Source organism: Dermacentor silvarum, chromosome 7 (assembly GCF_013339745.2).
Source record: "Dermacentor silvarum isolate Dsil-2018 chromosome 7, BIME_Dsil_1.4, whole genome shotgun sequence".
Lineage (NCBI taxonomy): Eukaryota > Metazoa > Arthropoda > Arachnida > Ixodida > Ixodidae > Dermacentor > Dermacentor silvarum.
Genome location: NC_051160.1, coordinates 28,792,985 through 28,855,830, shown reverse-complemented (window position 1 = coordinate 28,855,830; position 62,846 = coordinate 28,792,985). Strand labels below are relative to the sequence as shown.

The 62,846-nt window shown below is 44.9% G+C and overlaps 3 protein-coding genes across 3 annotated transcripts; 2 read left to right on the top strand and 1 right to left on the bottom strand.

Annotated features, from left to right (window-relative positions):
- Positions 1–2,104: 2,104 nt before the first annotated feature.
- Positions 2,105–16,906, top strand: LOC119457835 (thioredoxin-related transmembrane protein 1). Its single transcript, XM_037719590.2, has 8 exons — positions 2,105–2,274; positions 2,614–2,729; positions 2,855–2,900; positions 3,687–3,815; positions 6,132–6,177; positions 8,311–8,412; positions 9,488–9,613; positions 13,621–16,906. Exons 1-8 carry the CDS (start codon positions 2,132–2,134, stop codon positions 13,711–13,713), a joined length of 801 nt encoding a protein of 266 aa, XP_037575518.1. The 5' UTR covers positions 2,105–2,131; the 3' UTR covers positions 13,714–16,906.
- Positions 16,907–19,091: 2,185 nt separating this feature from the next.
- On the bottom strand, positions 19,092–25,383 carry LOC119457834 (coiled-coil domain-containing protein 97). The gene is made up of 4 exons (XM_049670475.1): positions 24,402–25,383; positions 23,196–23,314; positions 20,892–21,009; positions 19,092–19,269 (listed from the first exon to the last, which is right to left on the bottom strand). The coding sequence occupies exons 1-4, from the start codon at positions 25,226–25,228 to the stop codon at positions 19,161–19,163; spliced, it is 1,173 nt and encodes a 390-aa protein (XP_049526432.1). The 5' UTR covers positions 25,229–25,383; the 3' UTR covers positions 19,092–19,160.
- Positions 25,384–25,613: 230 nt separating this feature from the next.
- On the top strand, positions 25,614–44,842 carry LOC119457833 (arginine-hydroxylase NDUFAF5, mitochondrial). The gene is made up of 13 exons (XM_037719588.2): positions 25,614–25,966; positions 26,485–26,525; positions 26,620–26,683; positions 26,775–26,822; positions 27,690–27,796; positions 28,556–28,595; positions 32,561–32,671; positions 37,925–38,011; positions 40,778–40,838; positions 40,926–41,009; positions 41,472–41,554; positions 41,665–41,714; positions 44,566–44,842. The coding sequence occupies exons 1-13, from the start codon at positions 25,712–25,714 to the stop codon at positions 44,594–44,596; spliced, it is 1,062 nt and encodes a 353-aa protein (XP_037575516.1). The 5' UTR covers positions 25,614–25,711; the 3' UTR covers positions 44,597–44,842.
- The last annotated feature ends 18,004 nt before the right edge of the window (positions 44,843–62,846 follow it).

Sequence of the window (62,846 nt, the reverse complement as noted above, 5' to 3'; positions counted from 1 at the left end):
CACCAATGATGTGAAAGGCTTCCCTAACAGTCTCCAAAACTTCACATAAAATTCAACTGTCAAACCATCGGATCCTGGACTGCGATTGTGCTTCATAGACTTCAATGCTTCCAAGAGCTCGTCTTCAACTATGGCTGTGTCACCAACCACCGGCGGTTCGGTTGGTGGAACGAATGGAAAAACAGCCGGAGTGGCAGCTGGCTCAGCATAAAGGTTCATGTAGAACTGCCTCGCCACTGCAAGTACTCCTTCTGGTGAGTCGACTAAGCTACCATCACTTGGATCTACTACGGAAGAGAGAGTTGTGCTCTTCCTTGAAAGATGCCTTGAAAGTGGCGCACTTCAGCCAACCGCAGTGCAATGGCAGGCCTCGGCACGGGGCCCCAGCCTAGCTGATCACCAGAAAGCCCGACACCAGGTAAGTATGATGACGACTGCGTCGTGAACAGACCCCATTCCTAGAGAATCAGGATCTTGCACAGGCTTGAAAGACAGTCTCTGCAGTAAACCTAAAGCTGCCGCTGAAGAGTCAGAATGGTAAAATTGGGGATTTTATTACGAAACCCCAGAATACGCAATTCTATAAATTTAAATTTAGAATTGGTGCTTTTGAGGAAAAACTACGTGCATTAACGTAAGACAAACAGCCGACCATCCAAGCGCATCCGGCTGGTGTGCGACCTACCGATTGACGACCGATTGCTCAACGAGGCGCTAACCATTTAGTTTATAATTGAGAGCCTTAGCTGACGCATAAATTAGTTAAAGCGTTTTTATGGCGTCGTTTTAACGTTCCGCAGAGCTCAACCGGATGGATCAACGTGTTTGTGCAGATTGATTGGTTGTTTGTGTGTGTATGTGTGGTTTCGCGAGCGTACGTCTGTGACGACACGAGCACGATGACGACCACGTTGAATACGGTCGTATGACAACGGCAACTGCACTATTTCTACGCCAGCCGTTCGACGCGAACTTATGACATGGCATTCGTTAGTTTCTACATAGGTATAACACTAGAGAAACACAGTTGTGACGTCATCACCGACTAAGTGTTACGCAATCGTACGTATCTATGGCTATTGTAGTGTAGCTAAAATGGCGATGACAATTGCGCTCCGTCGAAGGAATGTTAAAGCATGATTAACGTACGTGGCATGATTAAAGCACGATTAACTCAGAACACGAGTTGGCCTTGCTTCATTGACAACCTCAGGCACTGCAACAATATGGTTTCAGACCTACTTACTTACAAAGGTGGACAAAATTCATGCGTCTTTCGTACAACCCAGCACTCGTAATGCACAACTTAACGAACGATAATTAACTGGTAACCTAAAGAAACCAAGGCGAACCTTCACCAATTCACGAGCGTAGCTTCACGCTCAGGTGGCTCATGAAACAGTATGCTGTGCCAAGAATCTTAGTCGAACAAGGGTGGTGACCGTCGTGTGCAGTGCTTCGGGAAATGCACTCAGCCGTGCGACAACACCTGCTTTCTGGCTCATGCCACATCAACCAATCAATCGCGATTAAATCATTAATCGAAAAATTGGAGAGTTATAATTGCCCCCCACAAGGCACTACTGGCAATAAATCCAATCACCTCCAGCGCTTGTCGAATTTGTGCCGCAGTTGATCTACCGAGAAGGGGCCGATTCCCTTCTTAAAAAGCGGACGAGGGGATTACAGAAGCCCACAGATGCCACTGACCCTTAATTCTGTGCGGGCTGCAATTTTCAGTCTTGCGAAGTTGCAAATACCATAACCAGGCCCGATTGAAGCGCGAACCTTTGCACGAGCTCAGCCTGGCCCCACGTCAAAACTTGCTTGCCCGACTCCAGCCTGGCCCTTGCTTTCAGATAAGCCCGAGCCTGTGCAGAGCTCTCATGCATACTTCGATGCCATAAAGCCGTCTAAAAAATTTTCTTCAGAAACGTTAGGAGTTTGAAACACCGCGCTCAGGGCCTCTGAGATTTGTAGTACTACGTTGTACACCGCAACTACCAGAGGTCCCCGCTGCTGTTTTCTCACTTTTGTTGACGTGTAATAGATGGCGCAACCCGTTGGAACAGGTGGCGTCACCTTTACGCCGCCACGAGAAGCACTCATCCCACCGCGCTCGTGGTTGAAAATGGCGATCATGACAGCGCCGTCGGTGTTTCTCGTCGTGGTGCTTCTAGCATCAAGCACCCACGTCAGCGTGGTCGGCGAACTTGTCGAACTTAACGAGAACTCGTGGAGTCAGCTTCTCGAAGGGGAATGGATGGTCGAATTGTGAGTGAGCCGCAGCTTCAAACTTTTCGCCGTCGTTTTATCGCAAGAATATCTTGACGGAGGGACCCCCTGCTACGGGGCGGGGTTTTTGCAACGCTAATTGTGTATCTTCGTCAAAAAACTGCGCGTTATCAGCGACGCTTTGATCCACTCACATACGCGAACATCCTGCCCCGACCTCTCTTACGTCGCCGTAGGCCTTCATTTTGCTTGCATCGTCATTTGCGTGTCGTTTCAAAAGCGCCGATGGTGCGCCTCGTCGGCGAACTTGGCAAGATTTGTCCTACAGTTGTTCGTCGCGAAAAAATAAAGTGCTTGAATTGTTCGTTATCTTTCCAGCTTCGCGCCATGGTGCCCGGCGTGCAAGGCGCTCGGGCCTGTTTGGAACGACTTCTCGAAGTGGAGCAAAGACCTGGGCGTCAAAGTCGCCCACGTTGACGTCACCACGAACCCAGGTGACTAGAGAGATGATGAACTAAACGTGCGGGCAACGGCTCGATTGCCGTCAGGATCATATTGCCCTTTCGATGCCGTTTTGCGGCGCTCAGCTGACGCGAAGGAAATCTTTCTCCAATTCCAGGTCTGAGCGGGAGATTCATGGTGACAGCGCTGCCGACAATCTATCAGTGAGTCAGAGTAGTTTTGTTCAATCAAACTTTTGCAACGCAGAAGAGGATTGCGGCCTACCTCGTGTCTTCGTCCTTACGAATTTACATAATACTTTTGCAGCCTGTTGCAAAGAGCCTGGCAGAGCTTGTTTCATAATTCAGCTGTACATTCAAAATAAGATTTGCTGTACAGCCCCCGTCATTTCTATCTAGAGTGATGGAAAACTGTGCTGCTGAGCGAATAATAATGTATTCGAGGGCATATTTAGTGTTTGAGCGATAGTGGCTGAGCTCGGGAAAGTCCGCGTGAACTTGCAGACTACGCTTTCTTTGGTACATCATCTTGAACCTAGAGATTGCTGTGTGATTGCACTTTCTTTTCTACACAGCACAAGGCTACAACACTCTAGACAGCCTGTGATGGAGGTTGTACAATGCTTACTGCACTGTGACACACACATACATCTCGCACTTGTAGAACCTTTTCATAATTGCAAAGCTAGCCTGCGAGGCTGTTGCCCAACTAATGGCACCACAGTCACTTTTGCAACTAGCATCTACGAGCACAGTTTGCGTGTATCATGACATGTAAAATGTACACGTGCCTCCCGTGATGAGACCGTGCAAACAGGAGACAAGTCGCAGCAATTGCAACTTGCACTTCATGTTCATTTGAACTATGACTGGTGCCGCCATTAGCTGGGCAAATAGGGCAACTGTGCATTGCAGAACAGCGCATTTGCAAATTAGGAGAACGGTCTATTGTGACTCACTTTGCACGTGTTTGTCTAATTTTTCATGTAGTGTCAAGGACGGCGAGTTCAGGCAGTACCGCGGCACCAGGGACAAGGAGTCATTCATCAACTTCATCGAAGAGAAAAAATGGCAAAGCATAGAGCCAGTCTCTACCTGGAAGAGTCCCCAGTCCATACAGTGAGTCCTTTGTGTTCTGGCACTTCGCGCAAGTGTTTGTGAACCGATTGTTTGAACCTCCGTGGATGCCATGCATTGTACTAGACACAGGCCGCCCATCTGTCTTAGCGTAGTTGTAGACTCTTTAAGCAAGGTTGCTGGCAATGAAAAGCATTCATTCTGTGCCTATGGTGACTTCTAAATTTTGAATTTGCCGAAGCAAGTCGTGTGTATTCGCACTTGTTCGCAATTGTGTGTATTCGTGTGTATTCGCAATTGTTTGAAATTTGACAGATGCAATGTTCTGTGTGTGACATTGGCCAGACAAATGCCCTCATTCAGCAAGCAGACACCTTGAAGTAAAGATGCCGGCAGTGAATGCCTATGAACACTTCTGCATTTTGAATTTGTCGAAGCAAGTCGTGCTCATTTACACTTCAAGTGTTCGTGAACCATTTCTTTAAACCTCCACAGATGCAATTTTTTGTTCTAGACACAAGCTAGACGGACATGATTCAAAAGTATTCATTCTGTGTTGAATGTGTCGAAGCAAGTCGTGCACATTCACACTTCTCTGGAACACAACCGCGTCATTTTGACTGCTCTGTCAACTTCTATGGGACACTGAACTTGAAAGAAAGGGTACTTTGACTGGCATGTATTGCCATGTGGAATGTTCCACTGTTCCTGATTTTTATCTCAGCGATGTCCACCGAGTCTTAACATCTCGCCAAAGTTACCAGTCGGGATAGTGCCCTGTTGACCCGCTGCTGGTTTCTTTCTTACAATGAATACATTCCCAAACACATTTTTTGAAAAGGAGGTATTAATAATGTAGATATAATGAGCACAGTGTCTATTTTACCCATTCAACACAAATTTTCCTCTTAGCTGAGCTGGTGCCAGTAGCAATGCTCTGCCTATTGCTCCTTTTTTTTTTTTTTTCTTCGTTCTGCTGGTGTACTTATGTTAACACCTCAAGAATGGCGTCTCGGAGGTGCCAGAGACTGACAAATGACCGTTGACAGGACGGGCAGGACATGTTGACTACCGTCACTTCCCCATTTCTCAGAAGGTTAGAAGGGTTGTACATACATGTGCGAGATTTCGCAGGGGCGTAACTCATGAAATGAACAAATTGCCCAATGGTTGGCGTCTGCGAGCTGTTGCACAGATCTATGACATCGTATGCGGGACCTAATATTAGAGGGCCTTGAAAGCCCCAGGAGAGAGCAGGTGATTTATGCTATGCGAGATTATTGGCTCCCTGCTGGATGCAATGAAATAATAATTGCGCACATGCACATGCGACCACAGAAATTGAGTTCCTGACTATGTTGCTGCACTTCAATTTCCCTCATTTATACATAAAGGGTGTGCATAATGCTGGGTGGCCTTGTTCTCTTGTCCAGCTTTGCACCACTCAGTATGGCATATCCAACTGGTTGTTTCACGGTGCTCTGTCAGTGCCACCAAAGTCTGGTTAAGACAGCAATTGAGCTTTACAGTGTGCACAAGCGGGTTTAATCAGCGATAATTGACTACAATAAACCACTATTAGATTTGCTTGTTCTCGTAATGCAGCTTTAAAGGGCCCCTCACCAGGCCCTATCAGAGGTTTTGGTTATACACTGGAAGTTGCAGGACTACAAGAATTTTTCAAATTGGTTTGCTATTGAAGGTAAATGTCATGGCGTTATGCTGCTAGGAGGCAACTTCACTGTCAACGTAGACTCTCTCCCTTTGACTCGAAAAGCGTTTGCAAGTCACATTCTTTCCCTGCCTTCTCACATAGCAAAGTCATGGAGCTTTGTCACATTTACCTCATGAACCCTATCTCCTTTTTTTCCCCTTCTTAATCCTTTAGCACTGCACAGCGCACTTCCATGGTGGCTCTTGTGCATTCTGTGTTCGATGGCTTACCAAAGCCACATGCAATAGCCTGTGAAAATGCTTGCAGTACATCTCACGTAGAGGCGTTTATTCGTGTGACCTTGAATCTCCGGCTGTTAAATGATGTTGTTTTGAGAAAAGTGTGCCGGCTTTTGTTTGAAATTTGTGCCGTTTTCACGTCGTGCAGTGGTTTCATATATTGCGGACACAATCGTCAGCGCATGATCTCTGCGTCAAGCTTGTCCTTGCAGTGCCCAAACATAATGAGAGTGGTAAGCTGACCTTACCATATATCATAGCACTGTCAGGAAGCTCTGAAACGATCGGTCAATATGCCATTGATGTAAGCACACGACAGGTAAACTTGTGATTAAGGTGGCAAAAATAGTGGGCACATTTTTATCCGACTACATCTAACCTCTTTGCATTCTTTCTTTCCTGCAGGATGTCCATGGTGTCACAGTTCTTCAAGTTGTCCATGAGTTTGAGGGTATGTATTGGGCGTGCAACCTGGTTCACCGTGTTTTATAGCATCAAAGCAGCCCCTCGGCTTTCGGGGCACAAGAGCCGAAAAATTAAACCGTGTAGCAATTTACTCACCACCATTTTACTGTTACAGCAGTTAAAACAAGGCTTTAGCTTGGGGCCAACGTTTTCGTAATAAAATGCATCTACAGTGCAGAAGTGCTTTTATTATGCAACTGCTCACCTGGATTTGGATTTAAAAAAGAGGCGAATTCTACTGACTGCAGGAAACCGAATCTTTATTGGGGCATGTTTTTCAAAGACTTGCTAAAAATTGGCAAGCTTAAAAATCGGTTGGAAGCACAAGATTTTGAAATCTAACTCTGCACCAAAAACACATATCGCACTTGTGCATAATGCATCTGTTGGAACACCAGAAGCGGACAAATGTGATAAGAGTTCTGAAAGCACGTGAGATCGTTAAGTATGTTTGAGGGGTTTTCAAAAGCTGTACTCTCAGATTAGTGGTATATTTCAGGGCTATGCATAACTCATCTACTTTGTCTGCTTTGGATGTATCAGTGAGTGCAGTCTATAGCATTCTGGCATTGTTTGGGTGAAGAGGTCTTGCTCCGGTCTTCGTGGGTCGTGAAATAGGAGACTGCTTAGATTTGAGAAAATACGGCATCTCCATTTCTTGCATCCTGCTCATTGTTCTGTCTGCCAACGAGGAAGTGAAATATCCGATAACGTATGCTGGCGGAATAGCATTTGCATAATTTTCGTTAGGCACTTAACGACTTAAGGAAGTTGCATGGCTAGAGCTCTGAAATATACTTCTTGCTAGTTGCTTAATTTCCACCTCTACTACCACATCTTTCAGTCTAAAGCTGGTGCTCTCCATGTGTAGTCCATGGCTTTCTGCCACAAGTGTGGCACGAGCCACAGTGGTTGCATTTCGATTAGAGCAGAATGCAAAAACTTTTCACTGTCACTTTATTTCCTTGAAGACCCCTCTAAGGGGTATTACATAAGGGGTGGGTTCAAAAAATATTGAACATTTGTTCCAATAAGCATCGCGAGGCAATTGCTTCCAGGAAGGAGGATAAGCTGGTCATGGCAGTGATATCGTGTGCAAGGTCGTTCCAGTCTTTGGCTGTTCGAAGAAAAAAGAAGATGCAAAAGTGACCGTATGCACGGGCTACGTGTAAGGAATGATATTCGTGGTGGGATATGCGTAACGTTCATGTACTTAGCTCTAAGTTCACGTTAAAGCACCCTAGCTAATCCGGAGCCCTTAACTCTCTGGCATCTCTCGTAGCCTTAGTGTTGCCTCGGGAAATCGAACCCAAGAAATAGAATAATCAATTGATCCCAAGTACCACATCTATGGGCAGGCATCCATATGTATAGTTCATGACATAGTTTCATGCATTCTCATCAGAGGTCACGTGGGAGATGTTCATGGAGCTCGCATGTTGGGGGTGTCTGTTATGTCTTTACATCAAGCGGTTTAGCAAGTAGCAGTATAGCAGATCACCGAGTGAGTGTCAAAGTGTCGCAATGTCCTGCCCCCACGTGACCACCTTCAGCATCTCGATACATACACCCAGATGCGGCGGCTGCATTTCGATGGAGGCGAAATGCAAGAACGCACATGGGCTTCAATGTAGTGCACTTTAAAGAACCCCAGGTGGTCAAAATTAATCCAGAGCCCTCCACTACGGCGTCCCTCATAATCTGAACTGGTTTTGGCACGTAAAACCCCAGAAAGAAGATGATATATACACCTTTTTGGGGGGAAAAACGGAACTGGTTTGTGGAACAGCTATTTTAGTAAATTTTTAGGGTGCTCTGGGGCTCGCCAGAGGTGGTAAAACAATGCTAAAACAAAAAAGAAAAACTAAAAAAATGTCATGTCATTACTTTTTTTAAAAAGTATACTTGGCTCTCACGCTTGGCCTCCTTGAAGAAATATATCATGCATAGTCCGCAGTTGGAGATGCAGTCGAACCCACTGATAACGATACGGGTTTTAACAATATTGTAAGTGCATGGCAGTCTGTGGACTACAGACACTGCGTTGCTTTACCATGTGCTGTATTTGGTTGTCTTAGACGCTGCAGTGTCAAATTTTAGTGTGCTTTTTCTCGTGTAGGCCCTGCACACAACGTTGGTTGACTACTACGGCATCCCATACTGGGGCTCATACATACTCTTTGCCCTGGGAACAATCGTCATCGGTGCTGTCTTGGGTCTGGTAAGAGACCTCATTTCTTTGCGGCACAAATGCCATTCAACGTTAGTAGGGAAAGATATCCAAGCTATAATGGGTGACAACCTAAAATTTCTGCGCAAGCTCCATCCACGAAACCATGCTACGCCTGCCAGCCCTGTCTGTCTCCATGCTACAAATCATAAGACAGCTTTAGAATAGCGCTTCCAAGCAGGCGTAGGCACATTACGTATGTAACGAAACGGTGTTTTCCTCACTGTGCATGATCTGCACGCTGCTGGCTTTCTGTGGCGTACGTATGTCATGGTAACGTGCATTATTTGGCAAGTTTAACCCACGAAATGTTTATGTGCGCTACTGAGTAACATTAGACATGGTGGCACACATGGCTCCTGTGCCAGTTGTCTCGATGGCTGGGCTCTTGCAATTGTTGAGTGTCAATAAATGGTGAAATAAGCTTTCGCCTCCTCTGAATTAGCCTGCATCAAGCGAGGGGCCCATTATTTAGTAACAACAGTATGAAGTCAAGAAAAGTGTAGGAGGAAGTAACTATTTTTTTTTTTTTTTCGGTCGTAGTGTACAAGATAATTATGAGTGCTCCAATTATCTGTGAGACTTCGAATAGAATCGAAGGGAAAGAATGCCTGCAATACACAGCCCTAGTTTGTTTGAGGCTCACAGACACTTGCAGGCGCTAGCATAAGCTGTGTAGTCTTTGTGTATCTCAAGCCGTTGACTAAGTGGAGTGTGTCAGAGTAACCTTTTAAACTAACTTGTATAGTTATTTCTGGCCCTATGGATGCGCTGGTGACCGCTCTGTTTTCTACAGTATTACACAATGAAACAAACAAAAAGAAAATGTTACCCGACTATCCTCACTGCAACAAATATCTGCCTTCAAGCTCACAATAATGTCTGCTCGGTCGATTGCGTACCAATCTTAAGCTCGACCGGCTCTCGCCAAGCCGATGCCGGGAAATTAAACTTCACGCATCATGTGGAATCTTTGCGCAGCATTTAATTGGAATATTTCAAGAAAGCTTTGTGTAATGTAGATTCAAAGTGTGTTGCATCTGCCTTTTTTCTTTATTGTTCGCAGTTGATTGTGTGCATCATAGACACAGTATTCCCAGCAAAAGTGCCCACATACAAACCTGCGAAGAAGTCCGAGTCTGACAATGAAGAGGAAGAGTACGGAAGCGAGTCTGAAGCCGACAACAAGTCTGTGAGTGAAAGCTTGGCATTTATATTCATTGTTGCGCTTGTCATTGTTCGAATTGCTGAATGCATTGTTGCACATTAGGCCTAAATACTGATACCTTTCTTTGGACTGCTTCTCCATACGTGAGCCAACCTAACCTTCCTAAACCAAACTTCACCCTGCAAGGTATCGATGGATGAATCAAGTATATTCTGAAAGCCTCTTTGTAGAGATGTCTTCATTTTTGAAACTGAAAAATGTAACGTGGGATGAACGGAAAAAGAAATGTTACCTTTATTCAAGGAATCACAATTCGGAAACTAGTTCTCTTCACTCATCACTGTCGTCTGAAGAGGAGATGGAGCTTTTCTTGGGCGGTATTCTCGGGCGATCACCTTAGTAGATAGCTTCACTTTCACGAAATTTCCCACGACTCTGCACTGAAAGCATCCCCGACAAGTGTTTCTGATGTTGTCCTAAGCTCGCTATCAGCATCATGAGAGCTGTCAGCCGTATACTTTGAGGGGTTCCGTGCCTGGATGAGCCGACTCTCGCTAAAGCTAAACTATCGCCAAAAGTGATCGCCCGAGAATCAAGCCATCTTCCGTGCCGTAGAGCTTGTTTGAGATTTAAGTACTTCTTAAAAGACTGCACAGCAATTTCATTCAGGGTCAGTACCAGGTCACTTCAAGTTCCACAGAGCCTTTCCGACTGGCCTCGCATTTAAAAAGGGCCTGCCGCTGGTCTTGCCATCCGCAATACGTCGACGTTGAAACACCAAGCCGCGGCAGACTTTCCCAGCTCCTCGGCCATCAAAATTGCTAGTCTAAGCGGCCGTCATACTGAATGCGCTTCGTTGCCATAACATCATGAATTAACGGAGTCAAACCACAAAAAGCCGTAGGGTATTGCAGCATCGTAACCATCCGCAAGCACAGCGAAAGCAGCGTCGATTCCACCCAAAAACAAGTTCCGATTTCTATAGACTATGGATTGGATCGAAACATAAAGTTAGTTTGCCAACGTAACATTAGAAATCGCTTGATTTCGGTAGAATATTTGTTTTAAAATGGTCAATTTTGCCGTTATTCGAATGCAACGCGAAGGTCGAGTTCAAGCAACAAAAATATTGAAAAAAATTCGCGCGGCAATCGAATAAATACAGTATTCTTAAATAATTTAATCTACCTTCGTTGGGACAATCCAGGTTTGTGCCGCGGGCCTATTCAGGCAGTCTGTACCTGTTTTTTGGGCAAGACTGAGCGTCACTGCCTAGATTCATAGTTTTTCGATTATACGACGCCTGGATTATACGACAGTTTCCCGTGGTCCCCTCAAAGTCGTATAATCGTGGTTCCACTGTACTTATACAGTCCCGCATCTTACGTGAGTTAGATTCCGCTCAGCATCGGCGAAGGGATCTTTTTTCGTCATTGTAGAACGGCACATTCCAAGTGGCACATACCTCGTTACCCAATTTGGCGTCAAATACGTTATTGAATAGTGGCAGAAACGCGCTGGCACCTACTGAGTGACAAAAGTTGTCATCAAAGAGGTTCATTAAAAACCGGACTCAGTGGCACATACCCAGTACTTTAAATCGGCGTCAACCAGTTCATGCGAACAGCGGTGCCTACCCAGTCCCGCGTCTACAGTGACCCATGTCGACGTGAAAGGGTTTCCTCGAAGTCCTACACATAACCGCATATTCAGTGAACCAGGTTGGTTTGATGGTTGGTTTTGAACAGTGTTGCCTCAGCACAGCAGCCCAATGCGCTAACCATTCGACCACAGACTAACCAGCGACCCGGGTAGGTGGGAAAATGCTCAGATAGACGTATACATACAAGCTTAGATAGATGGCCCCCAAAAGGTGCATCAAGTATTTAAAGAATGCTAACGCATTAAAAGGCAATCTTGCGGGCCAGTTAGCATCTTACTGTACGTTCGAGATTAAATTAAGCAGTCTTGCGGGCCAGTTAGCATTTCACTGTACGTTCGCGATTAAATCAAGAATGGGTGTCTGCGGCAGTAGCAAAGCAAGGAGAGTGAAATTTTCTTTTAGTTCGAATGCAGCCTGAAGGCACCCGCTATTATATAAAGTTATCTTGCAGCGAAAAGTATCCAGATTTAGTTCAATAAGAACACACAGCTGCAGCATCCATAAATAGTATCGAATTACAGCAACTGCCCGGTGCCATGTCTAAACGAAAAGTTCGGGGTAGCTTGCGCTACTGGCGCAAGGCTAGAGACACAGCGGAGCGGATCGGTTCCTAGCTGGTCCTGGCTATACGAACTGATGCTAAGTTATACTAGGTGTATAAGCATTTCCTCGTGGTCCGTGGCATCGGGGAACGCCTCGCGAAGCACTTGCAGTCCGAGCACACGTAGGGGAAGTGGGTCGAAAGCTATGCACAGTGCATTGGCGGCGTGCAGCAGACGACGCGCCGGGATGACGTCACGCCGCATGCGCAGTAGTGTGCAGCTGGTGGGAGCTCAGCCGAGTCGCCGCCAGGAGGTTTCTTGGAATGTGTTCTTGGGCTAGTTTGTTCGACATAGTGCTGTTTTCCAGCGCAGAGACAACAGACAAGTCACACTGCCTTGTTATGCCATCGTACTCTCTTGTCTGTTCTGTTGTCTCATCTTTGCACTGGAAAATGGCACTATGATTTTGAAGCTTTTAAACTTCGTGATGCGTTCCTTGCATGTCAAAGAATTGCACTTGGCAAGTGTGGAGGTCAGGAAACATTAAATTTTATATTTTGATGCTAAATTTCTCTAGCCAGACTTGCATCATCGACATTACCGTGATGTTACGAGTCATGACACAGAGAAAAGTTTGTGCCAATGTCGCATGCATTTCTTGTGGTTGTGCTTGCATGTGGTAGCCACAGCGATCAAGCCGAAAATTTGTCAGTAGTACCTCTTAAAAGAGTAATGCTGTCAGTATTACTTTAATAAAGTAGTGCCAAAACATTCCGACTTTCTTTTTTCATTTTCATGAAATGAAAATTTCCTGGAAAGAAAGTTAGAAGGGAACTCCAGAAAAAAAAGATACTAGAAACCGTCAGAACGTCGAAAATAATTTGCTATAATAGAGATGTTTAGCTTCTCCAGCATTCCAGTAAACGCAGGCAGACTGGGCGTTTTACGAGATGGCCGAGAGGTGTAAACGTTAAGCGATTGACAGGTGGTGTCACCTAGGGGGCAGAGCTGAACCAGACAAAAACAGCGCTAACACTGCATCAACCAAGTGTATTTTACTTCACTGCTGGTATCAGGACAGCGTATCAGGACACAATTACGCCTTTACGAAAATTTAGACCATCAGCGAAAAAAAATTCACTTGGTTACTTCAATCTTAGTCTTGTCTGGTTCAGCTCTGAATCCACCAGGTGGCTGGCATTGCTCTGGCCACTCACGTTTACGCCTACGCCCTGCCGGTAAAACGCCCAGTTGGCCTGCGTTAACCGGACAAGCTAAAATTCTCGAAATAGCTTTCCTGTGAAGCAGTTACAGTTTGGTTTGCCGGTAGATGTTATGTGGCGTGATGTCATGACGCAGAACTTGGTCATTACATTGAAGCAGGAAATTGTGTAATTTTGGCGTTCACTTCGGCTTTGCATTCACTTCGGCTTGATCAGTTGCCAGTTATGCTGCTACTAGTTGCATGGCTCGAAGTAGCAGCATGCCAGACGATCGAGTGACCTGGAACACGTGCCAAAACACTGCTATGTTCTCCAATGGGGACAACCAACCTTTGCATCATGATGTCAGGACACATAACACCTACCGGGAAACGAAAAACGAAACTGGTTCGTAGAAAAGCTATTACAGTAAATTATTTAGGACGTTCTGAGGCTTGCCAGTATATTTTTTTTTCTGGGCTTTTCAGTTCAAGCAATTTCATTTAACGTAAAATGAAAAGAGAACTTGAAAATGCTGTCAGTACTGCTTTAAAATCGGAATGCAAGTGCTGTCACTTGGGTGCAATATTTTAACGTCGTTGCATCAAACGCGTGGCATCGCAGGACGACGACGTGATCCTGGACGACACGCTCGAGGATAAGGGCGACGGTGAGGCGGCACAGCTCAGGAGGCGCAATCCCGAAGCGGTAGAGTGAGCATTTTGCCCACCATGCTCCGAGGCGCTCAGATTTTTCGACGAGCGATGACCACCGAATAATTACCTCGGCGGAAGATGCGGGGAAATTCTGTTGTCACGACGAGGTCTTTGGCACAAGTTTTGTCTCGGGGAGGGGCCTCCTACATTGTAAAGCATCTAGAGTTCCATGTCGAACACTAGTGGCTGATTCAAGAACCAAGTTTGTTTTTTGTTCTTTTTTAACTTGTTATGCGTGTGTGTGAAAATTTGCACCTCGGGAGGAGAAACCACTTACGATGGTGGGGCTCCATTGTTGGTCAAGTCACTTTTTTTTGGGACGCGGTTAAATGTAGTTAGTGGTGAGGCGAGGGTCAGTGAACGAGGGTTTTGTGAAAGGGGGGCTTAAGTGACGATGTGTAAAACTGTTTCAGCTGCACTCTGTCTTTTTTTCGATCCTCTCTTGCTGTGGAAGCCAAAGGAATGTGTGGTCGCTTCGTGGCTGCCAGTTTGCAGTGCGCTTTGGTTTTAGCTGAATATATTTTTTTTACTTGTTGGGCTTAAGGTTCCAATAGTACAGCTTATCCTGTGATATGCTTTGATATTCAATTCGAAAACGGGAGTTGGCTTGGAAAATTGCCCAGATAAGCACCGATGAGAATTGTCCAAAGGAAACAGTGTGGGTGTATGTGTGTGCGTGTGTGCGCAGGCTGTGTTATAAAAGTCTTGCTTGTCTACAGTCTTTGTCAAGTTTCAAAGCCAATACGGTGACTCCACAGACAAGACTTATCGCCATGCCAGCAACCTTTAAGTTAAGTATTGTCTGTTGCTCCAAAGCTTATGAGAGCAGGGAGTAGTGTCCCTCTCAATTTCTGGAACTTTCGAGTGACAAAAGTTCCACAGGCACCCTTGGTGCAAAGCCCAGTGATGAATATTCAGTCACACTTGTGCCGGCTTTGGAAATTTTGACAGAGGCTGCGCATCTGTGAAGCAGTCTGTTAGTCCAGACTTTCGAAATGCAAGCTTGACACTTTCTCCTTACTTAAAAAAAACAGTGGTCTCAGAGGGAGTGCCTTAAAAGAAAATTCACTTCGTGTTTTGTGTGTGCTTTGGACGCCCGTGTTTTTCAGTCTGCGTCTTTTGCTTTTTAAGTTTACTCAGTGCATCAGGGAGTGCTGTAACCATGTCATGTGGTAGGGCGAGCGACATCACATACACATGCAGCATGTTAGTGATAGGTCTCCTGTGTGTTTAGAATTACAATTTCTGATGGCAGGGGCCAATAAAGAAGCACACGCACGACAGTCAAGGTTTCTCTCGCCAGCAGACTGTTTACCTGCTGTCGTGCGTTGTAGACATGTTTTACAGAACGTGCGTACCTGTGAGCTGGGTTTCCGGTTGATGTGTAATGAATGTGTCGAATACAGCAGTGGCGGTGCTTGCGTTTTAACTATGCCACTCTGAAAGCTTGTCTTCTTAATAAAGCTGTTCGTCTTTCCAGGCTCAAGGTAATGTGAATGCCACGTTAGACGCACCGCACTCTTTGTTCATGCGTGCGGCGAATCGCAACGACGCGTGCACGGCACATGTACGTGATGTATGTCCCCCCGGTAGAACATAGACGGTGACACATCAAAAATGCAGCTGAAAGTGTGCCTCAAGGGTGGCTTGTACCAGTATTTTTTTCTGTTCTTATCGAAGTGTTTAGCAGTCTTAATGCACAGCCTTCTCCATTTTGTCACTTTATGGCCACAGTGTCAATATGAGATTTATAGAGCGCATTCGAAAACATCTTTTTCAGTTGTTTGGAGCACTCTTGCATAAATCTTTTTCATCTGAGCATTTAAAATAAAGCCGCTGTGGGCCACAAATGGTGCGCCACAGCAGCCAAGATGGGCATCTACATCCAGAGTGTGCAGTTAGAAGTTGCTCTCTGCTGATTTTAAGATTCTTGCTGGCAGAATGGATACCTTGAACAATTGAGCGATCAAATGGTTTTGGCACGTAAAAAACCCCAGAAAGAATAAGCTTTGTTGTAACCTACATTATCTAACCATTTCTGGTTTCAACATAGCAGTCGAAATACTTTATGAAATAAAGCGTGGCCATCCAAATTTCGGATTTACTATGTTGTATCCAATAACTTATATTTGGGTTCATTATATCGATGTCCAACTGAAATTTCTCAAGTCTGAGGAATGGAGAACGTACAAATCAGCCGCTAGGTTTTTTGTTTTTGTTTTTTTTTTCTTTTTCTTTCCTGGGGAGGAGCCTTTCTCGCATTGTTGACTTGTCACTGAGTATATAAGCTTGCTTATCTATTTAACATGGGCAGCTTTGATGGCATTATGTGTTCAATGCCTAAAGTCCGACTGCAGTGAAATTTTGTACGCACGAAAAGGCTAGTTTCAGATAGCATAGATATGGAGCAACCACCACGCAGAATATTATGTTTGAAATGCGGCTGGATGTGTCATGAAAAGCTCGCAAACATTTTTTATTCCGAAACTGAAGAAAAAGATTTGCGCCATTACTGCTCGCCGAAAATTATGCCAGTTCGGAACATTAGAGAACCTGCGCGCGGCGCCCACGCATAATCTTCGAGATCGGATAGTGCCCGTGGCCAGTCGAAGATCACGGAGGCCATGCTCTGGTCCACATGTCGTCTGCTTTGGTGCTATTTAACGGCTGTTAATCGGGAAAGTATACGGACCCCGCAGGTTTGTCAAGACAGCTTTAACAGCATATACTTATTGATTTATAAGCACTTTAGTTCGAGCAAAATTTCATTGCAGTTACTCTTTAAGCTTGGTGATGTGACACGGGTGTTAGAGATGAGCACTTTGCTGAATTTTTGTGTGCTATGGCTGCTTGGGCATTCCAGTCAAGATGGCAGCAGCAGAGGTAACAGTCATAGATCTCTCTTTGCGAGAGGCAGCTAATGGATTTCTCATAAACGCTTGGAGACACTGAAAAGCATCACCACGTGTGTGTTGGAGACATCTGCCCAGCTGTAAGATACTACTGCCGTTTCTCTCCTTTTGTTTTTCGCACTTCAAATTTCAGGTATATAATGTGTTTGTCTGTAGCTTATTTATTTGCCGCGCTCATTGTCCGCTTTCTTTTTTTACTCTTTCTCAAAAATGCATTTCTTTGTCGCTTTTTTTGAGACAGCCTCTCTTGCGTGGAATAAAGTGTGGTTTCTACTTTTATAACCTGCGATGTCTTCCTCGGTTAGCGTTAACCTACCTTGCTGGAATGAAATATGGATGGGAGAAAAAAACCTCCAGCTACTCATTCTTCACTCGAGTGACTGTATGACTTCTCCTGCCTTATTGTAATTTGCAATCTACTACTGCTGTCTACATCACCTATGGTCAACCGAAACAACACTTTGGCAGCTTTTTTATTTGTTGCTCCTAAACAATACACATACAATACTGCAGTTGAACTTCGTCAAATTTGATATTTGCTAAAAGCATACGTATGCATTACACGCTGATATTGGCAAGAAATGTTCGATTTACTTGTTATATCCGATAATCCCTTCCGTTTGTTAAACCTCATTATAAAGAAGTCACATCTGACAAAAAAATACCGTGGTACCTAATATTTGCTCTAAGCATACGTGCTGAGATGGGCAAGGAAAAAAAGAAATTCCCAATCGCATCTATGCGAAAGAAATGCAAGCGTGATGCCTCCAATGTAGCCCGTCGCTAAGGGTCTTCTGCCGATTTTGACAGCCCGTTGACAGCTTGTGCCAATATGTGGCAAGGGAACAATAAATTGCATGCGCTTTACCCCCTCACTACTTAGACAACAGTGAACTAGAATATATGGGTAGTGCATCATCAAAGGTGCGCCAAGTCTTATCATGCTCGTTGCGCGAAGTGGTGCTCGCAGCGGCGGCATTGTCGTTGCTCGCTATTGAATGCGTCTAGCAAACCACAGCTCTAGCCACAGCCGGTCTAGAGCACATGTCTGTTCAAACGCCAGACGCATGCTCAAGACCAGCAGTGCTTCACCGCAGTGCATCTTCAATGGTCGGCAACTGCAGTGCAGCCAACGCTGCTGCCGACACGAAACAACAGAGAGGCGGGATCAACCGTGCGATCAGTGTATTCACACAAGATTGCCACTATGGCATGTCGGCTTCGGTCCAACCAAGCCAAGACACGGGCCAAAATGTGCATGCGCTTTCAGAATGCGCCAATTTATCGTGAGGGAAAGAAAGTTATTCTTCCAGTTTTTCTTCCAAGTTGCACTTTACCCATTTACGGTTATGAAGGTAGCCGCCAGTGGAAGCCAACTCCGCTACTACGACTGTCAGTCTATCCGTGCGTGTGATTTCGTGTGCGATTGCCGATGAGGTCTACTAGTACAAACACATCGATCAAGAGCTTTTCCCGCTATGGCTTGTCACCTCTGCCACCCTTTGGCAAATTTTCGGCGAAGCCATACTGCCTAAGCCACTCGGACTAACCAGGGCCACTTGCACGGCAGTCGGCAGCCATAGTTGTGGTTTGGTGCTGAGTCGACGTGGAGGTAACTTTGTAGACAGCCGCCATGTTTGCAGCATCGCATGCACAGATCATGTCCACGAAATTGAGCGGAACAGTGTGCAACGTTCGAAATTTCGACCTGCCGTTATGCACTGGCTCTGGGGACAGGTGGCGGCAGCGGCAAAAACAGACGGCCAAGCCCCCAATATACCTCCTGCCCCCTCAATCGCCCCTCTCCTTCAACTATGGTAGTGCCCAGTGATGGTGTGCCCTTGTGCTCCTCCAGCGAAAAAGGAGAACAGTGTCCTGCCCTTCCCCCAAAGAAATAATGTGGCAACACCCCTAGGTGGCGGTATCAGTTCGAATAAGCGTGCAGGTACAAAAAATCGGGTGTTTTAAAAATCGGTAGGCACAGATGCTGCAATTCTGTCGATTTTTTGTAGATAGAGCTTAAACGCCACCATATTTACTGTTTACATAGAAGTGTTAACTAGGTTAGAATAGCTGTGCAAAGTTTCACTTAGAACTGTGACAACCTCGACAGTTGCATATCTCGTCCACTTTGAATGCTCCAATGAATGCAGTTTACAGAGCTACGACACTTGTATTCTTTGCGAAATTATCAATTCGACTGCAATTTTTCTAATATATTTCTTTTTCTGTCAGTTCAAGGAAAAACTCCGGGGGCACCAATAAGAAATGTATTGACCCTGAACTAATTCGTCGTAACACTTCAGTAGTGTTAATCTTGGCTTTGACGTAACAGAGCGAGGTTACCACTGCAATAAAGCTTAGTTGCTTTGTTAAGCGACCTTTGAAGTTTCGTACTAACGCTCCGAAACAACCAGTTGAACGTACCATAAGTACCGCTCACGTGAGAGTATACCAACCTATGGTCTTGTCACCTGTGGATATAGTTTATTTACATGTCCAAGTTACTGAAGTAGCTTGCATTTGAAGGACCCCATCACGTGACTGTGTCCAATATCTCTGGTTCTTCGGCATCAAAGTACTTTTCTTCCTCATCGTGTTGCCTCGTTTGGAGGGAATCGAAGTCCGCATTATTGTCAACAGACCTGAAAGGTGAGGAGGCACAGTTCAATCGTGTTGTCAAATATAGCGTCCTGCAATTTTGAACATGGTGAATAAATTGCTTAGTAGCTGCACTCGCGAACAACTTTTCTTGGCTATGAAGCGAAAGCTACAAGGGTGCAGATTCTGCTCATGACTGTATTTGTATGCAATGTAGTCTGGGCGAACTTATCACCGGTTTCGGTTTCTCTGACCTCGCACGACTTCATTAGTTTAGAGAAAGAAGGCAGAGACAGTTAACTCGGTGTGAATCAACCAATGTTTATACACATCCGATATATGTACTGAGTTCTGAACAGTGAGCAACGCTGCCTGCGACTGAACCCCGAGTGGCTGTATGACCTCTGGCGTCAGTTAGGACTTAGACACACAACCAAAGCTGGTAGAGCTGGCACAGCAGTCGGTTCGCTCGTTAGTTTGTACATGCTGATGATTGGGATTTCCGGATGGGATCACTTGGTTTCCACGGAGATTGCCACAAACAATTCTGCGTGCTTCGATAGTCTTTTGTTGCTGAATGCGGTCAACAGCCTCTCAGGGGAGTTGATTGAACGGACAGCAATAAAGTAACAGTTGCCGACTGGTGAATGCTACTTATCATTTCAAATTAAGAGCTGTAAACAAAAACTACTGTTTATTTCCCTCGTTAAGAAAACGTGAAGAAAACTGTGGGACGACTACCAGCAGCGGTGAAAGGGGTGCACTCTGGTTCCGTAGCCTTCGCTTCACAGCCAAGAAAAGTTGACCACAAGTATAGCCAATGCGGTCGTGAACATACGAGCCAAATATTATTCCTATACACACTGCGGAAAGTCTATAAGCTTTGCTCAAAATACTGCTGGCCCTTTCCGTCAACTTCCTGCAATCTCCACCGCTTTCCGGCTACATGTACACGCCTAAGTGCCTAAAAACGCAATAGCCCTTGGACAGAATTTCGTAGCAGTCATGGCTAAGCCATGCCTTTGGCAAAACAAAAAAAATGTCATCATGATAATGACAGACAATGATCACTGAGTCACCTGGCGTGTGTGAGGTAATTAGGTTCTACTATGTCTATTGCAATCGCTGATTATGTATCACTCTTAATGCAGTTACACCATCTGATGGTGCACTGTACCATGAACCAGCAGCATGGCCTTTGAGATTGTGGTGGCAACACATTGTCACCTAGCTTGTGTGAGCTAATTAGGTTGAACTGGTAATTAGGCTAAATCTATTGCAATCGCTGGTATTTATTCATCACTTAATAAGACGGTATTTTTTTTTCTTTTTTTTTCTTTTTTTTTTGGGGGGGGGGGGGGGCGTGCAGCTTGCCCTTTGGCATAGATATATAATGGGTTGTGTAAAAGTGGAGACCTTCCTTGTGTAGGAATTGCAGTACAGGCTTGGCGAACTTATTGTTTATGAGTAATAAGGCAGTTACGCCATCTAATGGCAAACAGTACGTACCACAGCACCGACACCATGGCGTTTTATATAGATTAGGCGCCACATCCCAATCTCAAAGGCAAATCATTGTCAAAGTTCAGTGCAATGATGGACAGAGCATGGCAGGCAGGCATTTCAGTGCAGAAGCCCAGAGCGAATAAAACAATGAACCACGTACCCATAATCGTAGTCTTTGTCTTTTCCAGAAAGGAAGCTCTCGTACATTGTGTTCACAAACTCATTTCTCAGAAGGCGTTTTTCGGTTGCAGAAACAGGTGCCGTGTCTTCTTCAAACTCTAGGCATGTTAAAAACAAAAAGGATTCACACAATGGTTAGTGAGCAACTTGGCGCTGCATATTTGAAAACGTTGTGACTTGCATCCTTGCAGATAATTTACATGAATTGTTTTTTAGAGGGACACTAAAGAAAAAGACTAAATCAGTTTATACTGATGAAGTATTCTTTCAGAACTCTTCAATAATTTTGTGGCAAGAGGCCGATTACAACAATGAATAGTCAACGCCAAATTAACGTTTCATGCCTAAACCCCAGAGTCGGTACGTCAGTGTGATGTCGCGGATTCCAAAGTAATTTCTGAATTTGTGCCATAATGGCTGACTAAATGTTATTGAAACTTCCTAATTCATGACATTACGGCAGGCCAGTACAGGAACTTCAAGGAGCCGGCGCCACACATCCATCGCTTTTGCCTCCCCTTTACTGGCGTATTTACTGTCTTTACTGGCACCTGACATTAATAGTGGCTTTCTACGGTATTGTAGAGGAGTAACTTTACTAACACAGCGCAAATAATTTTTTTCTCTTTAGTGTATCTTTAAATTCAGTTCATCCTCATGCTTGAAATCAAGCCAGGCTGCAGTGAAATGCAAAGTTATTTTTAATCACAGAGAAAGATCAAACGGGGTGGTGTCCCCGTGACACCCCTCCAGCGAGGACTGCCTGAGACCAGACCTGCTAACTCTAAATTTGAAAACTAACAGAGTCGAAGCGGAAAATACTAAACTCTTGTGAGAAATACTGAAATACTGTTTTATTACTCGAAGATGTTGACTGCTAATTTTTAAAATGTGCAGACTTTGTTTAGTAGGGATGCATGAACAGGCACTCTGCTTTTTAGTTCGAGCTAAAATGATCTGCGCCACAGACGAACAGAAATGTTCAGAAAGTTTATTCGCGAAATGTTCATGTAATGGCGGCGCAAATTGTAGTAGCAATTATATATGTATTCAATGGAGACTGTGGCAGTGTAGCAACTAGCTCTGATTAAAATCAGGCCCTGAAAAATTTGCCATTGACTGCATCTATACTCCTTGAAATCACTTTTTGCATAAGCAGGATGCAAATTTTGAAAAATTGTAAAATTACTGTGTCATTATGACAAAAATTTAAAAAAAGGTAAAAAGTTGGACATTTTACGATAAAATTTTTTATTGGGCAGATATTCTAAGTGCAACGGAAACCAACAGTAGCATCGAAAGGAAAGAAAGGTGAATGTAGGAATGGATTTTCGTTGGTGTCGTGGCTTGCTTGGTGCAGTAAAACAGGTCAGGAAGTGATATGCAAGCACTATTATTAAATTAAAAATATAACTGAGGTTTACCGTACCGAAACTGCACAGTGAAACGGTTTGTGAGAGACTCCTTGGCAGAGGGCTCGGGATGCATTTTTTTTACCACATGCGGTTCTTTGAAGTGCACATAAATGAAAAACCGGTGCGCACTTTTGCATTTCACCTCCCTCGAAATGTGGCCGCCACGTACCGGGAATGGAACCCGTGACCTCGCGCTCAGCAGCGCAATGGCATAGCCACTGGGCCTCCGTAACAGGTAGGTGAAAAGATATTCACTAGCCTACACTTCTGGAGTTGCAAAAACTGGCGGTGCATCTCTCCTTCAGAGATGATCGCCGACTTTAATGCTATTAGCAATGCATCTTGTGGTTGGTGGGTACCGTATAGACTTGTGTAAGGGGGCCGCACTTCTTTTTCCACAATTTTAACAAGGTGCGGCCCCTTGCATGGGACTGAACTTTTTGGTTCGGCCCTGTGTTAGCGTTGCTGCTAGACGGCTCTAGAGACTAGAAGCCACTACAAGATGGCTCTGAGTCATAGGGGAACGGCAGGGAGGTCCAACGGTAGGTTTCAAACCCGGTTCCCTGAACAAAGCAGCCCGATGCTCTACCCATTTGACTTTGGACTACCCAGTGACCCAAGTTGGCGGGAAAGAGGTTAGGCATAGACATGCAGACATGGATACATAGACACACACTGCAAACTGGGTGAAATCGGGCGAACAGCCAAGCAAACATCTCCAGCATATCATTAAAGCTTGTATATCTTTCTCTCTGTGTGAAGTTCCCCAAAGAATGCTCATCGCATTAATAAGCCAGTCTTGCCATGACCAGCGTGTGTCGTAACATGAAGTGAAACATACAGCATCGCGTGCTGCCACCATTCATTACCTTCTTCTTCAGAGTCTGAGTCACTCTCTTCAAATGTTGCCTCCTCAAGGTCCTGCTGTTGTCGTCGCAGGCTCGTCACCTCGTTCCGGTCTATGTGTTCCATGAGCAAGCCAGAGAACCTGCAGGTATGGACAAGCAAATGTTCTAAATCACCGCGTAAATCATTGTGGTGCTGTCATTCACGCAGCTCTTATGTTTGCCATCATACCAAGCAAGAACCATTAAAGAAGTCTTCAAAGTATGTTTATAGTCGATGACCCAAGCAAGGACCTGGTATCACTGGAAATATGGACAAGGAAACATTCAAAATCTTTGATTGTGCCCAGTCATCGTGGAACAAGTCACATATAGCACACGAGGCCAAATGCCTTCCTAGCAGACTGAAATACCCTTACAGTAAACAATGTTTTTAAAAGAGCATTGCATCCGCGCTTTGCATGCGGCTTGCTGAATGAACATTGCTGTCTCCAACACCATCACCTACAGAAGAATCGGCATTTGGGGCAAGTTGGTACTGGTTGAACATCATCATGGGGCAGCGTATATGACGAAGACACAAGGAAGGACTTCATAATATAGTACAAGATTCTACGTCTGGTTGGTCTTGTTCGCTGTTTGCAAATGCATTGCAAGTGACGTCGATGTCAGTGCACATGGATGCAGGTGACAGTTTTTTAAAGTATGCGTGTGTTTTGCAATAAACTTAGTTGCGAGTCAGGGCTGTCCTGGGTTTTTTTTTTTTTTTTTTTTTCTTTCCTTCCTTGTGTATTCGGCGTTTGCGCTACCCCATCAAGATGTTCACCATCACCCAACTTAACAGGCCGCCGTCCTGAGGACGTATTCTGCGACGATCACTTCGGCGATACTATCGCCTTCAGGTGACGTAGTGCTCAACCAGTCAATCAGCGCGCGCCTGACGGCGATACTATCGCCGAAAGTGATCGTCGCAGAATAGGTCCCCTGGTTGGAATGTCTCGTTTCCAGGACACCCTAGACTGCTTCGATGCCAAACATCGCGAAGTTCGAACATCAAGGCGTCTTGCAAAGAGCCACATTCATTGCAATTTTCCAGCAATCGTCCATCACGTCAGAGACCTCACTAGCTAGTACCATGCAGTGAACACTCTCGCGTGATTGCCGGTTCTAGCGTTTAAACAACAAAACATTTTCGCTCGTCCTTCTCATTCAGAAGCACTTAGCGCTCACGTTAGAGTCGAAAAGTCCATCTTGTCCAGGTCTTGTTTCTCTTTCTCCGTCATATAGCGGCCGATCATCTGCTCGAACAGCAACGGATTTCGCCGTCGCATCTCCTTGTCGCTAAAGTACTCGCCACCCGTCTTAAGTCTCTCGAGAGCCTCGTATCGCCTATTCTTCGTTTGCACGCTCAGCTCTCGGGAGCGATCTCGGCTGCGTCTTTCGATCTCCCTCACGTGAAAGTCGACCTCGTAGTCCACCCTCCTAAGCGCTTCGAAGTACGAAGCGTCTTCTCTGTACAGGAACTTGGCGTAGCGCTGCAGAAACAGCGGAACGTTGCTGTCCAATGTCTTCTCGGCGATCTCGCGCTTCTCTTCGTAACTGAGGTCCGGTTCATTACGCTGCTGGTGCTTGAAGAATCCATCCGACGCAGCGACTGTATCAAGAATTTGCCTCCGCTGCTCGGCGGCGGCGTCTGTTTCTTCGGATTCTGCGATAGCCTGTGACGCTTCGTCAACGTCGATCGTCGTATCAACGGCGTTAGTAACGTTGGTTTCCATCGGGTCACCAACTCCGTTAACTACCGTCGCGCTGTTCTTAGCATCGTCGGCGCGCTCAACGTCTTCGTAATTGCTGTCCGGTTCGAGAATTTGCCTTCGATGCTCGGCGCCGGCGTCGACGTCTGCGTCTTCGTATTCTGCGATCGCCTGCGACGATTCGTCAACGTCGATCGTCGTATCAATGGCGTTAGTAACGTTGGTTTCCATCGGGTCACCAACTCCGTTGACTACCGTTGCGCTGTTCTTAGCGTCGTCGGCGCGCTCAACGTCGCAATCCATGGCTGTAATACAACCACTTGCACTGTCCTCTAATTCGGTGCCGCAGGTTTGCAAAACGACACAATAAAGCGTGAAAATGAATTGCTTCTTGATCCACAGATCGCGCAAATCCTCCTAGCAGACATGCACGCTGCCATATTGTTTGCCTCGCTGTTGACGCTGCTCATACGACTGAAGTAGAGTGGTTCTAGTCACTCTAACTGAAGTAAATAAAGCAAGTAAAGTTGAACATTACAACCATACCTACTTTTATCTTGCGCAGTGGGGCTATTTATCCGATAGTGCTGATTATTTTACTATAATAATTGATTGCTAAGATGTGCGAGTGTTTTGCACTTTTCGGATTCTTACAATTAAAGCACGGCTGCTGCGACATTCTGAAAACGAAACCGGAGACTTTCAAAGAGCACGGTAGGGCATGCTTGCAAAGGCGGCCTGTGTCTGATGTTTATGGTCTAATAATATTCGTATTTTCAACGCGAAATGCGCGTTTCCGAGATCAGATTGTGCCGACTATTGTGCCGAAGGGTTCCTGGAGTTTGGATAGGACGAACTGATCCAGTTGTACGGAGTGACGAACCGTTGAACTTTGCCGGATCTGTTGATGGCTCGAGGTGTTTCTCTTCTCTACCTCCGGGACATCAGATGAACGTGTTCGACAGGAAGGCCAAGACGCGCCACAGGTCCCTAGCTGCTTTAGACAAGGAAGCCGAAGTGTACGACTACCTCAAGAATGAGGTGAAATCGGCCGCACTTATAGCATTGGGTCTACTTTTCACGGTTCTTTCAGTCCGCCGGTTGTGTGTGCTCTTCACCCCCATCATCACGAGCCGCTTTCTAAATCTCGTGCAGATTCGGGAGCGTTATTAACTTCGATTTGATGATAAAGATAATTACATGCAGTCACTGAATTGCATGCCCGACCGATCTATAATGTTAAAATCAGCAGGTGAGTTGATATGCGTGCTCGTGAGGAGGCATTTGCAATCGGTTTTTCGCCAACAGCTTAGTAGTGCAAAACTGCAGTTTATACCCGCCTTCATGCGACGCCACTGTCGAGTCTGATCAACTGGACAGTCCCTTCATTGCACATAACCTGCAGAGTTGTTTTTCCAGTGCACATAACTCGCATCACTCCAGCAGCATTGAACAGTGCACCTGAATTAAATTGCGCTGTCAGTCAACAGTAACTTCACGTACTGCATGTAATGCACGTTAACGCGCGTTATTAACGAGTTGTTACCTCTCTCTTTCAGGTTGGTTACCGATTAGCTGACCGTGTTTACGACATTAAGAGGTAAAACGTTTACACATTCAAAAGGTTCTTCAGCGTGGGTATAATGTAACGTGGAACAAGCAGCTCCTAACACGCTCTCATTGACACTTTTCAGGAAGTTTTCAAGAGCCGTGGAGCTGGGCTGTGGCCGAGGCTACGTGTCTCATAATTTGGACTCTGTGAGCTTTGCTTTCTGCATGAGATGCCAAACTGAGGCTATCTCTCCTAGTACGTGAGAATTTTTCCTTAGATGCACCATTTTACATTCAGGAAGCCGTGGAATCCCTCGTCCTATGCGACTCGTCACCGGAGTGCCTTGTAAGTTCTGCTCATTTTGAGCCGTTTTCTAGCACAGTTTCCTGTGCTCGACTTAAATGCGCTTACCACAAAACCAACTCACATACCTTCTGTCGTGAATGTACCTAGGCCAAAACATTAGTGGCCAGACTCTACATCTAAGACCATTTTACAGCAATACATTCTATTACTGGCACTTGTTGAATAGTATGTCAGCATCTACGCTTCTTTCTATGCAGCTTTCCAAGCAAAAGGTATACAAGGGCCGGCATTATTTAACGATTTATCAACCGCCATTGATCAGCCAGTTATGATTATAACGTAGAAATAGCATTGTTCTTACTACGGGCGAAACGGAAGAAGGAAAAGCTTTGGAATAATAATAATATTAATAATAATCTAGAATCGTAATAGAATAATATTATTATAGTTCAATTATTTCCTTAAGTCACAATGTACACATTCATGTATGTGACCTTGTTTTGCTTGTTCTGTTGTTCTGTACTGTGTTAGCAAGGAAATAAACACCGGACATTAAGTGCTGTGTCGTTATCCCTTATATTTGAAATATAAATGAATATTCTACCATTCTGACTGGGGAATTCTTGAATTGAATCAGAGTGAATAGCAAAGACTATTTGATTTGCACTTGAAACATGGAACACCTGCGCACCCTAGTAGTTGTGTATCTTTGTTCCCAGTTGTCGTAACTGTCATCTGTAGTAACACTCTGTATTACCAAGCAATTCTCTGTTGATTCACACAGCTGTGACATCGTAAGTGCAACCTGCACTGCCTGCTGCATGATGTACTTGGGAGTTGCAGCCATGAAGTGGCACTTTCACTATCGTATACTTTTTCGACCATGGTTTTTTTTTCTCACGACAGACACGATGCAAGGTTCCCAAGGACGTGCCCACAACGAAGCTTCTCGTAGACGAGGAATTTCTTCCCTTTGCGGAAAATTCTGTCGACATCTTCCTCAGCAGCTTGAGGTGAGAAAAAAAATTGCACACTTAATCCGTTAAAGGCCACCTGCAATGAATTTTTGGCGCCACTTAAAAGGCCTAGTTATCAGATAGTGTGAATATAGAGCAGCAACTTGTAAAATTTTATGTTATAAGTATGAGTGGATGCAGTGTTAAAATGTTGTGAAAATGCATTATTAAAATGTTGTGAAAATGGACAGTTCCGATGTGAAACTTTAAATAACCTCACCACTACAGCGCACCAGAAATAACCAATAACGTTGAGGACCAGTGATGCTCTTTAGTATGACCTCCGAGAGTGGGCTGTTCTCACGGTGCACTGAAGGTCTCAGAGGCCATGGTCAGGAATTTGGGTTACATTGACTAACCACCGGGGGAGTATTCTGTAAGTGTCCACCTAGTGGACATGTCCATTTTGCCTGCTGCTGAAGTTCTGATTGGCAGGGCTGGGGTACACGTGAGGAGGAGACAGGCACCCTCAACCAATCATAACTTCAGCAGCAGACGAAATGGACATGTCCACTAGGTGGACAGTTACAGAATATACCCCCAAGTGCATGCATATTCTCTTTAGATGCTGTTTAAAGGGTTGTTCATAAGAAAATCAGACAATTACCAGACATGCTGCTTTGTCAAGATGCCTTCGATGGTACATACATTCAGTACATTTATAACTAATTTATCCAAAGCGAAATTTTGTTGACGTTGACTTTTTCAAAAAAGAATGTGATCCCAACATAGTGGTCTCCAATTTCTGTCTTACAGTCTCCATTGGGTCAACAATCTTCCCGGTACATTCAAACAGGTATGAACAATTTTGCACAAACATTGAGAAAACATTTCTTATACTGGTAAATTTTTCTGTGACTGGGAATAAGAGCTGATGGCAGTAAATAATTAATGTGCTTAAAGAGACAGCAAACCTGCATTTATAGTGTGGGTGAGGTCAATGCCGTTCTAGTAATTAAGGTTTGCTAATGCCAATACATCTAGTGTTGCTATGAGTGGATTTTTTCATGCAATTAAATGTTGCATTGATGACAGCTGTAGTGAATACAGGAAGTATTTAGGAGGCAAAAATGCTGCTAAAGGAGTATTGACAGGCATATCTCCGGTAGAATTATTTCAGATTGCTTCAGAAATGTGTTTACCATATGCAGCTGTAGCGGCTGTAGTATTGACAGCGAGTGTACATGTATGATGGCACAATGTTGTATGTGATGCAAATTTGGATTGTGTAAATTCCCCACCTATGTAATGCCCCTAGGGGCCCTTAGGGTATGTAAATAAAAAAATAAAATAAATAAATATTACGATGGAACATGTATGATTTCAGAACCTTGCGTTTGTTAATTTTGTAACGATACATTGAATATCAGAAGAGAAAATCAACTGTCAGTGTTTGACTTTTAGAATTTCGCTGCGTAACCCTAGTGCCAGTACATCAGTGGGCCGTCCATAGATTTCAAAGTATCTTTTGGGGCTGTTTTGGCTTAGTGAAAGTTCATGAAAATCGCGGATTTCAACCTTTGGCTTTCTTTTTTTAGAACACAGTGAAGTCAATCCTCACCGCTAAGAACTTGACCAGACCTGAACAGTGCCGTCAAAACATGTAACGTCACAACAGCGTGACATGATGTCATGGCAGACGCAGTCACCACCCATCTTTTGATTTCATGTCTTTTCTCACTTACAAAGCCTCTTCTCATGATAAGAGTGGATTATTTTGATACTGTTGAAGGGTCATTTACTAATGCTGCTCAAGTACTTTTTCACCTTAGGGTCCCTTTAAGCAGTTAATAAACAGTTTTAGTTTGTCCACAATCGCTTTTGCATTTGTGGATTACCTGGTTACCGGAAGCATAAACGTGAGTGGCCGGGTTGGTGGTGCCACCTGGTGGTGCAGAGCTCAACCAGATACAAATCCAGAGCTATTGTTGCAGTTACCAAGTGTATTCTAGTTTGTTGCTGGTGTAAATTTTCTTCAGTGGCATAATCATGTACACATTGCCTTTTGAAATGTTTTTTTCAACAGCAACGCTCGTGGAACACGAACATGTCTCTATAAGGCATTCTGGTTTGAGGAAGTGTCACAAGATGTCGTTACCAGTGTCCAGCAACTTGGTATTATGTAAATGCCGTTGTGTAAATCAGAATACCAGACACGATAAAACTCTTCAGTATAATTTTTTGCATCTGTGTGGTATAGGTATATTACTCAGAGGAAGAACAAAAACAGAAGCACATTGCAGCTTTTCGTCAACATTTTTAACAGTAAATAAATGCTCTAGAGCCGCACCTAAGTGTTGCAAAGCTTAAACTCTACGTAAAAAAAAAGTACCATTATGCATTTATTTACACTACAATATGGAGGGGAAAAAGAGGTATTTTTGCCAAAAACAAAACATTAACAGAATTTTTAAAAACCGCCTGTGGCATATAGCACAATTCTACTTGAGGTGGGTTACTCGAAGATACCGGAATTACTTTTACAAGAAATCAAAATGCATAATCGACTGATTTACAGAATTTCTCTTTATCAACTTTTTGACTGATTACTATTATGACACATATTGTAATTTACAAATTGAGGCTGGGTGGTTCTCAAAGCATGTCCACTTGGAGTAAATTTTGAAACTAGAACCTGTTTTGAGATCAATGCCGTTAAGGCTAGGAAAAATTTAGGAGTGGGCGAATATTAGAAGTTTAATGATAAGAATTGAATATTTCACACTAACTATATTTATTCGGAAATGAATTATTCAGTATTTTCGAATAGTTGGAAGTGACCAGATATTCTGCAACGACTGCCTGTTAAAGACTGGTTACTGTTCTTCATCCGCTAAACAAGGTATTGAAAATTATCAGATGCAGAACAACAGCGAAAGACTTGGAAGCAATGCAGAAGCAAAATAGGTAATGCAAGCTGTTTTTGGTTTCGTGATGTAAGCCCACATGACTACCTGATATTTTTGCTTGTAGACTATCATTTAGTGTTTTTGGCCGTCTAGTCATGCAGCAGGGTTATCTTTTGCTATAGAACCAGTGACGTTTTAGTTGCAACGGGCCCTTTTACATGTCACACAAGTCCTTCAGCAGCTTTTTCTTTTTCCACAGCTTCTGATCTTTTTTTCTGGAACCATTTATTTAGCGTTTTTTGGAAAGCTAATCATACAGCAGCCATAAATTCTTGGAAAGCCTGTTTGCAGCCAGGCTCTAAAGATATTGAGAGGAGAGTTGTGCAGCTTTCTTTTAATGAGAATTAGTGATGTGTTTAAAAGTGATCCTAATTGTTCCTGGTAGCTGTCTTTATTTTTCTAGTCAGTACAAGCATGGTGCCTAATTATTCCAAAATAAGTATTCCTGCTGTAAATATATGCGTCTGACTGTTAGATATTGATTATGTACTATATGTATTCAATTCATATTTGAAAAAGTTTATATTTGCCCACCTTTAGTAAAACAAGTAATAAAGTGCCTTGGTAGGTATTAGAGCTCAACAACAACTGGGACACCAGTGCAGTGTTTTCTCACACGTTTTGAGAATGCGTATCTTGAAACTGGTGTCCTCAGGATCCATTCCAAGTGAATATGCCTTGCAAACTCAATGGTTGCGATAGTATGTGCCATAAAGGAATTAATGCAGAAGTTAACTAGTGAAATTTTGGTAATTAGTTTATTATGCGTTTTGGTTTCTCAAGCAAATAACAACTGCGTCTTAGAATAGTCCAGCTCAAGGAGTATAATCCTGCTACATCCAACAGGCAATCTTTAAAAATTTTTAACTCTAAAAAAATACACACCATTTCGAAAGTATTCGAAATACTGTATGTTATAGACTAAATCATGAATTAGTAAAGCAAGACAGTTGTTCATAGCACAGAATAAGAAATTGTAGCATGAAAAGATGAGGATGATTAGAACTCATCGCAGGCTGCTAAAATACCTACTTTAGCCAAACGGGTACATCGTTGTTGATTGCGAAATTTTTTAAGCATGAAATGCTTTTAGCTCCCATTGTCGGCGACCTTCAAGGGTCCTTGAGCCAAAACCCAGAGCCTGGGCACTCAAATGAGAACATCCGCACATCGTTGCGAGAAACAAACTATCATCCGGGCAACCAGTCAAAAGTAAGGAAAATGCGGTCTCTGGCCCTCAACCCTTTGTACAGGACCGCATTACATACGCTAAATACTTCCCAAACAAGTTATAAAAATATTGCTTCCGATTTCTTCCTAATGTTTGTTCACAATATCACTCAAGCTGTAACTTCTAATACGCTGAAGTTTTATTTGTCATTTCCAGTAGCGACATTCAAAAGGCAGATAGAGAGGTTGCCTGTGCTCTTTTGAATGCCAGTGGTCCGTGAGTCGTGAGCAGTCCGCTACAAGAAGAAAAAGTAGCGACAGACGCTGGGCGCGCTGCACTGTTAGAAGAAAAGCGGTTGAAGGCAGCGGCACCACAGGCAGCAAAGGACGCCATTTGGTAGTCATTTCATGCTTACATCTACTCTCGATTACGGGAGAGCCAGCATTTTTTAAACATTGACTTGTCACTCGAGTATCTGTGACTCAAAGACACATATATCCTGATGGAGGCATTATTTAAGGTATTTGGTTGCAGTTGCAAACAAAGATTCAGGGTATGGTGACGAACAAATAGTACTTATCATCTGTAGAAACAAATACTTGCACAACAGTGTACATAATTGTAAATAATGCTGTGTTTAAGGTTTCCTCAAAGTTTGTGTGCTTAACTTTTTCTTTTCAGGTGTGGAACGCACTCAAACAAGATGGTGCTTTTCTGGGTTGCGTCTTTGGCGGCGAAACACTGTACCAACTGAGAGGCTCCTTGCAGCTTGCAGAAATTGAACGTGAAGGTGTATGTAGCTTTACTCATATTCTTTGCACATTGTTTCATGAGGTGTGGCAGCTTTCTCAGTGAACGTTCCCATCATTGCCTTTAAATACGTAGGGCTTGTCCTGTTTCGACAAAGTACAGTAGAACTTAATTGGTATGCTCCTGTTAATTGCATTTTCCCAGCTCTTATGCTCTTCCAAAACGCTGGTCCCAGATGGCAGTGTACTGTGTACTGGCAGTGTACTGTACAGCGTGCAATACAGTCGCTGGCTGATAATTTGGAATCGGTAGGGACTGCTTAATAGGTCCGAATAAATGGAGTCTGAATTATCGAATTTGCCAGAAATTAAGTCTTCATTCCACAAGAGGTCAGAAATGTTCGTCAATGCGTTGCTGCGCTCACGTATGTTTGCATGCGACCTCGTCAGTATTTCGACCATCGTCATGGCTGTCGCTACGGATAGATGAAAATATGGTCTCCTAATGCATCAAATTTCCATCCTCTGCAAGTTAACAGAGGCCAACCACGCTTCAACAGCCATATGAAGGCAGGATTCCTCGCAACAGTCATTGCTTGGCAGTTCATTCACTTAATCACCGCCCGACAGAGACATCAAGTGTGGAACTGACACCGTTCGAACCTGCTCGATGATTATTGAAAAAAAATTCATAATAGCGGTGAACAAAGTGGCCCGAGCCTGTGTTACAATTTAACATGTTAAAAAACAAATCTGGATGAGCCGAAGTCACATGGCAAACCACAAGCGCATTCCTTCGCAGCCTAATGGCTTGTGCTGTGGTTTGGACAGAGTTGACTACGACTCGATCGGCTCCACTAGACCAACTAGGCTTCGTTTCGGTTTCGAGTAGGCATTGGTGATGTAATCAAAATATACCATCGCTCTTTCTGCTCGATTCGGTCAACTCGGAGGTCGAATCGGAATTCTCTAGCAGTGCGCTGCGAGGTGTCAAAGTTTTGGAAGCTGTCTGAATGATCGGAATGTACCGTATAACTGAGGGCTTGTGCTTTACCATGCATTTTTGGAAGCGTTGTCTTGGAAATTGCGCATCGCTGAGCAAGTGTGGCTAACTCGAGCTGCGTATCCAAAAAGAAGTATAATTGCACTGGTGTGCCCCGTGGACCATGTGATTATCAGATGGGGCACATCATTTAGCATTGGCGATGTGGAAAGCCTTTGGAGTCTAATTCTTGACGGCATCATTAATTTGTTTATCTGCTGAAGCACGACACGTGACTATAGTATGCTAAATCATTGGTCGTGCGGCACTCTTGACCGGTTCCATGGAGGCCTAGGCAGTGCATATGCTGCAGGTGTAATGTATCACACAATGCCAAAAAGGCTCAATTTTTGCATGTCCATCATTACGGTGGCTAGCGACACATCGGACTTGGGCCTTTAGCTCGAGTTTATTCGTAAGGTGGTTCGTGGGAGCAAGAAATTTTGTTCATAATAATTATTAGGCGATGGTACCACAGTGGCCATCTCGAACAGGGCAGTAATTCAACCACCAGGTGTCACCACTTGTTCATGGTTCAAGAAATTCACTCCCCGAAACCAACTGGAGGGTCTGTGCAAAAAAGCGACATATTTCAAACTATGAATTTCGTTCTCTCTCTTCCCTGCCTGTGTGTCTCACAAGGGGGGACGCACAGATCTCACCGAGAAATGTAGCTTCCAGATATCAGTATGCAAGCATAGGGGAGGCAATGGCAAGTTGTGTTCGCACTTCGAAAAGCCTCTGAAAAAGGTGGGGACTCTGCAAATTTCTGGAGCCTTATTTATGGTACAATGTGCCAATTTTTATTACATCAAAGATGCTGGAATGAAACAGGAGAATAATGCTAAATCTTGTCAATGTCTTCTGCGTCGTACTTCCGTTTGCATAACATCTCTTCGCCATTCTTCTCTCGGATGAAAATATCACCTTCGTATTTGCGACACCACTGTGCCGACGCCTCACTGTGCATTCGCGTGGATTCCAGCTTCAATTTCGATACAGCTCCTGAAGTCTTGACAAGGCTTTATTTTGAAGCATTGGTCCTTGCATCGCAGGAGTTCGACTTTTCAAAAAGGTTCTGCTAGTGGCTGCCGCATGGCGAGGCGCTTTCTGTAACCACCCATCTCTATTGAGCACACTTACAAGCACGCGCCAGTGGCACCCATGAAGATAGGTTCCAACCTGTGTGTTGGACCTGCCTTTTGATTAGAAGGAATTCGAACAGCACTTCAGACAGGACAAAGTAAAAATGGCCGAAACAGCGCTGTGTCTGCCGTCTTTACTTCGTCTTGTCTAAAGCACTGTCCAATTACCTTCTAAGAATGCACCAAACAACCCAGTTTGACCTCAAGTTCGAAATTCAAAATCTCAAAACTGCCAAAGCAATCACTGTACAACAACAGGAACCACACGTATGCGCATTGGCAACCTCAGCAAGCGTCTGTGCAAAAAAGTGACATATTTCAAACTATGAATTTCGTTCTCTTTCTTCCCTGCCTGTGTGTCTCACAAGGGGGGACGCACAGGTCGCACCGAGAAATGTAACTTCCAGATATCAGTATGCGAGCATGGGGGAGGCAATGGCAAGTTGTGTTCGCACTTCGATGCTCTGCAAATGGAGCCTGTACAAATGACAATGGCACAGTGTCCTGTCCTGCCTGCTATCCAGGATGCATTCACGATGTATACCTTGCACAGGAAGCGAAATGTCCGGGGGAAACTGCGTTATAAGTCGTCATTGTGAATGCTATGCCTCTCTTCTTTTCTTCTTGCCCTCAACTTACTGCCCTTTGATTGCACCCTGTTTGCGAGGCGCTTTCAGGTATAACCTCCTGGGCGTGGCCACCCATCTCTATTGAGCACACTCTTACCTGCAACAAGTGTCACGCGCCGGTGGCATCCCATGAAGATAGGTTCCAACCTGTGTGTTGGACCTGCCTCGATTAGAAGAATTCGAACAGCGACTTCAGAACAGCGACAAAGTAAAAAAAGTGGAGAAACAGCGCTGTGTCTGCCGTCTTTACTTCGTCGCGGAGGAGGGTGTGGCGAAAGCGTGAGAAGAAAAGCGTAGTGTGGCGACGTGGCTACGAGGTGGCGCCAGAGTAGCTCGCGTCGTCCACAAGCACGCTCGGCAAAAATGCCCGAGCACTGCTCGTCTGGGAATTCTGTCGGCGGCAGTTGCTGTGAATCACGCCCACGCATCACCCATAGGGTTGGCCTCAGTGCACTGGCACTCTCGATCTCCAAATTAGCGAGGCGCCACACTTTGCTTCATTTGCAACGTGCCGCACGAGACCGATTGTCTGCGCCAGCCAATATATCGCTGAAATGAAAACACATATAGAGCGGTGCTCAAATTTCGCATTAGAGATTATCATAATTGTCGGTGAATTTTTCTCTTCCTTTCTTTCTTTCTTAGAGCAGCCACAATTGAGTGGATGAGTGGACTCCCATAGGACTACGTTGAAGGCATGATTGCAAGCACGTGTGCTTGAAAGGTTGATGTCGGTTAGGCGCGGTGACTGAAGCAAGCTAAACAGCTAAATCTGCTGAAAGAACGCATCTGTGTTTTGCCCGCTTTGTAATGTTTAGTGGGGCCAGGTTTGACAAATGCCAGAACTGACATGAAACAGCTTGATGTTCTTTTCGCACAGATGGCGCTACCGCCAAAAATGGCTGTGAGATTTATTATTTATTGAAAATCCTTCGTTTCAAGCATTTCTTGGTAAAGTTGCGAATGGTGGCAATGCCAGGATACTGTACGGCTCTATTAATGGTCAAGATTCGTAGTAAACCACCATGTATGTCAAACAGAATGTCAGTTTGCACAGACTTGGCCACCAGAACAAATAGCTAACTTCACTGCTACTGGGTAGCTTTTCTAATAAAAATAGAAGAATTTTCTCTTTGTTATATTGTAGAGTTAAAATGTCATAATGTGTTATAATGCTGCTTGATTATGGGATATTCAGCAGTTTGAACTTTAATAGTTTTGTCGCTACTTCTGAAGTTCGTGACCAAAGGTAGCCATAAATTGTCGTTTTGAAGTAATAATAGCTCATGAACTAATTATTGAAACACAACAAACCTTCGCACAAATATTTAACAGCATCGAAAATTGTTGTTTTGAATTGAAAATAAAATAAGATATTTACTTCCAAATATCGATTGTTTCGTTTTTACTTTAATGGGGCCTATATAAATTTCTAATTGTCTTAACTCAAAATCGCTCTTGTATAGTATTTTATTGCATTTCATCGGAAGGCCCAACAAACCGCATTTTCTTATATTAAAGATTTTTACTGTAAACATTGAAATCCGGAGGCTTGCACAGCAAGAACGCCTTTTTTCTTCTAACGTTCTGATGGCCACCAAGCAACCCTTCATGCTAGGCGATAGTTAGGTGCCATTTGAACGTGGGGAACGTAAGCTTGCTAATGCAATATAACTCATATCTCCACAGTTCATGCAGAAAGCATGGAGCATTCGTGAACGTTGTCTAAAATGTGAAGTGCATGCCGCCAGAGTGGGACCACTGCCTTAACACGATCCTAGGAGTTCAAATTTGGGGGAGTTTTTTTCATATTCAAATACATGTTACTCTGCCAGGACCAACCAATCGGTTTGAATTATCTGTTAATTCGAATTGAGAGATTTTGGATTACTGGGACTTCATTGTAGTTACTTATGCTATGTGATTTTTAAATTGTTGTAGATTCCCTTTTGTCATTACTCCATACATTTCACTATGGGTATACTTCCAAATATCTATTGTTTCGTCTTTTCTTTAATGGGGCCTATATAAATTTCTAATTGTCTTAACTGAAAAGTGCTCTTTTATAGTATTCTATTACATTTATCTGATGGAACAACAAACCGCATTTTCTTATGTTTAATATTTTTGCTGTAAACTTTGAAATCCGGAGGCTAGTACAGCAAAAACGCCTTTTTTCTCCTAATGTTTTGATGGCCGCCAAGCAACCCTTCATGCTAGGCGATTAGGCTACTATTAGGTACCATTTGAACTTGTCTTGTTTCTTATTCTGCTTACAGTAGCACCTCGACGTCACTGTTGTGTCAGACGGCCGCAACCAAACGGCTTTTTCTCCGGCTGCCCGTTTTCACCATGTACCTGGTGGAAATAAAACCGCTTTGATTGATTGATTGATTGATTGATTGATTGATTGATTGATTATTCTGTCCAGCCTATCCGACCTTTAGTTCAAGCTTTAGAATTACTTTTGTGTGTTGCAGGGATTTGGAGCCCACATATCCCCGTTTGTCCAGCCTACGGATTTGGCAGCACTTTTGAACCAGGCTGGCTTTGTACTACTCACAATAGTAAGAAATTTTCTGTTTGTTGTTGTGGGAACTCACCGCTGTAAAATTGAGAAGTTAAACGTTTAAGATACATTTCTGATCAGCGTGATTACTCATTTAAGCAATCTACAGAATAGGAGATTGGATTTTTTTTTTTCACAAGTTCTTTAATAGTAGCGCGAACTCAGAAAATCTGTCAACAGCAGCAAAGTGAACACAAATTTTCTCCTCGGGGTAGATGCTCTAGCTTGTTGACCATACATTCTTTTACAGTCCTGAGAGAAAAAAAAAAACCAGACATTAAATGGAAAACATGACAACCACGAGTGTGTTTTCTGTGTGGTGTCTGGCGTAGGGCCATTAAAAAATGTATAATAAACTGCACCAATTTACCCAGTAACAAGTCCGTCTTTGGCTTATTGGTATGGCATAATTCACTGTGCAGCGCTGAAAACAGCACCACTGTGACATGTCTCATCCCCTCTATCTTTTTCACCTGCGTTTTCAGCACTGTACAGTGAACTTATTGTCCCTCCAATGTTAGTTGAAACTCTTGTCAAACTTGAATTCCCAAGCAGATGCCATAAGCAGGAAGACAGGTGAGATTCAAAGGTGTTTTGTGTATCGTCTGAATCCATTTTGCTGTTGTCGTCTGCTTGCATATTCAAGTTTTACAATGCTTAAACAGCATGCCCCAATTCTCTATCCTAACTTAGTTAAAATTACATCTGTTCTAGCATAGTTGAAAGTGATTTTGTATGCCAGCATGATGATGCAAAAGTCTCTCACATGCCAGATTTTTGCTCCTTGTTGTCAAACTCGCTTGTCATCGGCTGTTAGATGGCATCATGTGCACAATGTAAAGTCCAGGCAAGCCCTGTAGTTTCTAATTTTAAAAAAATGTGCCAGTATGGATATGTGTAAATATGGTAACTTCTCAACGGTGTGGCTACTCTGAGCAGATTGTACACCAAAAATTAAGTCATGCATTCCTTAAAGTAAAAATATTGCTATGAAATTGCTATGAAAGCAAGATGTTATATTAGTGCACTGAGGAGGAATATGAAGTCAAGCTGTATTCATAAATTATGTTTCTGCAACAGCAAAGCAGCCATGCTTACTGTGAGAGGGGACTTGCTAAGCTAGAAAAAACTTCAAGACTAGGCCTTACTACAAGACACTGCCCTTAAGTTATCCCCCATGCCAACGTGATGGCAGTGTATTTTGTATGGTGTCTCGTCGGTGACGACTACAGTGTAATCTGTAGAAACGAATGAGTCAAAGTAGCACATTTCGAGAACTCTTCCTGGGCCAGAATGGTCCTGGCATGATAAAACGCTTTGAAATTGGCGACGTCACATTTAAAAAGAAGCTGTACATTAGAAGGGAGCTCCTGTATAAATACAAGGAATGGAAGAATTGTTTTGCTCGGTGCCCACCACAATGGACTTGATTAAGTTGGTTGCATGAAAAAAAAACAAAAAAAAACAGCTAGAAATCTACCAAATATAGCAAACAAATCTTTTTTGTTTTAGTTCTAATTTTCAATTTTTATTAGAGGATCGTTGAAAATGAAGAACAAGAATGAACTGAAGCATAACAATTACAACTCTGCAGCTAAGGAATAAAATAACCTTATCAGAAATCTGTAAACAGCACCTATTGAGACAACTATAGTGGACAAAGTTGATGCATTATACGCTGCTGTAAAATATACCACAATTGTTAAGCTTTAACAGCATGAAAGATGGGAGAATTAGGTAAGAAATGCGAATATAGAGGCTTTCCCCTGTTGTGCATTTATATTCCGTGTGCAGCATGAACTAAACATTTAGTTGAAGGCAGTGCCTCGTTGTTCGTGTTTTTTACCCAATTGTCCTGTCTTTCACTCTGTTAAAACTTCAAAATATTCCAGCTAACCTGCGTCAATGCCATAGTTCAGTATACCACTAATTTGTGAGTAGAAATTCAGCGGAAGCCTCGTAAACATAGTGACAATTTCACATAAACTATGAACTCGTATATCAAAGTTGTCCACTTCAGATGCACTCACTTTTAAGTTGGCTGAAAGTGAATCAGATGAGCTGCTAATCATAATCAGGATGTTTTGCATTGTCACCTTTGTTGAGCATTTTGTGGCAACTTCCACGTGCTGCTTCTCGTAACACATTACATTGCAGTTGTCGGCTCGTGCCAGCTTGTGTGACAGCTTGTGCGGCTGAGTTTCGCCTCTTGCTATGCACAATATTTTTAGCTCTAACTTGTGGCAAGGCTTTAAGAACGAGGTGTGCGCTGTCCAAATGCAGCCAACTTAATCTCGTTGACTTTCCTCTTGACCAACTCGGAGAAATTTCTACAGTGAGCTTATGTCGTGCGTTTGTTCTGCGTGGAGCATTGATAATTTTTTTCAAAGCATGTTTGAGGGCACTTAGGTCACTGTGCACAAGCGTCTAGCCATACGATGCAATTATAAATCTTGTGCGCGTTCTTTGGGGCTTCAAAAAATTAGGACCACGAGACCTATTTTCATGGAAGCAAATCAATTCATTGTTTTTCAGAATGCTCCACAAAAATGCTTTGAAGGCTCTGCACTTAATTCAACTATTTTAATTTGCACTCACTGTAAAATATACATTGAGTTGTCAAAGAGGACAGCGAACAATACTGAATTGGTTGCGTTCGCATAATGCATGTCTGGTTTCTCTTAAAGCTAAGCACATTTAGCTGAAACACCCTGTACCCTTCAGTGCACTGATTGCTCCGTGATGTTCTTATTCTCCTGCAAAGGACTCTGACGAAATGACTGTCAACTATCCAACTGCCTTCCATCTTATGACCGACCTCAAAGGTAAGGAGATTGTAGAACACCTGTTGTGGTGTCTATGGCTAATCTCGCTGTTAATGTGCCATGTTTCTTGTCACCACTCATTACTAGGCATGGCTGAGAACAATGCAACGTGGAAACGCAAGTCTCATCTACACAGAGACACTATGGTCGCAGCGGCGGCAATTTACCAAGGTGAGAGCATGGCTGTCGGTCACTCACTTGGCATTTTGGTTCGACAAAAACTTGTCGCCATTCTTTATAAAAAAATTTTGCCCGAGATTTGTAAGAACGCATAAACCCAACAAACTCATCATTCACTTTCATTTTGGCCTCTACTTTGCCTAGACATCCCTGTTCAAGTATTCTTTCCATTCCCATACAATTACTGACTGGAGCAGTTTGCCTGAACATTGCCTTCGATCCGTCGAAGAAATCAGTGTCTATGTTACCCGAGTTTCGTGTTTTCCTGACTGCTTTGTTATATATACTACTATATATATTGATCTTGGCACTCTTGTATTTTGTAATCTGTGCTTTTTGTATTTTGGCATGCTGAACTGCTACTGTGTTCTAAATTCTTGTCACTGCTGCTTAGGCCTGCTGACCTGCAGTATTTATTAAACAAATAGTTATACGCTACTTGTATCTGTGCAGAGCTCTACGGCAACGAGGATGGAACTATCCCGGCCACATTTCACATCTTGTTCTTTATCGGCTGGAAGCCAGATCCATCACAGGTGCTGTATGCATGCTTAACCGAAGTTTGTTTGTTCGTTTGGCTGGCTCTTTCCTTCGTGGCTTTACCGTTACCATTGCTAAAACGGCTTTTATTTGTTTTTGTCCCCAGGCCAAGCCAGCAAAGAGGGGATCCCAAACTGTGTCCTTGAAGGATCTCGGGTAAGTAGAGTCAGATATGAGATTGTTGATGCCATCTTTTCGGGATTTCATGTCTGGAGAAATTGGGCAGACATTCATGGAGGACGATTGCTAAAGTCAAGCAATTGCTTTCTGCCAGCTGAGATATGCTGATAGGGACACTTATTGGTTAGCTCTATTGGTTAACGTTATGAGGCGGGTAACTGCTGGCACTTCGCACTGCCTCCAGGATTTACCTGCGTTACCGACCACATTGAAACCCTTGCAAAACCACATATTAGTCAGTGCTATCAGGATCGGCCCACTGAGCGCCACCTTTGATTACACGGTGAGACCGGTCCAGGTTACTTGACTAGACAGCTGTCCACACAAACTGTAGGGGAAGAGCCAAAGAAAGCTTCACTTTAAATGAAAAGACAGGAAGCCTAACCGGAGGATGTCTCTGGTTGGCTACCATTTACTGGGGAAAGGGAAAGCAGTTAGTTTAGAACTGGAGCTTCCCTCTATTTCTGGAAGCTTAGGCAGTGGCTGAGGGGAAAGGAGGCTCGTTCGATTAATGGGGGGTTTTAACGTCCAAAAGTAGCTACGTGAGTATCGGTGATAGTGCCGGGCTTCGGATTGATTTTGACTGCCTATGCTCGATCTCACAAGTCGTTTGCAGCACTGCTGAAGGTATGAGGCGGACTCAGGTAATATTCTTGCACAGTGGAATATCGTTCCAGGTGTAACTGTTCGATTATTGGCAGGACTCTAGAGTTTTATTTTTGCTTGAAACATGATATGTTACAGCGATACATGACATGCGAGGACCTTTGTGCATGCACATCATATACCGTGAATTACTGTGGCAGCGAGTAGATGACACTGACCCCGATGAACACGTCTCGATGGGCATTCGGCTTTCCTAGTCATGCAGTTTCCATAGTGCTGCAAGCAACTCGTGAGATGTAGTATAGTGTTCTCCAGGATGCACCCAAAGGTGAGTAGCAGAATTTCTCCATCCCTCCGTCCTTGTCGAAATGCAGCCACCACGAATTGAACCCAAAAACCTTAACGAGGCTTATCAGCAAGACAGTATAACCACTGAGCCACTGTGAGGGGTTTGAGGAAAGCTTAGTAGCATGGATTTACGACTTCCACAGTACTGAAGAGAACTGCTGAAGCGCATTACTGGAACCTCGATATAAGGAGCACGGATACTGTAGCCAATAGTGGGATACAAATTACACCTAAGATGATGCTCGCCAATGTGAACGTGCCATGAACATGGGCCCTTAATGAATAGTATCAGATTGAACAAAGGTGCTTTCCTGTTGGGTGCAATTTCGTTATTACAAGGTTTAAACTACACTGTATGTTTTTCATTGTTCTCCATTATAAGCTATGACATTCTTTCCTTCACACTATAAAATATAAAAGCAAAAGCTGAGCATTGCAATGCACATCTACAAAAAGATCGACAGTGGCCAAACAAGGCAAAGCCTGCAGCTTGGAGGCAACATTTAGCAATACAATGTTTCCACTTCCCTTCCCCTCACTTTACGGTTTCATACCCGCTTATACTTCTAGGCTTTCCCTAGGTCTGAGAGTGAGCTATATCCTTGTGCAACCCATTGTATGTTATAGTAGTGCACAGTGCCTTCATCTTCTGCAAAATTAACTCAGATGATTATGTAAACTGTTAATTCCAGATATGAAGATGCCTGCGGAAATGAATGGAAGCGGTTTAGTTGTATATTTTCTGGCAGGGTGTGAGAAAATTGACAGTACGAGGGTGGGCCAAAAAGAAACATAAACTGTCTCCAAAAGAGAAATTTTATTTTCGTTTAATTCATTTAGGTAAAAAAAAAAGCACCTACATATAGTTCCCTTCAAAAAAATTTCCGAGGACACCTAAGCTCTTGCGAGTTGTGAATGCGAAAGCATTAATTTTAATTGAACGCCGCGGAGCGGTCCTGAGTTTTGCGCTGCGAGTAATGCACCATAGTGGTACATGCTGCCCAAGCCAGCAAGCAGCAGCAGCCTGCAGTGCTAATGCGCCGTTGCATCGCCGTATCTGCTCCATCAAGGCGCGCTGGTGACATGGCATTGCGGGGATGCCCTTTCCTCTCACGCAACAACACATGGCATGCTACCGCAGCAGCAGGTATTCCAGCTCACCTGTTCTGCTCCGTCGAGGCGCGCTCGTGATGTAGCGTCCCAGCCGCTGGGAATTTAGGTGCTGTTTCGCTGCTACAGACGCTGCTGGCTTTTTCGCTCAATGAGCCATTTGATGCTATCACATTAAAATAACCCCCGGCATAGTAAGTACACCAGTTTTATTTTGCCTCCCCCCCCCCCCCTTGTAATTTGATGTAGGCTGTTGCACGATCACAGACGACAAAAAGCACCCATGAAGTATGTTTCAAATAATGCTATATGACATAAAGATCCAAAATGTAGTCTCAACATGCCAACCCACCAAACGATGCAACATCTTCACTTGTGTGTTTAGGCAAAGTAAAGTTTTTGTGTGTGTGATAGAAACACGAGGAGATGGTTATGCTTTGTCCACATATAGTGAGCAGTTGCCTTCAGTGTCTAACGGTGGCATTTAAAGAAAAAGTGGGTTTTCCATATTTATAACACACCGTTCGACAATAAGAATCAACTTGTAAAGCAATTATGTCCAAGAGCTGCATTTGGATCTCGGGAACTGGCGAGGAAAGCAGTTGCCTCGGCAACGACAGTCGTCTTGTCGAAATGTTGGCTCTGGGTTGAGGCTCTTGTTGTTTGGCCACTGCAGATCACTTCTCCTGTGAAGAATCTTATTTCCATTTACTTAGTGTGCTACCCTTTGCATTTTTGTTTTTCTTTTTCACATTGGTTGCAGGTCTCTCTTAGATCCAGCCAACAAGACGTAGTCCCCCCTTTCAGCGAGCAATAGGTTGCAGCATGCAGCACACTGTATAGACTACACTCTCCATTGTGTTCTCAGATGCTTGAGCTGTGAATAAAGCATCGACACAGGACTAGTCCAGGAGAAGCTGTACAGTTACGCGCAGGTCAGTTGCCGCACAATGACATGCATATGCAGTAGCAGACGTGAAATATCTGAATGCATCTTTATCTCCCACTCGACGCCACAATTCTGCTGCCATCTGTCCGGCTCCTACACCTAATAAAAATTCATAGCCCTCCCCTGTCGAGAAAATTGGGGAAACCGAAGCTTGTGGCAAGACGACACTGTCGCAGGCGTTCCGCTTCGTTTGCCTTAAACTCAAGGTCGGCGGCTCTTCGCTGGCGTTTCCCCTGGGCTTCAGATGCTCTCACGCTAGAAACGGATGACAAGCTTCGCTTACCCCCCATTTTCTCCACAGGGGAAGGGCTGGTGATTTTGTCTCTTTGAATCCCACATGTGACAAGGGTAGTTAAAGGGTGCGTTACAGGTCCCCGAGCCCACAGGGGTATGTGCCATTGAGCTGGACCCTTTCTGCACTATCACCAGGATCGGCCCACTTTTCATTGTGACACCACCACCACCGCCGACAGTTATGAGCCTATAAAGCCTCGCTTAGTAAACGGTTGAAGGGTTACGGTGGCAAAATGATATGGCAAAATGATTAGAGTGTTTTACCAACAGCACGAAAGCTGTTCACTCGTTCCTACCGTAAGCGCTGTTGCAGTGTGGATCGTTACCAACTTTCCCGATTCGCAAGCCTACTAAGTACGAAAGAATACTTGCAGAATTGCAAAGCCAATGAGACAGGTTCTTCAACTTCTTGGGTACCAGAGGTTTCTCCAAGGTGGTAGAAATTAAATTTCGGTCTAAACTCATTGGCAGGCTTCAACTTCAAATTTGATTTATTGGCAATATGTTTTGTGGACCCTCTTGTGTTGTATCATCTGCAACAAGTTCCTTCAGCTCTTGCATTTTGAAATACGCGGTTCGCAGAAGCCACAAAACGCCTCATGTCGCACCACACCAGCTTTATGGGATTATTGGCAGCGATGTGGTGGAAGCCTTAAACGAGGTGTCCAGTAGTGGCGGAAATACAGTCGACACGGTATGTGTTGTCATCAACTTTCACAGTCTTAAAAGAGTCGCAGTGTCGCCCGAAAGGCAAATCATCGATTGCGATAGCAAATTAATAGATAGCTATACAAAGTAAGGATAGTAGTTTTATTGCCCGAAGAAATATGTAAACATTCGCTTATTAACTAAATTAACAGACATGGTGTCAGCGCGCACATGCAAACATGAACACATCACATTCAATGACCGCGGACACTCGCAGTCAAAACGCTGGCGTGAGGAAGCGCGGCTGCAGCAGCAAGCAATGTGACCGTGCTGACTATTGCTTCAACGCAAACTGAGTGGCGAGAACATAGTGCACTGCACGCAAAGATACAAGCTGTCGGCCTACCTAGACTGTGGCCCCGAAGCAGATCGTTTGCAAGATAAAGCCCGCTCGACCGCGCGTGGGCGAAGTACAACGCCTCTCCCTCCCCCCCCCCCTCCGCTTCCTCCACTCCCCCGGTGGCATGAGCGCGACGGAAGACGGCGCGCTTCCTCCCCGCTTTCCTCTCATGGGCGCCCGAGATTGATCCGCGATCATCTGCCCACCCTCGCACGCTTTCACTCGCACATACAGCATACGGCGCGCGGCGACGGTGTTGTCGCCCTTGTACTTTATATGGAACGTCACGGCGACGACGACGGCAAAAATGAGCCGCGGTGGCTCAGTCAGCTAAAGCGTTGCGCTGCTGAGCACGAGATCGCGGGATCGAATCCCGGCCGCGGCGGCCGCATTTCGATAGAGGCGAAATGCAAAAACGCCCGTCTGCTTGCGTTGTAGTGAACGTTGAAGAACCCTAGGTGGTCAAAATTAATCCGGAGCCCTCCACTACGTCGTGCCTCATAATCAGAACTGGTTTTCGCACGTAAAACCCCAGAAAGAAGAAGAAAAATGCGCCGGCAGTGTCTATATAATTGATATCGCAATAACTGCTGCAGACTGAAAGCCACATTTCTAAGTCCTGTAAGAATGGCAGAGTTTTGCGAATCAGTTTCTTGTCTTCTGTGTGGTGTTGCATTGATGTCTGGCTATTGGCTGATCGTCAAGAAGCACTCTAGTGCATTCCTGTTGTCATTTTACCACAGCTATAATGCCCAGCTAGCATTTATTAATTTTAGTCAATATTTAAATTTGTGTTATGTCAGTAACAAATTAAAAAAATAACACAGGGTCGATCAAAGGCGAAAGCCGAAGCGCCGATGCATTAAAGACTGACCCCCTTAATTCGCTTAGTCATCCCCATTACTCCTGTATCCTATTAATTCGCCTACTCATAAAATACGACGGTGACCCGCACATCATCAAAATTGTTGCGTCAGCGTTTGCATGTAGGTAACACACGATGCCGGGTTGGTGTAAGTCACTGAGAAATCTGACGTCAATCCAAGCATTTATTTCGTGTCGTCATGTTTTCGCTCAAGCACATTGAAGGTCGACTTTTGTCCTGTTTTTCTTGTTTCGACAACCTGCTACTAAAGAGGGGCGTTCTACTCCGGCGGCCATCTTCTAAGCGATCTGCAATGGGGACAGAGTGCGCCGAGTGCTGATAGCTTCGTTCGCGTTGAAGCGAGGGGCAGCACGAAGGTCAGTTCGCTCGCTGCTGCTGCCGCACTTCTTCACGCCAGCGTTTTTGACAGCGAGTTTTCCGCGGCCATCGAGATGTGTTCGTGTTTGCTCGTGCGCGCGTGACACCACTGCTTGTTGACTTAGTAAATATTAGTAAGCGAATTTTTAAAGTTTATGCGGCCGATAAAAATACCATCCTTCCTATATGCGTATTGATGTCTAATAATTTGCTATCGCAATCGATGCTTCGCATTTCGGCCAAAACTGCGACTTTCTTATGGTGTTGCCGAACACTCAATCGACAACCTATGAATCCAGTGGAATACACCGCTGTCCAACTGTCTGCAGTTGCGCAAGCCAACTGCACTCGCTCGTTTCGTTGACGTCACGGCGGCCTACTTTCAATATCGGCATCTCTCGGGAACCAAAGGTCCACTCGATTCGCCTGCACTTTCGCAACTATTTCACGAGGTGCCGCACTTCGCTTTTCGTTTCACCATTTCAAGATGGCAGCTTCTGTACGTCGCCATTAGTTTCACTCAGTGCAGGCTTCGTGCTGGACGAGCTCACAGCATTCCCTTCCCTACCCCAGCTGCACTCGCCAGAACGGTATTTCGATGTTCGTGCAAGAGGTTCCGTGCCGATACCGCACGAGCAAGTAATAACTGGCACTCAGTCGGCGGGAACTAGTTCACGAAATGCAAGGCCTATATGTTTTGGAGCGCGAAGGCACAGCAGGCGGGTTCAGTGCGGTTTGAACGCGATAGCGTTAAGGGCCGCGTGTCGCAGATAATCCGGCGTCGGTGTGGGTGCGCCGGCGTCGGAGAAAATCATCCCGAACCGTGGATGACTTCGGCTTTCCGATAAAACAGGCCCTGCGCGTGGCGCAAGCCATTGGCGAGCAAAATTGAATTTATCAAACTAAAATCCCTCAGAAAAATCGTAGAGTACGACTTAACCACAACCTACAGACTTGATAGCGTCAGATTGTAATTTGAATGTACGAGAAAACATAATATATTACGAGTAAACTCAAACACTTACCCCTTTTCCAGCATTTCTATCATACCAAGTTACCAACAGCGGCCCGCAGAGGCGAAGGTGGAGAAAAAAGAAAGCTGCAGATGCCAGGAAAGCCTGACAAGCATTCAGGCATCTTTGAATGCTATCGCGTTCACTATAAAGGCAAATTAAGCTACCTCCAATTTTTGTTTACAGTACTCGTGCGAGCACGACCTCCGAACGATACCATTCGAAACTGCCGCGCGCCTAACGGGAACTGAACCACCAGCGCCATCCATACGCGAAGCGGCGAAGCTCCGTGACCGAGTTTTCCGTTTGCGGATGCCGGAGGCGCAAGGGGTCCTCTGTAGGTGTTTATGTTGGCCGCCCTGCACGCCTCGTCGTGTACGTCGTCGCTGGAGGAGTGCGTGGGGGCGGGGTGTCGCCGCTAGGGCTTGTTCGAGCGAGCGAGAGAGCGTGGAAGAAGGGGGGAAAAAAAGAAAAAAAGCACCAACAAAAAGTGCGTGCCCGTGCTCCGAACCGTCGGCTCGAAACCACCTGAAGGCGACGACCCTGCGGCTACCGATGGCGACGAGCGAAACCGTCGACGCGGCGGCCGCGACGGCGGGCCCGGCAACTGCACCAGAAACCTTGACCGTTACGCACGAGCTCAAAAACGGTGAGTCGACGCCGCGATGTGCCGCTGCCAACTGCCCGCCCAAAAAGCCTCGCTGCTGCCGGCGCAGCACGGCCCGCCCGGCGCCGCTGACTTGTCGCGCCGAGAGGTCTGCGTGCACACGGAGCTTCTTAACTTTTGGGCGCGATTCACCCCCGCTGGTTTTTTTACGCCGCTCGCTCAAGCGTGCCGGCGCGAGTTTGCGACGTCGCGCGTTGAACAACAACTCGTCTCGGTTTAACGCCCTCCTCAGAGTTGCGATGTTGCAAACAGATTTTCCTGTGCATAGCGATCCGTCGTCTGCCGCAGCGAGCCCAAACAATCGCGTCGTCTGTTTCGGGTGGCCAGTGCTGTCGTCTGCTATCACTGGGCGCTTTTTATACAATTTCATTTACTCGCTGTTGAAGCCTTCAACGGGCATTCGGGATTTGAAGGCTTTAACGACATATCAATGTCGGATTGGTTTTGAACGGGCGACGGCTAGGCAGGCTGGCAGTTTCGCGTCCTTTCTCTCTTTTTTTTTTCGCTGGAACTTCCCGGGGCCGTTCGTGTAGGTGCGGGCAACTGTTGCACAGATGTGGCTCGTTCGGCGTGCTCGCGGCGTTTGCGTTTTGCTGCTTGTTGCGTGCTCCTCCCGTTGGCTTTCTTTCTGTTTTTCACCTTCCGCCGCTGCCACATCTCGCCTCACACTTTTCGTCGATCTGCTGCTGCTTGCTGGTTGTGCACAGTAGTACATCTATTTCCTGTCGTGCTGGCGGCTTCGTGGGGGTCCAAGGCTGGGGAAGAAATCGCGTCCTTGACATCTCCTCCGCTGGACTGGGTAGATCGCGCGCACGTTTTCTTTTCCTGTTGGATATACGCGGCGCGATGATCGCTTCGACCGCGGGAGTCTTGCTCGGCGCCGCGACGGTTATCAGCGATAAGCGGCTGTGAAAGAAACAGAGTCCGGAAGGGGGGTCTTCGATGTCGCGATTCTTTTGTCTTTCAACGCGGAACGCGGCGCGGCAGAGTGTTCGGGCTTATTTTTCGCCGTTGGGAAAACGTAATTTAAAACATCCCTTCTTATATTTGTGTGCGGATACGCCGTTCGCCTTTTTTTTTTTTTCCCCTCCTTGTTTTTTCTTAGATGCGCAAAGTGGCTTGACAACAACTTGTCCAACGAAACTTTTCTGATCATATCCTTTTTGTTGCGCCTCATCCGGTTCTGACGCCTTAAAGCCACACTTGTGCCATAAATATGTCATTGTCGTCTGCTGATAAGTGGGGGACTGAAGGTATACACCACCTGTGTGTTTGCGCGCTCGTTTGTGGGACGGTTGAACGATGTATGCATATATACATCCAACAAATCATGATGGAAATCCAAATAACATGATATTTTGATTTCATAATTTTGTTTGCTTTTCTGAAAACTTCCTTACTGTCACTGCGTTGGTGTGCATGTCGTTGCATACCGAGATTTTATTCCATCTGATTTGTTTTTCCTGTGGTCAAGAATGTACTAAATTTTAACGCTTTCTTTAACCGGAAAGAAATTGCCATATTAAATATTTAGTTGAAGGCTGTAACAGTGATTTTTTTTAAATTTGATATACCATCATAGTTTGAATAACATAGCATATATCTATATAAAGCTAAATAAGGTACTTTTCAAACACATAATTTTAAAGAATGCACGTTAGGGCATAGTATGTTATAAAATCTCTGAAAAAAAAAAAAGTTTACTGGAAAGTACAGGAAATGTCTGAAATGTCGCGCTGATAGCTTAGAAAGAAAATTTTAAGAAATCTGAAATATACAAAACGTTTTAATGCGAATTGGGGGGGGGGGGGGGGGGGGGTCATTGTCAAACCAGTTTTCATTACGGCCATCTTCTAACCGCTCTCGTGCGCTGATTCCAGAGATGGTGCAGTCTAAAAGCTTGGCCGTACGTCACTCTTCAACTGGAAAAGGAAAAAGAAAATCCTTTAAAATTTATCGGAATTCATTTCCTTCTCAAAAGAATGCTATTCCCATACTAAAATAGTCATCGTATGGATGGGTTCTGCCCGAATTTTTTCACTTGCCCTACTGCATCAAAGTTTTACACGCAGACACGTGCGCACACTTCACGCCCGGCGGTCCCACTCCGGGCTAACAGCTCAAACACCCACAAGGACAAGATCGTCTCGTTTGCGCGTACACACCTTCGCTGGGTGTGGTCCAGTCTTGTAGTATAAAGACACGGGATACGAGAATCCAATCAAGTGCCGAGCTCTCTCTCGTAGGCCACTGCTGTCCCACAGCGGATACAGCTAGGGAAAGAGAAATGAATTGCTGCTGACCACACTGTCTGGCGCAGTCGGATGACAGCTGAACCGGTGTCGGCGGCCGGAGGTAGGGGAGTAAAAATGACACTCGGGAAGAGGACGGAGTAAAAGAAGCCGACACGCCCTGACGTCAGAAGTGTATGCCGTGCGAAACACTCGCGGTGTTGTTAACGTTCCGGCGCCGTCTGCAGTTTCTATAATATTACAGTGAAGCTGGCTATATGGCTAGGGTTCTATGCATTCTTCGCGTCCGTCAACAGATCTGCGTGTGCAAAAATTCAGCTCCCGAATTTGATGGGAAATCGCCTTATTCCTATGCAAAAGCTTATTGGTTATCAACAGGCACCATTTTCAAGATCAGTAGACTCTCGGGTAGATAATAAGGGTTTCTCAAAGATTTGCCGCTGTGCGACCTGTAGATGTAGAGCCTAGCGACCTGCGTCGGCCCTCTCTTCGTCGTCGTTCCAAGCGCTTGCGTGCCTAGTTTCCTTCCGCTCTGCCGGCGTGGCGGTCCCGTCGCGCTTGTCTAGTTTCCTCCGGCTCCCCGAGGTGGCGGTAGTCTTCCACGCGAATGTATGCCGCCGATCAAGACCGTCGGTCAAAATAAAAGTGTGTGTAGCGTGTGTCTTTCTTCGGGATGACCGCCGCGCCGCTCAAGAGGAATAAAATTTGCTCATACCTTTGATCTAAATTCTGTGTCACCTCTGTGTCGGGTGCTAAACGGCTTCGCTGGTAATCCACCTTCACAGCAGTGGAATGGCGAGTGATTTTGGGGTGGGCCTCCTCCGCTTACTCTGTATATAGGTACTCCAATTTGCAAAGCATCTTCAGTCTGCGACTCCCGTGCGGGCCTTGGTGTGTCAGCACTTGCGCGATGCTATAGGTTTGCCTAGGTGCAAGATATACGAGTATATGGTGTTTTTGTTTAGCTGCACCAATTTTTTTAATTGCCTGCGGCAGAAAGCACAATTGTAACCCTTGATCTAAATTACTCGATGAGGCGGCCATTAATCCTTCGTTGAAAAATTAACAAAAATAGGCTAAATAACTTTTTAATTGATTACTTTACGGCACATATTTCAATCTGCGAATTGTAGGTAGTGACCTTGCAAGGCATATCGACTTGGATATAATTCTGAGGGTGGCAGCGGTTTTGCGATATGCGGCGTCAAACTTGCGATAAAGATGCGCCGTTCCACTTACTTTTTAAAGAAATCGCTGTTTTATGCAATGAAGCACAAAAGTAACTGCAACACCAGTGCATTTCGTCGGACACTTTGAAAACTAATATCTAGAAACTGGCGTAATCGTGAAAATTTGTTCCAAGTCGATATGCCTTGCATGCTCACTGGCTGCAATTCGTAGATTGAGACATGCGCGTAAAGTAATTAAATAAAAAGTTAATTAGTGTAATTACGCTAATTATTCAATTAAGCATTTCTTTCTCATTGAAGTAATGGCCGCGTCATCGAGTAATTTAGATCGAGCGTTAGAACTGCGCTTCCTGCTGCAGGCACTTTTTCAGAAGTTGGTGCAGCCCCCCCCCCCCCCCCCGAAAAAAAAAAAAAAACATCCTGTATAGATTTTTTTTCGACGAGCTAATTGAAGTTATCATCATCATCAGCCTATATTTATGTCAATTGCAGGACGACGGCCTCTCCCTGCGATCTCCAATTACCCCTTCCTTGTGCTAGCTGATTGCAACAGCTGATCTCAGCTATTGAAGAAATGTTCTGAAACTGCACTTTACTAGTGTAAGCTGATTTACTGTCCCTCTTTAGTATTCCTTGAACAGAGCAGAAAAAAAAACTGCATGCAACTGTAAACGAGCCTCTTCGAACACGAACGCAACCGCGGACTAATGGACTGGAGATGGAATCGTTCTGCTTTAGCGAGAGGATCGCGTATCTCGCTCGAATGCAACCGCGTTCCACCGTCCTCTTCGCATTCGTCTGTTGCCTCGCTTGCTTGGCTATTGCGACATCCCGCATCCGGCGAATTCAATTATGCGCGTCCTTCTCAGACGCTTTCGTAACGACATTAAGCGGACTACATAGACCCCCTTTTTTATTAATGCGAAAGCGTTACACGTCCCATGAGGCAGAAAAGCGGGCGTTGTCCGCAACAAGTGCCAGGAAAGATCATCACTGGCATCTTGTATATTTGTAGGTCAAGATTAAAGTTAGCACAAGTTAGAGGGCAGTCAATTAAGGTGAAGTGAATAAAGGTGAATTGGCGTGGATTAGGGTGGATTAAAGTGCATGAAGGTAGAATAAAGTAGATTAAGGTGCATTAAGATGGATTAAGGTAAACTAAGGTGGATTAGGGTATATTAAGGCGGATTAAGGTATATTAAGGTCGAATAAAGTGGATTAAAATAGATTAAGGTGCATTAAGATGGATTAAAGTAGACTAAGGATGATTAGGGTAGATTAGGGTGGATTAAGGTAGAACAAGGGCGATTAAGGTGCATTAAGATGGATTAAGGTAGATTGAGGTGCATTAAGATAAGGTGCTTCGCACCTAAAAAAGCGGCGCAACGCAGCCAGTTGTGGAAGACGACGACGAACGCGGGAACAGTTGCACGAGCGCGTGCCGAGCGTGAGCACGAGCCGCTTTCTTTACCGTGGCGACGACGACAGGAGACGCCGACAGCCCGAGCGCATAAGGTGCTTCGCACCTAAAACGAGCGAACGGAAGTTCTCTGGGGTCACGATACACACTGCTGGCCCCAGCGCAGATAGAAGGGTTCTTACGCCTTTGGTTCCCGGTAGTTCTCGGTGCCGCTTATTGGGCTCACGGATGAAGGAAATAAACTATAGGAGAGAGCATTACGTCATCGCGTAGCGAGCCTTGGCGAGCGAACTCTTCATGAAACCATTCACATCGCTTTTTATTGCGATAGCAATTATATGGACACTCCAAAGCAGATTTCTGCCGTCGCCGTCGCCGTGAGGTTCCGTACGACGTCAATGGAGATGAAATCGTCGCCGCGCGCCGCCGAACGCTGTGTGTGCGAGTGAAAGGGCGCGAGGGACGCGCGCTTTCACGGGGAGTGAACGCACGGCGAACAAACGCGCGTTCTGCGCCGTGCTCCCTTAAGGGCTGCAGAAGTAGGCGTCTCTTTCCTCCTTTACAATCACCATATATGTAGAGCAAACGCGCCTTCTTCCGACGCGCGAAAGGCCGAGGGGGGAGGACGAGGGAAGGGAGGCGACGTTTAGCTGCGGCAACAAGTGCCTATTTATATCAGAGGCTCCGGCAACAGTCACCAACGCCGCACGCATTTTGTGCGAACGCGGGCAAAACGCCGACGGCGTCGACAATAGTTCTGCGTGTTGCCGGTGCTGCTGCATGTCCAAGTTTATACAGCTGATAAAGTTAATATCATTACTCCGTATAGCTCTCTACAAATTTGCTGTCGCAATTGATGCTTCGCCTTTCAGGTGAAACTGCGACAACTTTTTTTTAACGTTCTCTCGCTTTAACTCGGCGTTCTGGCCGGGAATGCTTGGTAGAGCAGAACATCTTGCGGGCCTAACTGGTTCATTATGAAGGGCTGATACTTATTCAAGCGAAGCTTGTATACGCTAGGCTTCGCCGGCGATGTAACGCAGAAACTATCGTCATGGGCAATGGCTCGAGCGTCGTCGTCTTCTTCCGCAGCAGCCACGTTGGCGCCGTTCGGTGCAACCGCGTGAAAGCGCTCGTGCCATTGCTCCCGAGTTCGTCGTCGTTGTCTTCTTCCACAGCTGGCTCCGTTGCCGCTCATATCATTCTAGCGTTGAGTTTCGCTTCTCTTCTGTCGTCGTAATGGGAAGGCCGCGTTTACGGGGGTATGAGCCATTGCTTAAGGGGTATGAGCCATTCATTGTGAACGTAACCACTACTATAAGACGTTACGTGTGTAGATTTGACATTTGCAAACGACATGTGTGACATCGAGATGACCGAACCCCTTCCAGTATACCGCAGCGATCACAAGGCTACTCTGCTCACTTTCACAAAATTGACCGGTTAAGTTTCCGATGTTCAATAAACATGTGTTTCACTGCCAACTTGTGTTCATTGATGTCACCAGTATCCACACAATGCACATCACGAGGGCACACTCCAGTAAACACTGTAATGTTCATGACAAAGGGGATGGTTAGGTATACAAAGGGACAAGTTTCGCTTATCATCCATCCTCACGGAGTCGAAGGGCCAACGATTTTTTCTTAGCTTGATACTTGTTAGGCGTAAGGTTAAGAGACAGGAAGAGAACGGTGTGGATCAGAGAGCAAATGGGGATAGCCGATATTTCAATTGACATTGAGAGAAAAAAAAATGGACCTGGGCAGGCCATGTAGAGTTACAGTAATGGGTGCCAGGAGCCTTAAGGGAAGCGCAGTCGAGGACGGCAAAAAACTAGGCGACGTGATGAAGTTAGGAAATTTGCAGGCGCAAGTTGAAATCAACCAGCGCAAGACAGTGGTAATTGGAGGTCCCTGGGAGGCCTTCGTCCTGCAGTGGACATAACAAATAGGCTGGTGATGATGATGATGACTTATTTCTCCAGACAGTAAACAGACGGACACAAAGGGAGGGAACATGAAGAAAGTGCGTTATGGGCCCCGTGTCGCAGAAAATCCGGCGTCGGCAACCGGCGTCGGCAACCGGCGTCGGCAACCGGCGTCGGCCTGCGATGTCGGCGGGTGGTGGAGAAAAACATTCCCAACCACGCAGGCCCTCCGAATATATTTAGGTACATGTATATGCCACGCCTTGTTATATGGTATGCGGTATATGCGGTTTATATTAGCACACCATTTTATCATTAATGTTGCTCGTACCTTGTCTTGCATTCTTGGCAAAGCTATTCCTCGGAACTTTGAGAATGACAATCCACAAACAAATGTCATGAAACAAAACACCCACAGCGCATGCCTTTTATGTTAAATCTTCTCGGACTGAAATAGTAAAAGTACGAAACAGAAGCGGAAACCTGACAATTATGCAATTTCTTTGGAGCGGCTGTGCATTATCTCCGGGATCGACCCACGCAAGAGGCCGCGTTTCTACCAGAAAGCTCGCCTTCGTGCATAGCATTCGCCGCCGGTGTTTCCCGGTAACCATTAGGGTTGCTTAAACTGCAGTTGTCGGGAAGCGTGAGAAGCAGTCAATTATCTTTGAATGCTATCGCGTTCCACTCTTAAAAGCAAAGCTTAAGCGTCCTCCATTTTTTTTTTTTTTATCGATGCGCATACTTGTTCGGCTGCTCTGCCGTGGCTCTGCCTGCAGAGTTGGAGCACTGAATCCTACCGCGAGCTCTCACGTGACGATCACGTGCTCACACACGTGCTTCGCAATGCTCTCTTGAGCAGGTTCAGTGGCAGATGCGAAGGATTTCTCAGCTTGAGCGAGTACTGGCGCATATATTTTCGAAATTTTTGACACTCTACCACGTACGCGCTTCTCGCACGTAGAAGGATAACACTCAACAAGTACGAAGGTCGGGTTTCAATTTGCTCTAAACTTGGATTCCGTCACGCAGCAAAATTTGCCGCCGTCGTGCGGTGACAACCTACCAAAAGAAAATGTTGCATGTACGCTGTCCAACTCGCGCGTGTTTAGAAAAAGTTTATTTCAGCAAAAGACGATACGAACACTGAGTCACAGTTCCACTAGGGCGAAAATATATGTACTCACGTTACATGCGCCAGCCGATTAGGTTCGCTTATTTCACTGATGTCAGCCGGTTTTGGGCGTTTTAAAGACGTCCCATTTTTCTCCGCACGGGTCCATCTTTGTGTCACTGGTTTCGGGATGAAACCTGAGCGTCTGGGGCAAATTTTACGGCTGATCCTGATATCACTGCTAAGCCAAAAGTAATATTTTAGGTTGAAGACAACGAGCTTTTATTTTGTAATTAACCTTACATTTACAATCGCAATGCAAACATTTATTAAGCTGTTGAGCGGACTCCAGCTGGTTCGAACATCCTTCAGAGGTGAAGGTGCAGGTACACGGCGTTCTTGTGAGTTGAGTTTTTTTTTTTTTTTTGTAATTCTTAGGTTGTCACTGACTAGAGACGCTAAACTGAAAAAAAAAGTTTTGCCAGTAATTAGTAAATTATTATTCTTCAAAACAAAGAGAGAGAGAGAGAAACACTCCTACCGTGCGAGGAAGCTTGATAACCCCGAAGAAAAAAAAAAGCGAGACTGGTGGCGCCGCCGCCTTGAAGTTCCTGCACCATCTCGGCATGACGTCATGGAATTTGACGGCGTCCGCTCCGTGATAGTTTATCTTTCGTGTGTAAATACGGGGCTATACATTGTACTCTAAATGTGCCAAGGAATCTACATAGCAAATTTTGAGAACATTTGCTGCACCACGACATGGCCTCAGTGCGAGAAAATACCTTGAAATCCATGACGTCACATTGACCTATACTGCGGGCTGGGGGAACTTCGGCGCGAAATTCAAGAACTGCGAGTTCTGCTTTCATTTTCTCTTCGTTAAACCGCGATAGTTTATGGTCTTAAGCTGATTCAGTGTTCTTCTTTTAAAGTATTGTTTCGCACATATTATACTTAATTTCGCGGTAATAGTTTAATTCTTAGAAGAGAATGCGAAGGCCGAATTTTCTTTTTTTTTCATATCTCGCGCCGAATATCCTGACGTGTGACGTCATTGATTTCGATGTATTTAAGTTTTTGGGCCGCTATTGTTAGTTATAATTTCTCGAAGTTTGCTAGGCTCACTCTTTCTCTATGTTAGAATACGTCGTAGTTCCATCTTATCAAAAATTAACTACGCACGAGCAGACGCAGTCCTAATCCACGACGTCACGGTGTTCTGGTGCAGGAACATCTGTTCGACGTCGCCACGAGTATTTCGTTCTGACAAAGAGAATGGCTTTTTCGTTATTGTAGTAGGGTATTTTATTAATAGAACTGAAACATCTTTTTTTCCTGTCTAACGTCCCTTATATGTCTAACATATTCATGTCTTTTTTTTTTTTTCGAAAGTTTCACTGGTAAGCGTAGCCGTGGTACAGTCTTGCCGTTGGGAGCGCCCCAGCTGTGTCGACGAGTGAAATAAATTGTATATGTACGAAAGATATGTGGCATCGCGCTGCCATTCAGCTGTCTCGAACTGCACTCGGGTAACTGATCTGCTTCCTGTGTTTTGGTGTTTATACGCGCGGCCGCCGTAGCTGCCGGCGAATTCTTCGTTTTGTATTTTGCCCTCGCCATTATAGAAGCGTTTATATAGAATAAATACAGCTGGACATCGCCTTGTAATACCGTCATGTCTTTATGCGTATCGCATTCTTCTCTGTCCTCTATGCTCTAGCCTGCTACACTGCGCCGGCGTGGATAAACAGAAGAGGAGAGGAGGAGGAGGTTTGTGAGGAGGTGGCGATGTGTACAAAGGCCGCGAACAAATACAGTCGAACGCCCTTTTTAACGAAGTGCTTGGGGCCTCCCAAATCATTCGTTATACGGGTCGCTTCGTTGCAAAGTCACGCACCGCACACCTCGCAATAGAAGCGGCACGTAACTATTTATTCGTTATACAGGTCATTTCGTTGTATAGAGGCGTTCGCTGTATGGAGGCGCTCGTTTGTAGTCTGTCTGGCGGATCGAGTTTTCCCAGACGCGAGTCGAGCCCCGTCCCGCGAAAAAGAAAGAAAAAAAAAGGGGCCAGTAAAGTTTCCTTACGTGATTTGAACGTGAAATCATTATGACTTCTCTAATTGGTTACGTTTGTGATGCCTGACGTCATGCATTGTCACGTGTCATTCGCAAGTCTACCTTAATCCACCTTGCTCTGATTTATGCCAATTTTAATCGACGTCAATCCGCTTTAATCCACCTTGGTCTAATTTGTAACAACCTTAATCCAGTTAGCTGTAATTTGTACCATCCTTAATTCACCTTAATCCACGTGGATGATGACTTTTGTGCTAGCACTCGTTGAGGACAACGCCGGATTTTCTGCCTCATGGGACGTACCTATGATGCTTTCGCGTTAAGATTGAAAAAAAAAAAAAAAAAAAAAAAGGCGCGTGGAGCTTTTCTGCAGCCTGACTGCAGACGCAGTCAGGCTGCATGTATTCGTGGGATTAATACGGGTGTCACGCGGGTGCACTTTCGGATAGGGATCGATTTTCTCGGTCGCGATTGGCTTCTTTGCCCAGTCTGCCGAAGGGAGCCAACCGCGACCGAGAAACTCGATCCAGATCGGGCTCGATCGCGATCGAAAGTGCGCCCGTGTGACATCGTCATAAAGGGAGACACCCGCAGCGTGGTAGCGTATAGTGGCTTTGACGTAGCGCTGCTAAGTCACTAGGGGGCGCGGAATCCAATCCCGGTCGCTGCGATGCCGCATTTTATTAACTTTTTTTTTTTTTTTGGGGGGGGGGGGGGGGGCGAAATGCGAAAAACGCCCGTGTTCCTTGCATCGCGGGCTCGTTAAAGAACCCCAGGTGGTCAAAATTAATCCGCAGTCCCCCCCTCCCCCACTACGGCGCGACTCATAATCAGATCTTAATTTTTGCTCGTAAAACCGTAGAATTTTATTTTTTGTAAGGTTTAAATCGTCAATGCCGAAGTCGCTGAAAAAGTCACTGCGATCTGAAAACTGTGTATAGAGAATCCGTTTGCGCAGCCGCAAGTGTCCTGGCTGCTCGCGTGCTGCGTCTAACGGTAAGTCTTCCTTTAATGAACTGCGTATGTGGCCCACAAAAGCAGCATGCTCAGGGCACACTTCATAATACTGTGTGATCACTTTCTTAAGTTTCCGGAGTTTTCAAAAATCGCCTATGGCAGGCACCATAATTTTTGTCATTAACAATTGGGTTATTCGGAGAGACGGACAGCAATAGCACGAGAAATCGAAACAATGGTTCAACAAAAAAAATAGTTAACTTCCTAATTAATTACCTTACGGCACATTGTAATTTCCGAATTGTAGCCAGTTAGTTTTCAAGACGCAGCCACTTGAAATGAATCTCCAGGATGACACCAGTTTCGTGACATTATTTCCCAAAGTGTTAGACGAAATACATTGGCGTTCCAGTTCCTTTTGTTCTACAATGCGTAAAAGAGCGTAAAATAGCGTTTTATTACATATAGAAGGAAGTGGAACAACAGGGCATTTTTATGGCGAGTTTGGTGGTGCATACCTTCAAGCTGGTGACATTCTGGAAATTCATTCCAAGTGGATACGCCTTGCAAACTCCCCGGCTACAATTCGTAAATTGCAATATGTGTCGTAAGGTAATTAACGAAGAAGTTAATTAGTGACTTTTTGTTAATTGGTTGAAAAGGTGTTTCGATTTCTCGTGCTACTAATGTCCGCCTCATCGAATAACTCGGCTCAATGATAAGAATTACGCTACCTGCCCCAGGTGATTTCTAAAAAGTTCCGTAAAACTTTAAAATGAACACCCTGTATATGGTATCGTAAAAATAAACTTCAAACTATGATAATAACAAAAAAAAGGACACATGCTCTTCTCACCCCTTCGGATGTTGTATCTGTGGGACTTTTTTTTTTTTTTTTTTTGCGAATTTGAATGTTCAGTTTGGCGGGTGTATGCTTCCGTGTAATTGCGACAGAAAGCCCGTGTTGCCGTGCCACTTATCGCTTTCGCTCCATCTGCCCTTCGGGCTTCTCTTTGCCTTTTACGCAAAAACTCGCCGAGATCCTGAAACCGAGTACGTTTAGAAAGCAAACAGGAGGGCCCGACCGAAACTAAATGGATGTTCGGATCGCCCAGGGGCAGATCTTCGGCAGAGCGGTTGTTAGGGGTCCTCTCGCTCGACCCATGATATACTCCACGTTGGAGCCACCGAGCCGCGCACCTATTACTATTTAATGACGGTACTCTGAAGGGCAGGCCTCGGCAAATGTGCGCGTCTTTCAGCGAGCTAACCTGCATCCAGCTAACCGCGAATTGCTGATTGAGCAACCGCGGGTGCGCTTATGGTTAGTCTCTTGTGCCTAACTAGGATGTTGTAAGAACTCGCGGGAACTTTGTTTTAGCCAATGCGTATATAATCGGGTCGCTTTCGCCTGCTTTGCGGAGCGCCAGAGTTGTATGCCATTAAGCTTGTTGGGTATCTATGCGGTCTGCAGTGTTATCGGGGTCACAAAATAGATGGATAGATAACGATAAAGGAGACAGGATAAAGGGAGACACGAGGCACGCGCTTTGTAAGTCAGTATTCATTTTCATAATGGAGTTACTCCTTTGTTCGATGAGTATGAATCGCTACTCTCTGTTCGGGATCTAGAAATATCAGAACCTGGCATACTGAAATACTGCCATACTGCCATTGAAATAAAATGTAAGAAGATACTCAAGGTCCAGATGACATGCCTTACACTTAAAAAAAAAAAAAAAACGTTATGTAGAGTGAACGGCAAAATTTTTTGTAGTCATCACTAATTTGTCGCGTTCCGCTGGTACATTACCAAACGATTGGAAAACGTCGAAAATAGTGCCTTTGTTCAAACAAGGTAACAAACAGTTGACCTGTAATTATAGGCCGATGGGCTTGGCTAGTACATATGGCGAATTATTAGAACCCGTTGTACGGAAACACACAACCACTTTCTTTGATAACCGTTGCATTATTTCACTAGCGCAACATGGATTCAGGCGGAGTACTGCAACAGAGCTTGTCGAAATTGCCCGTGATTTTGCCACAGCCAACAACGACCGAACTCAGGTAGACGCATTTGTCTTCTTTATTTCGAGAAACGATCTGGTAAAATGTCTCATTCTAAGTTACCTCAAAAGCTGTCACAAAATCTGTTACCAAAAAATAAATATCGCAGTTATATAAACTGCATGGTATAGAACATCTGAAGCGAAAAAAAAATGATATACGAGCTTATAGTTTAGGCGAAATTGTTACAATGCTTATAATGGTTTCGCAAATGTCCTACTCTCAAATTAGCGACGTATTTCAAAGCGGTGTATACTACATCAACTTTGTCGCTTGTATAGACGTCTCAATAGGTTCGGCTTGCAGAATTGACATCGTTTTCTTTTCTTTTTTTTCCTTGCCGAGTTACAGCGTTGTATATTTATTGCATCATTCTTTTCTTAGATTTCGCGACCTTCAACATTTTTTTTTTATCAGAACACTGACAAACTGTAAATGCATCTACTCCCTGGAGTAGGTAGACGTTAACTTTTCTCTTTGCTCTAACACTTCCCTCGCGCAATGATCATGCTGTAATTTGTTACTTTTGTTTTATTTGGGACCCATTGCTTTAGTGTATGTTAACCCCCCCCCCCCCTCCCCCATGTAGTACTCTCCGACGAGGGCCTTTAGTGTATTCTGAACAAATAAATAAAAGTGCTGAGCACGAGGTCGCGGGATCGAATCCCGGCCACGGCGGCCGCATATCGATGGGGGCGAAATGCGCAAACACCCGTGTGCTTAGATTTAGGTGCACGTTAAAGAACCCCAGGTGGCCCAAATTTCCGGAGTCCCCCACTACGGCGTGCCTCATAATCAGATCGTGGTTTTGGCAC

Bases quoted from the DNA above. Each gene is read 5' to 3' on its own strand.
- LOC119457833 (XM_037719588.2), top strand. From the start codon at position 25,712: ATGCGCGTTTCCGAGATCAGATTGTGCCGACTATTGTGCCGAAGGGTT. The intron at 26,526-26,619 runs GTAAAACGTTTA...GACACTTTTCAG, and splicing joins CGTGTTTACGACATTAAGAG to GAAGTTTTCAAGAGCCGTGG. The intron at 41,010-41,471 runs GTGAGAGCATGG...GTATCTGTGCAG, and splicing joins AGCGGCGGCAATTTACCAAG to AGCTCTACGGCAACGAGGAT.
- LOC119457834 (XM_049670475.1), bottom strand. From the start codon at position 25,228: ATGGATTGCGACGTTGAGCGCGCCGACGACGCTAAGAACAGCGCAACG. The intron at 23,315-24,401 runs GTGAGCGCTAAG...CCATACCTGCAG, and splicing joins ATGGACTTTTCGACTCTAAC to GTTCTCTGGCTTGCTCATGG. The intron at 21,010-23,195 runs GTAATGAATGGT...TAACATGCCTAG, and splicing joins CTCAGACTCTGAAGAAGAAG to AGTTTGAAGAAGACACGGCA.
- LOC119457835 (XM_037719590.2), top strand. From the start codon at position 2,132: ATGGCGATCATGACAGCGCCGTCGGTGTTTCTCGTCGTGGTGCTTCTA. The intron at 2,275-2,613 runs GTGAGTGAGCCG...TTATCTTTCCAG, and splicing joins GGGGAATGGATGGTCGAATT to CTTCGCGCCATGGTGCCCGG. The intron at 6,178-8,310 runs GTATGTATTGGG...TTTCTCGTGTAG, and splicing joins AGTTGTCCATGAGTTTGAGG to GCCCTGCACACAACGTTGGT.